The 51,588-nt window shown below is 35.8% G+C and overlaps 1 protein-coding gene across 2 annotated transcripts; it reads right to left on the bottom strand.

Moving 5' to 3' along the window:
• Positions 1-5,940: 5,940 nt before the first annotated feature.
• On the bottom strand, positions 5,941-44,693 carry LOC129255038 (protein yippee-like 2). 2 transcript variants are annotated; one of them, XM_064106871.1, is made up of 6 exons: positions 44,426-44,667; positions 40,913-41,106; positions 31,980-32,658; positions 25,034-25,077; positions 11,810-11,918; positions 5,941-10,422 (listed from the first exon to the last, which is right to left on the bottom strand). In XM_064106871.1, exons 3-6 carry the CDS (start codon positions 32,148-32,150, stop codon positions 10,327-10,329), a joined length of 420 nt encoding a protein of 139 aa, XP_063962941.1. In that variant the 5' UTR covers positions 32,151-32,658; positions 40,913-41,106; positions 44,426-44,667; the 3' UTR covers positions 5,941-10,326. The 2 variants fall into 2 exon arrangements, with proteins under 2 accessions (XP_063962941.1, XP_054749565.1); XM_054893590.2 differs by lacking the exon at positions 40,913-41,106 and having other exon boundaries at positions 44,426-44,693.
• Positions 44,694-51,588: the final 6,895 nt, after the last annotated feature.

Raw genomic sequence — 51,588 nt, 5'->3', positions numbered from 1 at the left:
ACATTTACCCCCCGGACATCTACCCCTCGGACATCTACCCCCCGGACATCTACCCCCCGGACATCTACCCCCCGGACATTTACCCCCCGGACATCTACCCCCCGGACATCTACCCCCCGGACATTTACCCCCCCCCCCCCAGACAGGCGGTCCGGGGGGTAGATGTCCGGGGGGTGGATGTCCAGGGGGTAGATGTCCTAGAATCGTATAAAACATATTCCCCCAACAATCATTATTTGTTATGGCTCTGAAAAGGAAGGAGGGGAGTGGGGGCACGGGCCGGATGTAACCCTACCTGGAGTCAGCCACTGATATCATGGAGTTACCTCTATACAGTCAATCCATGTTTGTGTGATGGTTGACCACAGAGGCGTCTTATCGACGTAGTCATCGCGGGAGGGCATGGGGTCATTGATCACCATCTTTTGTTTCCTATTGAGGGGGTTCTGACCAGGGGTGGATCAAGAATTCATGGAGGGAGGGGGCTAAAAATCTACTTGTCACCTCGTTGAGGTCAGATGAAAGATCTTTCCCTCAACATTACATCCAACTTCCCATCATAGATTTAAAAACAACCCAAAACGGGGCAATGTTTATCGTAAGCTTGACTGGGGGGCGGGAAGGGTATGGGGGCACATGCACCCTTTACCCCCCCTAGATTCTATAGCCTGTGTTTGACTCAAGCAGGGGACGGTCATTTGTTAAGCTTCACTATGTGACATCGACTGAGGTTTAGAGAGATAGAGAAAGAGAGAGAGAGAGAGGGTGGATGGAGGGAAAATGGGAAGGGGGGGGGGCAGGAGGGGAGGGGATGGTGGCAAGAAAGTAGGTTTATCCATAGATCCTTTCAACCCATCCCTATCGAAATTATTTGACACTAGAATAATATATTTCATGGGCAATTTTCTTCCCATTTCTTTGAAGAGAGGATTTGAATTCAAGAAGAAAGTTCTTTCCCCATCTATCAAACCAAACAAAATGAACCTCTTAAATTCACTCCAATAAACAGTCATGATTGTGTGTGAGTCACACTTGGGTTACTGACAAACAATTCGTCACCTTGATTTTGTTTTTATACGGTCAAGTGCTATCTGCAACCCGATTCAACCACTGTCTTCCTTTTCATTATTATTTATTTGTATGAATTCAAATCTTCTTTCGTTTTTTTTTATTCCGCAATGATAAAAATATCAACTGAAATATTTCCTTTTTCAAATTTGTTTGTATGCTCAAAGATGCATAACCTACTAACATAGGATGTAAATGGTTAGGTATAAAGCTCATTATAGGCATGTACACTATATTAATTCCTTTATACCTTGACAGACTGTGAACATCGTAAAGACATAAACGAAGAACAATAATTTAAAGCAATGCGAACTCATTGCACGGACTTGTATTTGATATCATATAACATGCAGAGGTATAATGATAAGACAAGGCTTGAGGCATCACCACACCTTAAATGTTAATGCCACGGAGGAAAAAAAATATAATGCAATACCTCCACGGCATTACAAAACGAAATTAAAATTCTTTTTATTTCTTGCCGTTATATTCAGAAGAAGAAATCAAACATGTTCCGGATATAAATCTGGCAAACATTCCATTCAACTTTCAGGAGATGTTAATCATTAATCTAATCACTCATCGTATTCTCATTCAGGTGAATAATAATTGTTCTACATCGCATTATGCATTCTACGCCATCACTGTTACCATGGCAACGAAAATTCTTCATCCAACCAGTCACGTGATTCATATTGATTTGGATATCCGCTTATCATAGTCCAGGATAGGCCCCATAGACAAGGGGTCGAACCTTGTTTTTTTAGATATACAATGTTTTTTGATGGTTTCTTGTCAATTCGAGGGTGCTGATTCCGAATCTGAATGATGCCACTCTTGTAACCTTGAGCATTTTCTGCAAATTGGCAAAATCCAATATGGCCGCCAAAATATGCAAATTACCCATGAAAATCATAAAATTGCCCACACATTAGCTATAAAATGCATGTAGTTGTTGGGCAGAAGTGAAATACCAATTGGAAAAGCAATATTTGACAAAATATTTATTTTATTGATATTCAAAATGGCCGCCATAACCCCTGTATACTTTATTATGTAGAATATGAATGGGGAAAAATATTTTTTCAAACAAGAGCACTATTATTGCACGTGATTGTGACCTGTGAGTGGACTACTGTCTGAAAACATGACTATTAACAAAACTATGTCATTTGTATACTATCTAATGTGATAAATGCTGTATTTTTTATATTCAAAATGGCTGTCATAGACCCCTTATACTGTGTACAATATATAAAAGGGGACAAATAATTTTCACAACCTTTGAATTTGTTTAACTTTAAAATGCCAATAACTGCGAAATATTGGTGTAACACTGTCTGACAACAAAGATTTCTAACGAAACATCATTTCCCTTGCAATTTCGGTAATTATGCTGCATGTTGACATTCAACATGGCTGCCATAGGCCCTATCTGTATTATGAACAAAGCGAATGAAGAAACTAATTTTCACAAGAGTAAAAACAATAAAATGAATGTAATTGTAATCTACGATAGAAATATTGTCTAAAAACATGTTTTCTGGCGAAATATATCATTTCCTTTTTCATGCATGAGATTAATGCTGTATTGTAAAATTCAAAATGGCCCCTATGGGCCCTTACAGTATTATCTACAATGTAAATGGGGACAAATACTTTTGAAAGAATTAGGATTTGCCTGACTATGAAATCCATATAATTCTGTTGTATAAGGAAAATATTGTTTGAAAACGTGATTTTTATAATGAAATATAACATTTCCTTTCCCATGTAGGTGATAGATACTGTATTTTGACTTTCAAAACGGCCGCACAAGCCCCTACAAATTCTGTAACATGCGTATAGGGAAACTAATCATCACCAGAATGAGAGCCAAAAACGCACGTAACTATGTGATGTATAGGTCAAATTTGGTATTGAACATGATTTCTGACTAAATACATCACATAATGGTTGAGAAGGTAATAAAGGCCTTACTTTGAAATTCAAAATTGCTGCCATAGCCCAAAGTAGTATGTACATTGTAACTGGGGACAGATAATTTTGACAAAATTTTTACTATGAAAATGACTTAATTTTGATGTAAGTGTTAAGTATTGTCTAGACCCAATGATTTCTAACGAAATATATCATAGCTTGTGTCATAAAGGTGATGAATGCAGCCTTTTAAAAATGAAAAATGGCCGCCATAGTCCCTTATCTTAATATGTAAAATTTGAATGGGGAAAGATAATTTCCACAAAGAAACATATTGCAGCCATTTTGAAATTTAAATATAGCATTTATCACCTAAATAACATAAGAAATGATCTATTTGGTTAGAAATCATATTTTCAGACGATATTTCACTCATACATGCAACACCATTTAGACAAGCAAAGCCAAATTCTGTTAAAATTATATGTTCCCATTCACAAAGTACATAATAGGCCTACCGTTAGGGCCTGTAGCGGCCATTTTGACTTTCAAAATACATTATTTATCACCTACCTGGCAGAATGAATGATATATCTTGCTAGAAATTATGTTTTCAGACAATATTTTACTCTTGAATTACAATTATATGCATGTTATGGTGCTGACTCCTGTGAAAATTGGTTTCCCAGATCGATTGTACATAATACAGTCAATGTATTTTGGCGGCCATTTTGAAAGTCAAAATACAATATTTAACACAAATATGAAACCCGAATAATATATTTCGTTGCAAATTATATTTGAAGACAGTATTCCACTAATTTACCACAAAAATACGTTTTAGTGCTCACCTTGTGATTGTTTTTGTCCTCTCTCACATCGTAGATCATAATTTTAGGGCCTTTGGCGGCCATATTAAATATCAAAATACAGGGTTTATCACATACATGGCATGTTAAATAATAAATTTCGTTAACAATACTGTTTTTAGTCAGTATTCCACTCGTTTATCTTAACAAAATGCATTTAAGTGCTCACTCTTGTGATTTTTTTGTGTCACCATTCACATTGTACATAATAGTATTAGGGCTTTTGGAGGCCATTTTGAATATCAAAATACAGGATTTATCACATAACTGACATAACAAATGATATATATCGTTAGCAATCATGTTTTCAGACATTGCTTCACTCATAGATCATAATTACTTGCATTTCAGTGCTCAATTTTGTAAAAATTAATTTTCCCCATTCATATTGTACAGGGGTCTATGATGGCGGCCATTTTGATATCAAGAAAATAATATTTTGACAAAAATCATTTTTTCAGATATTATTTCACTCCGGCAGCACAATTGCATGTACTTTATAGCCAATGTGTGGACAATTTTATGATTTTCATGGGTAATTTGAATATTTTGGCGGCCATATTGGATTTTGCCAATTTGCAGAAAATGCTCAAGGTTACACGAGTGGCATCATTCGGATTCGGAATCAGCACCCTCGAATTGACAAGAAACCATCAAAAAACATTGTATATATAAAAAAACAAGGTTCGACCCCTTCTATCCTGGACTATCAGTGGGATGTAAGCAATAAGTTATTGCTTTGGATTTTTTATTTACTTTATAGGACAACAATATTTCCCAGGGCCCATGGCCTTCTCCCTCCTAACGATGGAAACAGAACACGATGGGGGGGGGGGGGGGGTGATGCAGTTAAGCTCCTCCAACTTGTTTTCTCTCCAAAACTGAATTTAAGTGGGGCACATATTAAAATAAATAAGTTAAGAACATATTACAAAAATGTAAATGAGTGGATAAAATTAAATAAACAATGAATATCCGCCTACAGATGAATAAATGAATGGAACATGCAATAAAAAGCCGTTAACCTTGAACCTTTTCTTCGATCTCTTGTGAAAATGTCATGTTGTTTACATCATAATGCAATCATAAACTTCATCATCTTCCATCACATGACAGCCTACATGAACTGTTGAGTCATTGTAACCAATTTCCATCTCTTTCCTTGAAAGGTCATTTCAAGGTTACAGGAAAAAATGAGACCATGTTTCAGCCATTAATTTTGTCTTCTCCCCTCTTCTCTTTCGTCTCCTCCTTCCCATTCTAATTTATATTATTTCCATTCTTTTCCTCGTTTCATCCTTGTCCCGATCTCATCATTCCAGTCTTTCAACCTTATCTGCCCTTCATACTCCTATACTCCATCCTTGCTCCATCGACTACCCCCCCCCCACAATTATAATTTTCTACTTAAAGGACAAGTCTACCCCAACATAAAGTTGATTTGAATAACAGAAAAAAAATCCAACAAGCATAATACTGAAAATTTCATCAAAATCGGACGTAAAATAAGAAAGTTAAGACATTTTAAAGTTTCGCTTGATTTCACAAAACAGTTATATGCACATCCTGGCTGGTATGAGACTATGACGTCATCCACTCACTATTTCTTTTGTATTTTACAATATGAAATATTCTAATTTTCTCCGCATTGTCGATATCAAGTGATACAACGATTAATTCCTCCTGAACATGTGGAATTGGCATTGTTTAATACTATATGGATCAGTCAAGTTGGTCCTTATTGTCAAATCTATAAAAAATGAAAAATTGTATAATTCAAACAATAAAAAACAAAAGAAATAGTGAGTGATGGACATCATCGACTGACTCACCTAGTTGTGCATATCACTGTTTTGTGAAAAATAAGCGAAACTTTAAAATGTCATAACTTTCTTATTTTACATCCGATTTTGATGAAATTTTCAGCACTATGCTAGTTTGATTTTTCTCTATTTATTCAAGGATGGACTTGACCTTTAATTTTTACCCATTTTCTCTGTCTGCCTCTCTCTCCCTTCCTTGCTCCCGCGCGCTAGTAACATGGATGGTGAAATAACGCAAGAAAGATGACACTTAAATCATATTTAGCGTGTTTCACAGACAACTTGCACAAAGTTTAATTTCACTCGGGAAATGACAAGCATTGACTATATACAATGTTTACAGAGGTGTTATTAAATACTATACACACAATATATAATACTATATATAAGTTCAAAACATGAAGAAAAACACTACAATCATAACAAAACAGCAACCACATGTCTGGACTAATAAAAATAAATACTTCTAGTTTCATTTCATTTTAATACCATCAAAATTAGGCTCAATTAAAAATGTTTATGATGTATATGTTGGAATGAAACAATTACTTTCTTAATGGAAATAATTAATATAATTTTCACTAAAATTACACCATGGCAAGTTATTTGTCGTGTTTGTATCTTAGTCTCAGATAATTGCAATGTAGAAATCAATTACCTGCCAAGTCAAATGCTCCAAAAATAATGTTCATGAAAAACAAATATAGGGAAGCTATCCTTGAAAACTGTTCTGGATAGGAAATAAATATGTAAGAGAAAATGATCCCCTATTTCCTGCTCTTTTGTTCTTCTGACTTTTTTTGTTGTAAAATACAAACTTACCAAACCTATTTGCACACTAAAGCAAAACACTTAGTTATATTTGACTAGTCGCAATAATTGCGGTCAAAATGATCCAAGTTGCCAGTGGGAAAACAAATTCAATGCATTTAGTGTTTTTTCCCCTCATTAATTTGGATGATCTTTAACACAATATTCTAAATCATATTCTAGTAAAATACCACAAGTCATGGTAGTTTCTAGTCAATTGTTTGCATTATTTATGATCACCTTCATTGCAAGAAGATTATTTATGCAATAACACCTTATCTAAGAAACTGGAAAAATATGGGGAAAATGTTTTCAGTAGAAGCACTTTACAAGTAGCCATTAAGAATGGATAAAAAACCCATCTAGAATGACCACTATACAACATGAAAACTGTGTTTTTAATGGTGGAAAATATGTTGAAAAAGTCTGAATTCAACAACCTTAGTGAGAATCCCCCCTTCCTTTGTGTCAAGGAATGTTATCCAGAAATCACACCCAAAATTTGTAACGATGAAAAGGGTCCATTCACATATAACTTATAATCAGCAAAGTGATGAATTGCTAGATAGATTCCAACAGAATGTATTAAACAGAACCTTAACACTTGCCTGAAAGCAAAACATTGAATGTTTTAAATCTCTTTGATAGGACTTCCTCTTACTCTATCATTGTTGAAAGTAAATAACACTTAAATACACACAATGCACAGAGCAAGAAACTGATATCATTTTCACATGACTCGATGAATAGTAAATAACCACAATTAAAAGCTGATGAAATAATTAAAACAGTAGTGAAACAAAAACAGCAGTAAAACAATCATTGATCAATACATGAAGTACATGCCATTCAAAAAGTATGTAGGCTAAGTAATATAAACAAAAAATTCTTACAATATTTATGAGCTTGTAATGTTTGTATTGTCAAGTTTCCATATTCAGGAAAGGGAAAAAATATGAATTATCATTTCTCAACAAGCTGCAGGAAAGCAGAAAAGTTTAATATATATTCTGAACTGTTTTAATTATTCAAGTGGTTATATCTTTATGATTTTTTTTAAAGGATAACATCAAAATAACTACACCCATATAAGATCATTGCTTTATTGAAGCCTGAAGGTTATGAATGATATGAAAGGTTGATTCAAGAAGAAACAATTTCTTTCAATGATGTGTTGCATCAAAAGCTGTAAGGGAGGCTAAATAGTACAAAAAGACCACCTGCCGATATGCACATTGGGGCAGTTTCATAAAGCTGTCGGTAATAGCGACTTTAAAAACGACTGGTGATCCTTTCTTGTGGTAAAGAATATTCACCATTAATGTTCATTGGTGATTATTTAGTGCGCAAGAAAGGTTCACCAGTCGTTCTTAAAGTCGCTCCTAACTTACAAACAGCTTTATGAAACACCCACAAGGTTTCTTATTGGTCCTCATGATGATTAACGTGTGCCATATCTTTTTAAGATGTACAATATTTCCTCTTTGTCCAGGAATCAGACCAATGTATTTAATCCCTTAACAGTTTCAACGTGAGATCAACTCAAACTTAATTAACAGAATAGTGAAGTTCTTTTTTAATTGAATGTGGATTATTTTCTGTTATGATACAGTGCAGGTAAATGTGATCCTATTATAACAACAAAAGAGGTTTAACAAAATTACAATTAACGGAAACAGAACATATTAGCCGTATTAATCTCAAATACATGTACCAGTAATCCAGTATTTCACTGAATGGACAATGTACCCATACAATTACTGAATTACAGTTACACTCTTTCATCTCTCAAAAATATAAATTATACAGGAACTTGATTGGGTTGCTGTGAAGTTTAATAATACATGTATCAAAAATGTTTTGTTTGGTATACTATAACAGTAGTATTTTTGCACTTGATAATTTGAAGTTATAGTACAATGAAATGACGAGTACATGACCATTCATATACACAATAGATAAATCATTGTTTTGATGTCATTCATTCACTAATCATGACACACACACACATGATCATTCCCACACAAACAAACAATTGCTCTCACACACACACTATATCACCCACTCACTCATACCTTTCTCTCTTCATAACATCATACACACGGTAAAGGCATTAAATAATCATTTAAAACTCATGTTAATATATCCCAGTGGAGCATTCCAATGATACGTTATCAACACTAACAAGCCCATTATCTTTTGTTCCTTTTCTGTGAGACCATACACATTGCTATACAAGATAAATCTCACACAAACCATGATGTGACAACCCTTCTTAATCACAATGCGCATCTTATCACTTTCTTTCCTGTGTAGTTAAATACATCTACATGTATGGCCTATGCATTTAGGTCAGAGGAATTTATATACACAAGATTGTACAAAATATGCCATTTAGAAGCTCTCTCTAAGAAAAAAGATTTAAAATTTACATCATGGCTGCATTGAAAGGTTGTATTCTTTATCTTCTCCTAATGCATGCTCACCGCCATCCTACATTTAAAATGCAAACAAATAGCTTCACTCATTAGTGATGCACACACATTGCCTTGCCATCCTACATTTAAAACCTCTATATACTGCTTCACTCAGTCAAGATGCATGCTTTGACCTTACATAAAACTCTGTACAATTGTGATGTATCATCTCACTCAAAACCCTACATCACTATCCATCTCACTAACTTGATACATTCAAGACAAATACTGATCATCAATCAGGATTTGAACATCAAGTATAGCAGGACAGCGATAAGCCCTTAACGCATATTCATGAAGCAATGCTCATGCATATTCATTATGCTCTTTAAGAGACATCTGCTTTCAAAACAAAAGGCTGTCTTTAATGTACACAGCATCCAATACTGCATTCTGTCAAGATACCATAACAAGCCACTGGTTTCTCTCCTGCTCTGTGGACTATAATGCATCAATTTCCTTGCCAGCTCTGAAAACGAATATACATTGTTTCACTTCTGGATTGCTTTAACCATTCGAGTTTAAGTCCTTCTGCCGTTCATCTCTCAATTCCTCATTATGGACGAAGATTAAGTTGCAACTTCTGCTTCTTACGTCATAGCACAAGTCACTCATTGCACCAATTCCGATTTAAAATAACCTCATCTTAGACCTTGTTCCTTTCAAAATGTTCTTTCTGTCAAAATAATACCACTCTATTTTCTTTCTAATTCCATTTCTCCAATCCACATAATTACCACCTCTCCATACCATCCATGCTTCTCAAAAAAAAATAAAGTTAACCTTTAGAAGAACTCACAATGAATTATTTAAATGCTAACCAAATATATAATATTTCCCTCACACACAATAAGCTATTATGATCATGTTATCATGCTAGTTGCTATGATACTAATCTACAAAATGATTTTTGTAAACTTGGTCCAAATGAAGCTGTAACAATGAATGATGTCATTGATGATGTCATCAGATGTGCTTTTCTGCAAGTTGCAGATGACAAAGACTGATAAATGGTAGATGTATAAGTGGAAAGCGTTTTGTTTACAGTCCTTAGACCCCTTATCATATTATGATAGAGATATTGGTAAATGGACATCGCATTAAAATTCAGTATCATCATAAATAGTGGTATAGCATACCTTGGATAATCAAGATGCAGGCAAATGCCATATGAAATTATCTTTTGGATATTTTTTGAGAAGCTTTCATGGTGGAGTTGGGTTGGGTGGAGAAAAAGCAATTTCAAGTAGAGGTGTTGTTGATTAACAACAAGGCCAAGCGGTATGATACATATCTTGGTTTGATGGTGATTTATCATCAGTCCCTTACATTGTCTTTGTTGATGGGTGATGATGATCTTTAATCACAGTCCCACCCATTGTCTTTTATCATGTGTGCCAGCTCAATGATGTATTTTCCTTCCTTGTACTTCTGACTGTTCTCAAATGCATGCTCCTAAATGGGTAAGACAAGAAAAGAAAAGAAAATATTATTATCAAATCAACTGTGGGCATATAATGTCTGGTCTGAATTTAGAGCATCCAAACAAATGAAGATATCAGGAGGGGAGCAAGTAAGAATATAAGAAAGGTTATTTCTCTTAAAACAAATTCATTTTTATGGTAACAAGTATTTAAATCTAATGAGAATTAAAACCACCAAATGAGTTTCTCAATAGGGGAAGGGATGGGGGAGGTGTTCAAGCTCTCTTTTCATGTTCATGTTGTATGATGATGATACAAGAACCTCTCATTTTAATACCAAACCAATAACCCAGAGAACATGTGCACTTTGTGAAAATTTGACACATTTCAAATAGGTTTTGGTGGATGGTGCAATGCAAGAACAGCTGACTATTATTGATTATAAGCAGACACTGAGTATCAGTTGCTTAGAAAATTGTCACGGCAACATAAAAAGAAAGGATGGTGTTATCCGTTTATCACTTCTGACAGTTCAAACTTTACTGCCTTCCTTTCTTGTTTTTCCATTGAATGGATGTTGTAGAGACAAAAAAAATTACAGCAGAATTTTTCAAAAGCTTATCACAGAAGAACCATATGTCTGGCCAAATCTTCTGCTTCCTATACCCCTCAATATAGTCACCTGTGAAAAATCTCACAGTTTTATTTCTACAAATGATGATAGTTTGTACTTTGTACGATATGGACTCTAATAGCTAGGTACGATGATAAAATAGAAGTGCTCATTTTACCCATCGGAACCTTGAAGAACTGTTATCTTGTATGCTAGTACAATTCTAGTATCAGAGGTTGCTATTTGTAGACCATCTTATCTACAAAATTGTCTTTACTTTATTCATATAAATATGATCCATACACTTTTTTATGAAATGCCCTAGAAAGAGGTAAATAGAACCTTGTCCCTAACTAGAAAACTATGAGGTGAATAACTGCAGGTGTTCTGTAAAATGATCATGCTTGGAGTACCACTTGTGTGTATATTGGTCAATATGATGACCTAATGCCGTCTGTGTAAATATTATTGGCTTCTGGCTAGTTTGCAAGATTGATTTAAGGTTTACAGTTATGTTTGGGTTTTAGGATTTCAAGTGATAAGCACCAAACAGCAAGAAAAAAAAGAAGAGAGAATCCTATACAATCCAATGTATCAGGAAATGCTTATCTGGCATATTACATCACACTAAACTTTTATACTTCCCCCTAATAATTTCTGGATACTAGCCAATTCAAATGAATAGCCTGCTCATTTAGAGGATACCAATATATTTCATCGTTATATGGATAATTTAGCAATGAATAACTTAAAAAGTCTTTAAAAACTTTTAACCGAAATGTATCTAGGGTCTGGGTATACTTACATATTTCCATCCTAGTGTGGTCTTACAGCACTCACAGTAAATATCAGATACAGCATGGAGACCTGTTAGTAGAACCCTCTCTTCAGCAGGCCCACAACCAACGTTCACTCTGAAATGAGACAAAATAAAACAAAAATACTTCAAGGAACAATTCATAGTAGATAATCAGATACAGCATAGAGACCTGTTAGTGGAACCCGCTCTTCAGATCAACAACCAACATTCACTCTGAAATGAGACAAAATAGGAATCCTAGTATATCCATGATAAAACAATACTTTCATGGAAGGATATGTCATGACTGGACAATCTGTTATGTAGCAATTATCATAGGATCTGGAATAACACATAAGAATAGCTTGATGTATAACATAACAAAATACATGTACATATACAGTAAAGACAACAATTTTAGAAGGGGAAAAAAAGAGATTGTTAAAAAAAATCTGTGAGCCAGATAAAGCTTTTCAATAATGAAGAGAACTCTTGGTTGATGCAATTTGAAGAGATAACTACATGTATGCACATAGGGATTTAATAGGTTACTAATGGTATCAGCGTCAGTGATGGGTTCTAGGAATTTCTTTATTAATTATCATCGGCATGGCATTAGCAAGACAAATGACCTTTCAAATAGAAATAGATGAAAAAATAAAAGATGGGAAGATACAATGGTTACTTTCCAGTTCCACAGAAGTCATCCATATTGTAATCAATCTATTCCTCATCACCAATAAATCATCTCAATTTCAATTACATCAAGACCTTACAATAAACAAACCGCTAGTCTAATATCAGCACTATCACAACCTCATAACAACGAGGCATAAATCACCAAGGAAAGACTAAAAACTGTGTCAGAGTCGAGTGAGATATGGCTACATCTTCCACTTCACATGAAAGCAACCGGAGATAGAAGATCTGAACTTTTATCTCCATGGTTTAACAGCTAAGAGGGTGCTAAAGCTTCGTGTGAAAAAAAAAAAAGCAAACCAAACATAAATTTGTTACATAATAATGTCAATTTCTACAATAAGATTAAAAAAGAAATTCCTAAAAAATGAGTATCCATCATCAGAAGTTAACAAAATGGAGCACAGAAACTGGAGGGATCTTGGCTCAGATAATTAAGAGTGGGGGGGGGGGTGCAATACACTAATGTACTACGCATGTAATGCGCCCTCTATATTTGGAGAATCACCCACTGAACAAATAATTTTCAATATATACTGTATTTTCAACTTCTCTTTGCCCTAGATCTGCCACTGGATTGCATGCATACAAGTTCCCTATGCTCAGAACTAACTTCCTTGTAACTTCCTTGTAGTAGGGTGAGAGAAGGAATAAACATTCTATTGTAATGGTATGAAATCATATTTCTTTGTGTATTCATATAATTCTTCCCGCTACTTTTAAGAAAATTAATTCATTTTATCTGTAGATTATTTTCAAGGAATATACCTTAGATTACTTCAACACAACCACGACTAACAGCTAGAAAACAAAGTAACTTCCTCATTTATAAATAGGCCTACAGTACATGTACATGTATACCATTTAATTAGCGAAAAATGATTTAAACAAAATATTCATTGTCTTGCAAAAATAGAGAGTGAATGAAAAACGTGTGAATGTTTTTTTTTAATGAAATACTATCTGGATTTTCTTGTGTAACTTTCAAGAGAACTAGATACCTTCATATCATTTTCAATCTTGACTAACTTCATCCTAAGAATATAAGATCACAATGCTGGTATAGATATCATATATTTCCTGTCTTCAATCAATGTTCCAATTTCTATCTTTCTCTTTGTTTTCAGAAGAGAGGCTGGTAGGTTGGGAAATAGGGAATACGGAAGCAACTTTCAGGATCATGATTTCCTAGTTGGGTAGGACAGAATCCCTGAATATGCTGTGTTTGTGGAGGGTTTTGTTATGGAAAAATAACCACAAAACTTGCTCCCTTTAATTTTATTCTAAAGGAAAGTTCGAAGTGAATGACGACATATGCATACTGCATATACTTTAAAAAAATCCTCTCTGAGAACATTATTCTACAAATCAATAGATACCATAGTCAACAGTACGTACATACATGTACAAGAGCCAACCCTTCCTTTTGTTATGATGGCAAACACAAGTACCAGGATGTACTTGCGTATACATGCCAGCTAATTCATTTCATGAACAACCCATAAAATTGACTGCCACTGAGAGGATAAACCAAACATGAACAAGGATGCATTTATAATCTATTTAAATTTTAAGGTCTATAGAAGGCTAAAGGTTATCCTTTTCTAAGGATTGGAACAAAGACATCTAGAAATAACCTGATCAATAGGAGAAACTAAAAATCAATGCTAGTTCTAGAATCAACCCCAAGACATGTAGGACATTTGTCGCACTTAATCGAGAGCACAAATTCAACATGTAGGCTTATAAAGGGGATGTGTCAAGTGATGAAAGGGGGAAGAGGCAATGGACTCGGTCCCTAAAACATATCATCAAACCATGGGCATTTTATTCATACAGTCACCCCTCTAAGTAAATGTGAACAGTGAAAATTAACAAAAACGAGTAACAAACCAACATTGAAGTGAATATGCTACACATGTAAATGAAGCCCCCCATTCCAATTTAGAAAGTAAATAAATAAACAAACAAAAAACACATACGTCAGCAGCCAAAGATAAAAACCTTGCTACATGAATGATCATGACGTGGTAATCCTTTTATAGAGTTGCCTTTATTCTATGACATGGCCTTGTTTTTAGTACTCTCATTGTCTGGATTGCAAATAGCCCTCATCAGCATACAAACACCTAACCTCAACCTACTTTATTACCTTCATTATTTTGTTTATTTCAAACTGACCATGTTTATGCTCGTGTGTACTTTTCGTGCTGATCGATCAAGTCAAATATTTTTTCTCTCTTCGATTTTTAAAAATCTAAAACTATGCTTTTACAATGATTTTGACTTTCGTATGTTATGAAAATAAAAATGTCGGTTGTAGAAAAGATCTCATAATGAGTTTGAATAAAATGACAACATATTTTCAAACATTCTATGAATGAATTAAAACATGCAGACTCTAATTGCTGAGAAATGAGCAAAATAAGAATGACATTCCAGCCAGGTGCTTATTAGTGATCTACAGTATGATTGATTTTTCACCTTAGATCTCATGATGAGCACGAGTCCCTAATGCGGGAGTCTTACGCATATAAATGCATGAGACTCGGTTTTGATCGTCGCGCCTATACACCATTGCGATTGTACCTATACTTATAGAGCAATATCACAATTGATCTGAGGTTCTTGAGCAAAGAAATTCTGTCCACGATAGAACTCTGCAATGATAAACGGGGAATCTTTCTTGATTTTCCTATATTCTTAAGCAAACTTTATTGCTTTGATGTTAATTCTGTATTTTGGTTTCCTCTCATTTGGATTGAATATCTTCTCCTGACTGGTGCAGCCAAGCCAATGCACAAACAAAATACTATTATCTTTAAGTTGCAATAGAAGAATTTTGTCCAACCAAAACAAGATCTTTCTTTCTTACTTTCCTTTCAGCTTTTCACCCTTACAAATGTAGAATTTATCTCCTTTCACTGTCGACCTGCTATTTTCCAGTTCAGAACTTTGGGTAAAATACTGGAGATTGCTCTTACACGATTCATAAATGAAATACCCCAACTCTGTCATTATCTTTAAATAATAACTTAAACAGCAGATTGATGCAGGATTTCTTATCAGAAAAAATAAAAGAAAGATAAATAAATTTACAAAAGATAAATATAAATTCAATTCATGCAATTAATACAGAGACTGTGAATGGGAGCTTTAAAGTGGTTTTGCTGTATTTTTGAAAAGTAAACTGCCCTACAAAACTGATAGTTCCTGGAAGTGAATATTGAACATTCAATAACAGCCAATATTTTAAATATTTTCAACATAAAAACACACTTTATTTTCAATGTATGTAACTAAACAAAAGTTTTGAAATTCCACATCTGTGTCAGCTGTGATTTTAAAACCACTTCGATTATTACATCTCTGCAGCAACAGCTTCACAGGACACAAGATTGTCAAAGCACAATAAACACAACTATTTAACTTCAACTATTTCAATCATTAGCATACATGTAGAAATTTAAATGAGTATAGCAGGGGGAGTTTAAAGGAGGCTGGAACTGAAAGACTACTGCATGTAAACAGGAGATCAATTCTTGTAAAGAAAAACCATTGCGCAACAATGGCAAGAAAAATCTATACCATAACAAATGCACTGTACTGTAGTACTAGGAAAAAGACCAATTACAGTGTGATTCTACACTGAGGCCTTTTATTGGATTGCTGTGCATGAGACAGAGAAATGTAACTTACTTAAATATCCAATGCAAATATGGCACTCTAAACCCTAGGATAGTTGGATGCTGTTGAATATAAGACACCGTTCTCATTATACTTCTAAAACTGGTTTACTGGAAACCGGTTCAGGAAACCAGTTTGGAAGATCACTTTGCTAGCGTTCCCATTTGATCACCCGAAAGTAGTTTTCAAAAGGTGGTTTCAGACCGCCTCGAAGTTCGCCAGTTCCAGGTATTCTCTGATCGGGAAATTTACCCCGATCAGAAAATACCAGGTATTTTGGCGGTGTGAAAGCAAACTACGCGTAATATCCCCGAAAGAAAATACCCGATAAATAGTAGGTACTTGGCGAAATTACGAGAACTTTCGCGGGGATTTGTCCAAGGTCGTGGGTATTTTGGCGGTCTGAAAGCAAATTACGGGAACTTTTAGCCCAGCGTGTCGTTGGGTGCGGCGCCGTGCATGGGTTGCTGCTGGGCTAGTGATTTTGAATTTCGCGCCTTGCTGCTTATCAGACCATACTGCGCATGCTCGTAACTTCAGGAACTTATCCCGAAGGGTATGTTTCAGGGCGGTGTGAATGCAGGAATAATTAATGGGTATTTTCCAGCCTAAAAAAGTTCTCGTAATTTAACGGGGATTCTTGTGATCGAGGCGGTTTGAAACCACCTATTGCCACTTCATGTAAAGCGGTCTTGTTGCTAAGGGAACACTCTCAGTGGGGTAACATGTTTCGGGTGAAATTTGAAGTGTAGGCATTCCACATACAGTTTGTGGAGTAGGACGCTCGAAATGTGCGAAGATCGCTTCCCCAAGAACGGTCGTGTCCTCACGCTAAAACCAGTTTAACGAGGTAAAACGATCTCCAAAACTACATCGCGAGGTGGTTTTCTGAACCGGTTTGGAAGATTGCTTCCAAGATCGTTTCGATCGTTCTCATTACACGTTAAACTAGTTTCCACTAAACTAGTTTCCAGTATCAAAACTAGTTTTAGGACGGTAGTGAGAATGGTGTCTTACATGCCTTGTCATACATGTAAATATGTAGCTTTACATTTCCTTTGCACTTCCTCTTTACATCAGAAAACCAGCATAACTTCTGCTTATTTTTCAAGTCCCTAGGACCTAAAATGATTGTTTCAGCCAACTAGCATTTAAAAGCAAAACATTTCAAGACATGTATTTAAAAACATATTCCTGAATTTCTATGCAAACCCTCTTTTGAAATAATTTTATTGGAAAAGGAACAATAATATGAATCATTCCTTTTCTCGTACCCAATATTGAAGAATTTGTCATATTAGGAACAGAGTGTCAGTGAGCATTTATAACCAGAAACAATTATCAAAATATTTGATTAAAAACTACAGTGAAAAGAATCATCAAAGCATGCATGTGTTGTGTATCATTTTATAAAAGCCATATGTACACAGAAGGTCTGATGATTCATATTTCATATTAAATGAACACTTCTTCTGATTGCATTGCTATTTTTTATATGATGCCTATAGATACATTCTTCAATTCTTTTAATGAAGCAAAATTGCACAAAGGCCTATGAGGTTTTGTTGACAAATTTCCTTATCATAAAAAAAACTGCTAAATATGCACATGAAGGTACCAGCAACTCATGGGATAAAAAACAGGATGTTTTTTGTCTTTTAACAGACCTTGAAAATTGCAATTTGAGAAAAGTTTTGATGAGCCATCTACATGTATAAATAAAGAAATAAAAATATTAGAATAGGCCAGTCAACTTTGATTTACTGCCTCACAACAGTGAACAGTGCAATATAGACAGCATCCCTCTTCAATGAGAAGTGTGCATTAATCTAAAAAAATGTTTTCAGTATCCAAATTCATTGTCCAAGGTTGCAAAAACAAAGCAACATTCAATAAGATATATTGGGGGACAGTGCCTTGCACATTCATATACAATCTTCATTCCAATTACATCATACGTCTGCGCTTGTAGACTAGTACCCAACCCATCATACTGTACATTGATGACACATAATGAAATAATCTAGCCCCCCCCCCCATATATACAGTGCATACAAAAGACACCTCTCTATCAAGGTCCACAGTTAATGAATTCATCAGGTAGTCTGACATTGCAGCTGTCTTCAATATAAGAGTAAATGAAATTGGTGAATTTGTAAATCAAACGGAAAACAGAAAAATTCAAAGCAGATTGTTATTACATATATGACTCATAAATTGACCTTATTCTACATGTAGTTTAGAAACATCAAAATGAAATGAGATCATATTTGTTCTACCATCCTTAATAAAATAGGACTGAATGTAGACTAATAATAATATGGGACTGCCCTGGGTATTCCCATATCATTGAGGTCATAACACACAACAATAGATGACTGATACAGACTGCCTCCATATAGTTTCTATGGTGCTCTATGGACTGGAAAATCATTACTGTGAGATATTTTACCAAGTATGCAATTATCACTGGTAGGCCTATAAAGGGGAGGGGGTAACTAAGAGAGGAGGGAGGGGAGATGACAGAATTATAATAATCAATACCATCCATAGTATGCATTATCACTTGACATCAATAGGTAAATTTTGACATTTTATAATCCCACAATGAAGATGGGTACTTAATTAGCCTACATAATAATATGTACATGCAGCATACCCCTGAATCTCAAGTGACTCAATTAAAGGGATGGTCCGGGCTTAAAGTATTTATAGCTTAATAAGTAGAGTAGAATTCACTGAAAATGCCAAAAATTTCATCAAAATCAGATAACAAATATTAAACAAAGTTATTGAATTTTAAAGTTTAGCAATATTTTGTGAAAACAGTCGTCATGAATATTCATTAGGTGGGCTGATGATGTCACATCCCCACTTGTTCTTTTGTATTCTATTATATGAAATTAGGTTTATTCAATTTTTTTCCTCCAAGAACTAAAAAAATTGGATTGACAACTGATTTAGTGCATTAGATATTTATTGCTGCAACTTATTTCATTATAAGGGAAACATATTATTCACACAAGTATGAAATAATGAAAAAAATATGATTTTATGTAATAACATAAGAAAACGGAAAGTGGGGATGTGACATCATCAGTCCACCTAATGAATATTCATGACTGTTTTCACAAAATATTGCTTAACTTAAAACTTCAATAACTTTATAATTTATCCAATTTTGATAAAATTTTTGGCATTTTGCTTGGTGAATTCTACCCTATGTATTAAGATATTAAGGTATTAAATATTTTCAGCCCGGACCATCCCTTTAAACATGGACGGAGGGAATTAAAGACGTTATCAAGGTAAACAGACAAAAACGTGTACTTATCAAAAGGGTTGACTATTTCAAGTCAAAGACACGAGTGTGAGAGATTAGAAACAAGCGGAACGCCTCTGGCAGTCTCGCCTGCATTACCCAATGCCATATAGCAGCAGTGCTTCCTTTGAAAATAGCTAATGAATATTATTCACTGAAGAAAACACTAATATGATAATAAAATATTATGCCCATCGACCCAAAATGACCTTCGACCATGATCATGTGACCTAAGGCATGTGCAAAACAATCATTCATACTTGATTATCCTTATGTCGATGTTTCATGAGCTAGATCCATAAACTTCCTTAGTTATGATGCCAATTCAACACATACTCCCAACACGGCCAGAGTTCATTGACCTTCAAATGACCTTTGATCTTGGCCATGTTCCTAAAATGCATACAGGGTATTCAGAGATACACTGCTGCTCTTATGTCCAAGTTTCATGAACTAGATCCATAGACTTTTAACTCTTATCCAACGGTGCCACGAAATCCCGGTCATATATGACCGGAGCTCCGTGTCAACAAACTTTCCCCGTTCGTAGAATCTCCGTAAAACATCGTATATCCTCGAAATATACCTCAAAAGATAGGGCGAATTCTCTGCTTTACGATGATATCCAAATATGGACATTTCCGGAAACGATCGGTATTTTCCGGACAACTGAAATAAGAGACGTCTTTTTCATTCAGGCAGGTCCCTGCTAGCTTCAGCTCGTGGGCATCGCGGTGCATGTTTACGTTCGCGACTCGCTGATTTTGATCATTGTCCCTCCGAAGAAAAATCGTTCAAAATGGATGATAGCGATGTTGAAATGGTTTCAGTCTTGGATTCAGGGGAAGAGTCAGACCTGAACAGGGGTTTGAGTGATGATTCTTCAGATTATACTGACATTTCGGATGATAATTCATCCGATAATGATGCTCCTTCAACATCCCGTGTGCAGTCACCACGAAGGGCCGTACGTGGCCGTCAGCGAGGCGGAAGGAGAGCTACTGCTGCAAGACAAACTCAGTAAGTTTACCTCCTTATTTCATCATTTTATTTCAATAAAAACACTAGTGGAAGCTAATATTCCGTGTAAAAGTTAATATTTTTGTGAAATATTATGTTTTATTGGGAAATACCGGCCTAATTATGGTTTACTATTGATAAAACTGTCACCTGTCCCGATCATTTTCGAAACCGGAAGTGCACGGACATTTAAATTTTCAACTTCCGGTTGGATGTTTATTTGGGAATGGTAGCTAAAACATATGAATATTAGCATTACAAAGTGTTATACGGGAGTTTTTAGACTGAAATGATGAGAACAAATAAAGACACTGCCAAAATAAGGACTAACAATGGTCTTTCCAGCAAAAAAAAAAAAAAAAAAGGTTTTTTGGTTTGCATCCTGATGACTGATGAACTGCAATCCCCCCCCCCCCCCAAGATAAAAAAATTGTCACCCACTCTCACTCTCATTGTTGTTTTTCTTCATTTTTTTTTACAGGGGGCACCAAAAACCTCACCCCTCCCTTATCAGAAATTCTAGTTTAAAAAAAAAGGATATATTATTGCGGTCCCATTATTGCATCATTTGATAATATGTAGATTTCTCTTTATTTATTTTTTTTTCATTTCATTTTATTTTCATCTTATTTTCCGTGTATAATTCTAGGCCTGATGTATTCCATTTTTTTATAAGCCTATGCAGTTGAGGTCTAATGTAAGCTTTCTTTTTTCGTTATTTCATCACAGGAGAGTCCAGTACAAGTCCTATGATGACCGAGATGGCAATGGCCCTGCCAAGCGAGAATTGAAGTTCAGGTCTAATCGACCTTCAGGAGCACAGTTGGAGAATGTGAGGACAAGACAGGGTGCTGCCACAATGACGACTGCACAAGATTATTTCAAGCTCTTCTTCACCATCGAAGTAATCCAACAAATTTGTGATTATACAAATAAATACGCAAATGCTCACATAGCCAATAACTCAACCTATGCCTCTAGTGATGGGACCTGGAATCCAGTGACAGTTGATGAGATGTGGAGCTTGATCGGACTACTTATCTACATGGGTCTTGCACGCTTTCCAGACATAGAGAGCTACTGGTCGACAGCGACGCTATACCATGGTTCATGGTCGCGATCGTTCATGTCCAGGGATCGGTACAAGGCGATTATGAGTTTTCTTCATGTCGTTGATCCTGACACAGAGGATCCCAATGATGTGTTACGCAAAGTTCGTTTTCTTCTTGACCACATGAAGCAGACGTGCCAGGCATTGTATCAGCCCCATGAACATATCGCTATTGATGAGCGAATGGTGCGGTCAAAAGGACGCTTCTCAATAAGGCAGTACATTCGCGATAAGCCAACGAAATGGGGCTTCAAGCTTTGGGTGGTGGCGGACTCTAAAACCGGATACACGTTTGACTTTGACGTGTACATTGGACGACGAGAACAAGCTTCCGAGAATGGGCTGAGCTACGATGTGGTTTTCAGTCTCTGTGAAAACTTGTTGCACCAAGGCTACAAACTTTATATCGATAATTTTTACACATCGATGAAACTGTTGACCGATTTAAAGAGAAACCAGGTTTGGGCATGTGGGACAGCTAATAGTAATCGGAGAGGATTCCCAGTGGAATTCAAAACCACTATAAAGGACTGGTCCAGAAATGCATCGCGCGGGAACATGAGATGGGTCAGGAGTGATGGGAACCTCGTCCAGCAGTGGAAGGACAACAAAGCGATCAGCATGATCTCCTCCTTTCACGATGCAAATGACTTCGAGTATTGCCGACGCAGAGTGAAGGAAAGAGGTCAATTCCACCGGAAGTTAGTGCGTCAACCTATGGCTGTTCGCGACTACAACAGTTACATGGGCGGTGTCGACCGGTCTGACCAGTTGCTGTCTAACTATGACATTCTTCGGAAAACTGTGAAGTATTGGAAGACCTTGTTTTTTCACTTTGTAGACATCGCGATCATAAATTCCTTCATCTTATTCCAAGATTGGAGGGGAAAGCATGCAAATGTGGAGGCCCTGCATCGGCCATCAAGATATGATCCTCGCAATTTTCGCGAAGAGCTTTGCAGACAGCTGGGTGGAATCAATGACGACGATCCAGTACCTCTGCATCGCCCTGTAGCACCACAGGCAGCGGCTGTTCCTGTACCAGCAAATGACCCGGAATTCTTCCACCTTCCAGAGGACAGTGTAGACAGACTAGATTGCAAAGTGTGTGCAAAAGCAATGAAGAAAAATGCCTACAAATCATATGTACGATGTTTGAGGTGTGATGTCCATCTCTGTATGAACAAGAAGAGAAATTGCTATTATACTTTTCACACAGATCCCTCCTTCAAAGACAGTGTGAAATAGAGACTGAAAGACAGTGTGAAATAGAGACTGAAAGACAGTGTGAAATAGAGACTGAAAGACAGTGTGAAATAGAGACTGAAAGACAGTTTGACATCCATCTGAGTCACTTGTAATAAAGACTGCACCAAACACATGTGATATTTTGCAAGGCTCATTGCCATAATTTATATCTTTTTATTGTACGGTACAAACAATTATTCGTGGGTACATGTTATTTTACGCAAGCTCATCAATATTCATGACATTACATACGCAAATTTTGTAACATTTGTTTAAAAAAAGTACAGAAGAAACATTTATCTATCATGTATGAGGCAGGAATCACTTGTTTTCTTTTTCTATGTATTTTTTTGTTTATTCAACTTTGGTGTATATGTAGTTATGTACATGTATTTTCTTGAACGGAATTCACACTTATGTATTTGAATATCATGTAAAGTGTCATATTTCACAAACCTTTGAATCATAAATAAGGAAATAACAAACAAATATGATATTTCATAATTTGAAAATATAACTCATACTTCATTCTCATGAGGTTTGGATATTTTTTTTGCATACTCCCCTTTGAAGGAAAAGACTTTGTTTCACCTGAACAATGCGTTCATCAATATTCATAAGAAGTAATTTGCATAAAATATCTGATATTGTGATTTTTTTAATTACTATATAGCATTCTTCCTTTATCTAAAGATACCTATTGTCATAAAAAGCATCTTACTAAGAGCAGAAATCATTCATTTATTTTTAAAGATTTTTTTTTTGTGAGCTACTTTGGTATATAGGCATTTTTTACAAAATTTTACCCGTATTTGAATATTATGTAATATGTCCTACTTCACAACTCATCAATAATGTTTATATACAAAATGACCCCTATTTTTACTCTACATACTTCAAAGAATATTCCATGCAAGTTTGACTATATTTTGAGTTAAATTTCCCTTTCAATTATATGATCAAATATGATTTTTGCCCAAAATACCTGTCTTTGCATGAATATGCAGAAGTGCTAATTTGCATATGATATTATAATATATGCAAATTATTCAAAATAATTTGTGTCAAAAGAAAGATTATATCATTAGCTTTATTTTGGTATATCATAAGGCCAGATTGGGCAACATTAAAATATTTTACTGAATTTATTATGTTAACCAGTGTGTCATTGCTCATTTGGCTCTCAAATAGGCCAGTTGGATAAGAGTTAAAGTTATGATGACAATTCCAAAAATACCCTGAGCATTACCAAAGTTTGTTGACCCTAAATTACCACTGACCTTGGTCATGTGACCTGAAACTCGCACATGATATTCAGGGATACATGGTTGCTCTTACATGTATGTCCAAGTTTCATGAACTAGATCCATAAAATTTTAAAGTTATGATAATTCCTCAAATAACCCCAACATGGCCAAAGTTCATTGACCCTAAGTGACCTTTGACCTTGATCATGTGACCTGAAACTCGAGCAGGATGTTCAGGGATACATGGTTGCTCTTATGTCCAAGTTTCATGAACTAGATCCATAAACTTTTAAAGTTATGATGACAATTCCTCAAATAACCCTAACATGGCCAAAGTTCATTGACTGTAAGTGACCTTTGACCTTAATCATGTGACCTGAAACTCAGGCAGGATCTTCAGTGATACACTATTACTCTTATGTCTACGTTTTATGAACTAGGTCAATATACACTACTTTCGAAGTTATGACATTTCAAAAACTTAACCTTGGTTAAGATTTCGATATTGATTCCCCCAACATGGTCGAAGTTCATTGACCCTAAATAACCTTTGACCTTGGTCATGTGACCCGAAACTCAGGCAGGATGTTCAGTAATACTTGATTACCCTTTATGTCCAAGTTTCATGAACTAGGTCCACATACTTTCAAAGTTATGATGACATTTCAAAAACTTAACCTTGGTTAAGATTTCAATGTTGACGACGCCGTCGCCGTCGGAAAAGCAGCGCCCACAGTCTCGCTCTGCTATGCAGGCGAGACAAAAAGTATATCAAATCAGAAATATAATAAAATGGAATAAAAATAAAAGTTTGCATAAAGGAGAGTATACACAATACAAAATAGAATAGAAAGACAAAAACAATGAATAGTTTATGTTTGATTGGTTATACTTACACAGAATTGAAGAGATAAGCTCTGCCTTGGCTACCCTGAAATGACTGTAAATAAAAGAATAAATAAAAAATTAAAAATGAGATGAGTACATGTAGACCTATACAGAAATATGTAAATATTCAAACTTTTAAAACATTGTTATTTTCATAACCTACAGAGCATACCAGATGTAAATTAACTGTAGACATGTTGAATTTTAGACATGCCATTGGTTCTTTATCTAAATGATTGAAAGTACAAACTGAGGCTAGGTCAATAGCTTAAATGACCCATCAATTATCTTCAAAAGAATCATGACCCCAAATATAGTACCTTAGAAACAATTACAACCTGACATAAAATAGAAATGACCATAAATGACCTCAAGTTTAGTTTCAGAATTCAAGACACTCTTGATCATAACAAATATACCCTGAAGCAATTAAAACTTTGCATGAGGTCAAAATCAGTCTTGCAGCAAAGTTTTCTTTAATATTACTGTGTGATATACAATACATAAAAGTCAAACCAGTGTGTTTCTTGGTTGGACCAGAGAATTATTACTGATTCCATGGTTGGAGTCCTGATGAAGGTCTCCAAATAAATAAACTGTTTTGCACCAAATTATACACCCAATCAAAAACATTATTTAGCAATTCCATTGTTGACACTGAATAGAATAGGGATAGGTACAGACACTTTTCTACGAAAACATAAAAAGAAAACCCTAAAGAATATTTAATGGGTTTTGTTGTGCAGTCAGCACCACTGATGCAAGATTTCATCAACAAATGAAAACAAACAATGTAAACAGAGCTGGAATACATGCATCAGAGAGCAGGGCTAAAGATGTGATGAATCTCAATGGGATGGGGATGAGTATTGCAAACTATCAATACAAATCTTATCACAGCTAAATTGTACATTATATATTGATACTTGGGTCTGACAAACACGTAGTTCCTAGAATACATGTACTGTATTTATTTATGATATCAATTTATGGTGCAGGTCATGTCGTTGTGGATGTGTAGTAGTATGTACAACATAGTTGTCAATTTCATGCTTGTCTTTGAACCCCCCAAAGCCTCCACTGGTTTTACATGTGCATGCAATGAGGACCTTCTGTGTTCTGCATGACCTCTGTCTTTACAACCATTACCCCCCCCCCCCCCTCCAACCACAACTTTCATAACAAATCTGACCTTCACCTTATTTTCCTTTGTTTGATGGATCTGAACTGGTTGTTAACCTTTCTCTACTTTTTGTGAAAATATAACTTTTGCATACAGTCAGTTTTATAGTCTATAGGTACAGACCCAAGTATATGATGCTTTGGAAAATTTCTATCGTGTCTAGCATAGAAAAGCTTTGCCAATCATCCTGCAAGTCTTTAAAAGCTACAACACAAAGCCTAAACAACAGGCATGGAAGATTGTGATGTCTGCCTTATCACTAAAAAAAATGTTATTGTGTATAAGACTACAAGGGTTTATGCATGTAGACTAGGTATTGTTATGACCGGAAAGCCAGCCTTTTGGCTGGGCTATGTAATGTCTGACAGATATAACAGGGATGGTCTCAAATAAAGATAATAGGATTTGATTCCCTGAACCTAAATGATAATACCCAGTTTCCTCTTGCACTTTTCACTTTAGTGTATTTGTTTTGGTATGGATGGGTGGGATACATGTTTATCATCTACTTCTACCAGCAAAAGTAGAAACTATTCCAGGGATATCTGAAAAGGATATGTTTACGCAAAGAGTTATGAGAATTTGGGGTGAGGGTAGTTTGCTATGCGAATCCCATCACTCAAGGACAGTGGTCAGCAATTTCATCTGAAATTCACTCATTCAATAACAATTTTTTTCCTTCAGCTGATAGACATGACTCTGGATCTTAAAGAAGGGTAATCAATAGAAGCCTATTAATGGGCATCAGCCATCTTGGATACAGCCAAGGATGTTGCAAAGAAAACTAATCAATATTGCATCTCAATACAAGCCTAAAATGTTGTCCTACTTGTAGGAGCTCAATATGGTTTATACATGTACATGTATCAAGCACCAGCATGACACATTGATACTGATAATCTAGCAATTACTTGACATATCGTCGGCGTTCATCCGAACCGTTGTATCAGTCAATTTTGGTCCAAGAAAAAAAAAATTCGATTTTGAGATTTTTGCAGAAAATGAATGTACAAGTCCTATTGTATTCTATTCTATTCATAACTGAATTTCTAGGCAGCAAATTATTTTAGTTTCTAAGATATGAGAGGATTTTCACGGCAATTCCATAATTTTTTTAAATAAAATGCGCAAATCCCATTGGAAGCGTGTATTGTAGCAGAGCGATACGTTTTGACTGACCGCGATTTCAATGCGCGCGGTCAACCAAACTGTCGTATCGGCCATCTACATGTATGATTACACATCCATTTTCTGGGAAGCAATCCTTGCCCAAAAGTAATACATGTAAATGGATGGCAACTGTACACATCTAGACCCTTTGAGAATTAAAGTTACTTTGATAAACTTTGCTACAGTGTATGTTTTGGCAATGTCAATGTAATCATTGATTTTGATTGACGATTGAACATTGTTATCATGGAAGTTACCATTACTTACATGTAGATGGCAAAGTTATCATTTACAAGACACACTTAAAAAAAATAAACACTTCAAAATTGATGAAAAACATATTGCAATATTACTGCATGTAAACAGGGATTAAATTTTGACATAATTTACCACACAAAAAACTAGATAACTACAATTTATTATTTTGTAGATGTACAACTCCTTTAGTCGGACAATTTCTTACCAGGTCCATTACATATCATATCAAGACCTTGTTTTTGCTATTCTCTGAGGACATATAATCTAGACTTCCTATATCTCACTTCAATGTTATCATAAAGTAAGAAAGGAAAACCACTAATTATGAAGTGAGAGTGCCAATTTCATATAGCAGTCAAGGTTTGGAATAGTCTTGAAAATCAGACCCCTTTAAAGTAATTTGTTATTGTTGCAATAGGGCCGTCTGCACCATCCCGAGTTTTCAAATTAGCGCGCTATTTCTGATCCGGCAAATTATCCCGATCTGAAAAATCTCGAGATAGTTTGCGGTGGAGACGCAATTATCGCGCTAGTTCGTAGGATTAATCTCGAGATTGCAATCCCAAGTCAACTCGGGTTTATTTGCAAAATAGCGCGCTATTTTACGATTATCCCGCTAATTCGTCGGTGCAGACGCACTCGAGGTTGGACTCGGGGTAATTTATTCATGACGTCAGTCCATAATGCAATTCGCGTTCCACTTCCGCCTTGGTCAAAACATAAACATGTGCGAAAGTCAACTTTATACATGCGAATAGATATTATCGCGAATAGCGTTCATCAATTGCCTAATCAGCAACGATGGTGTCCCACCAGTGAATGTATTTTGGGAGAGACCAGACCGAAGGGGGAGGCGCTCATCGACGATGGTCATATTCAATAACAACACTGACAGCAGTGTTGTCTTATTCCTTCGCAAAATGTGAGCAAATAGCATTTCTTTCCTCCTTCTCTCCCTCTCTCTCTCTCTGTCGTTGCCTCCTACTCCGCCATCATATTTAACGAAGAATACATCACTTCTTCACTCGCTGAGCTGAGAGGATTGTTGCATAACACCGGTCGAATTCGGCGAAAGTGCTAGTGAAAGGAGTACATTGCTTGCATATCGCGGGAAGTTATTCAAAAGCGCGGGCCGTTGAAACTCCAAGATCCGAAAGTGCGCATGCTCGTAATATCGGTCTTGTTGCCTCGCTCGAGCAGGAATCGCTCTTCTTGCGATGGTGGAGACGGGGTTTCTTGAATCTCGAGATTAATCGCGAAGTGGGCTGATCGGGCTAAAATCTCGAGATTGAGCAAACTCGGGATGGTGCAGCACCGCCTAATGAGTATTTGGGAGAAAAGGTGGCCCCTGTCCTTGGTACACCATAGGCCTACTGGTCGGAGTAGAACCATACTTGAGAATTCTGAAAAAGGAAGAATTAACTATCATCTGGATCAATATCTTCCAAAATTACCATTATCCTTATAACACTATGAAATATCTATCGTAATTATAGAATGGGTTCACTTACCAGTCATGTGTTGATTCTTTAAAGGTCAAGTCCACCCCAGAAAAAAGTTGATTTGAATCAATAGAGAAAAATCAAACTAGCAAAATGCTGAAAATTTCATTAAAATCGGATGTAAAATAAGAAAGTAATGACATTCTAAAGTTTTGCTTATTTTTCCCAAAACAGTGATATGCACAACTCAAATGCGACAGTCGATGATGTCCCTCACTCACTATTTCTTTCGTTTTTTATTGTTTGAATTATACAATATTTCATTTTTTATAGATTTGACAATAAGGGCCAACTTGACTGAATCATATAGCATTAAACAATGCTCATTCCACATGTTCAGGGAGGAATTAGTTATTGTTTTACTTGACAATGAGGAGAAAAATAGAATATTCCCTATTTCATATTTACAATAAAAAAGAAATAGTGAGTGGAGGATGTCACCAGTCTCCTCATTTGGATACCCATGCAAGATGTGCATATAACTGTTTTGTGAAATTAAGCAAAACTTTGAAATGTCATAACTTTCTTATTTTACATCCGATTTTGATGAAATTTTCAGTTTTCTGATTGTTGGATTTTTCTCTTTTTATTCAAATCAACTTTTTGTTTGGGTGGACTTGTCCTTAAATATAGCGCAACCCTCCAGCCCTGCCTTTGGATACAACATAAACATATAAGGCTATGGCTTGGCTTGTGATGTCATAAAAGAAAGCAGATGCAAGAGAGTAGAATCTATTTGGGTCCATTTCAGAATGATAATACCAATATCATACTTATACCATACTGTAATGAAATATGATAAAGTGCAGAATATCACTGATAAGAAAGAAACACACATAGCTGATTATAAAAGAGACTGTGTCTACAGACTACATGCATGAGAGTTTGTTTTTATCTCATTTCACTAGAATCATGTTCAATATGTAATGACATATCAAAGAGCTTTCACAAGTTCATGGTACGGTCAAGAGGGGTTTACAGCTAAACATTTTGGCCCTCTATGGAATTATGGTACAAAAAGACCTTCTGGATACCATGCAGTATAAAATGAAAAGATGGTGTAGATATCCTTTTATATCTTTTTAAAAATTATTTTTCTATTAATAATTCTTAATCTATTAATTTAAAGTTTAAATCGCTTCAATTATATTTTTCTTGCTGTTAACAATTGCAATATCTAAAAGCTAAAATGAAAAAGAGAAGAAAAAAAATCATAACAGCTAACATTAAAGTAACATTTCCAGTTTTAATCTGAAAATAGTCGAGGGTCTAACATGTATTTGCATAAAAATATCCCTGATTGATGTAAACTCTCCCTCTCAAAATCCAAGTTTTCATGACATTTACCTGTCAAGCCAAGTTCAGATAGGTGGAGGTTTTATACAAACAGGGCCTGATCACACATAGCTGTGACGGTCCACTGAACTTCGTCAGGAAGACAAAGATTGAATGTTCAGGAAATATGCAAGAGAGTAGATCTATTCGGTTCCATTTCAGAAAGATAATACCAGTATCATACTATACTGTAATGAAATATGAGAAAGTGCAGAGTATCACTGATAAGAAGTACACATAGATATCATGTTGATTCCTACTCATGTTTCTAACATGGCCAGGGCTCAAATGGATATGAAAAAAAAAACATTCATTTTATACCTTCACCACCCCCCCCCCCCCCCACAAAAAAAAAAAAACAGATTTCTGGTGATTCAAGCTAAAATACTGCCTGCTATACTGTCATTCTATCAACTTTTAGACTACCTCTGGGAAATAGGTTTGTTATGAAACCAATGCAAATGCAAACCTTTCCAAACAGTGCTTTTTCAAAACATATGGTAAGTACAGAGAGTACCAATATTGCTCAGATGCACATGTGCAGATTGTAAAAGAAAATGTATTGATTCGATCACGTTGCCATACATGTGTTCTGTGTCATTACTTGCAAGTGCAAGAAAAATAATAACATGAAATATGATTTGAGTTCATTTCCTGTCTATCAAATACCAATGTCTGCATCGAACAGTGTGCCAATTATCAAACCAACTCCTTGTTTTCCAACAACTTGCACATGCAATCATAACAATTGCCAATGCTGTAACAGACAATACAAGCTGATCAAAATGAGTCATAAAGACTATTCTATTCAGCAATGAGAAAGTCCAGACATTGTTATTGTTATGTCTTACAAAAGTATATCAAGGAGTTTGTTCTTTTTATGGCAGGATATCATGCTACTGTTGTTTAGCATGGGTGCTGAAATATAATAATACGGTAATGCAAATTGATATGAAGGGATTTTAAAGTCTGATAATTTTGGTCCAATATCTCTATAAAATCTTGTCTTTGTTCTGACTGTTCATCAATCCATTGCAACTGACTCAATTAGTTGTGCATTAGTTGAGGGCACATGGAAAAGGATGTTAGGACTGTTTTACACATCAGTGGCTCAGACAGACATCCCAATGAACTGTGTTCAAACCCCAGTGCCCATTGAAAACAAACAATATTTGACACATTCTTCTAAGTAGTGTGACTGGATGCTATAACCTATCAATGGTCTGATGTATGAAATAAACAGTAACCATAGCAATATTATTTCATAATGTAATGACTATAGAACATAAATGATAAAATAAAGGGGTGAAACAAAAGCAAGAAAGATGGAGATCATTCAAGAATGGTCATAAAGAAATACAACACGTATGGTAATTTTTGTCATTATGGCACAGGGCTCAGCAGCCAATCACAATCAAGATTTTCATAATAGTTACCATAATGGTAAAGTTACGCAGATGTATCAAATCATCATAAAACATGTTCCGGACTACATGTATATCTTACCTTTGATATTAAATCATCATGGTTAGCTAAGTGAGCCCTGCAGTGGATACAGCTATACCTGCGATGGCAGTTTGGCAGGTACGCCTGGAATGTCTTCACCATCTTGCCTGTCCTAGAAGTACCGTGTCCGAGGAGCTTGGAGCAGTCTAACGCCCCCACAGAGCCGCACATGCAATCTCGCTCGGCTCCCCACCACAAGGAGGACAGTAAGCTGCCGATGATGGGTACTGAGGAGCAGCGATGGGCGGGAACCGGTGGTGATGCCGTGATGGCTTCCGACCAAACAACGTTGTTCCTCTCTCTAGTAGTCGACAACCGACAGAACCTGTCTCACTGGATGTGAGACAATACTTTACTTGCACTAGAAGATAAACTTGGATGAATCGCAGATGATAGTTGAGTTGGTGATTACGGTTGATAAATAGAGATAGATGATGATGGAGGTTTTCATTTAGGATTCAATGTCCATCGAGGGTGAGGTTGTCCTCTTCTCTTGACTCCCTTTGCAGGGAAGGTGTGATCTCTGAGGAACATGGGATGACGAGTTGCCACGGAAACTCAAGAATCACACCTTCTATGCTTCTACAATATGCAGGAGAAATGATCCGATGACATGCAATCATGAAGGGATGGATGCGTCAGACAAACCCACGATTCTTGAAGCCAGACAAGTAACTTTCTGTGGAAGATATAAAAAGACAGAAAACGTTGAAATGAATATGTGCATGTAGAAAAAAATGAGTTCTGTGCTTTGTAAATATCCATGTGCAGTATTGCCAAATACATCCTAATCAAAGCTTTATGATGAATATGGGTTTTTAACAAGGTAAATCACGGGCCCCTTTAAAATCAGGTCATTCATTCACGCCCTGTTAGATTGCCCCTCAGAAGGTAAGGACTGCGTTTGTGTGACCTCATTAGCGAGAATCATAAAGATGAATCATGATTCAAAACACATAAATCAAGGTAAATGCAAAATCAGGATTTAATCGACCCTTTCTCCAGTACCGTTTCTCCCTCTCTTCAAATCTAGCCATTGCGCATCGTAGTGCGCAGTTTGACCTAGGTTTGATTACAAAAGATACACAATGTCGATTTTCAATGTATGTGAAGTTAAAGCAAAAAAATACCACTGGCAGCATGCAATATGGCATGAACATGGAGGTAGGCAGACATAATGACGTCTTAGAATAATGATTCAAAACACGGTTACGTTTATTCAACCTCTTTAAAACGTCATTCTGCAGAAACGTCTTTCCAAATGCCCCTTTTTCTGTGTTTCATGTTTGTGATTTGAAATGTGTTCCCTTTTACTTTTGATTAAACCATGAGCCTGCAGAAACGTCCTTCTAAACGTATTTCAAATCATGATTCTACATGTAGGGTAAAGAAATGGTGTATACATGTAAACTCATCCTAGGGCTAAAATGACAATAATCTCTATTATTATACATGTACAAGGCTTTAGAAAAGTGAAGTACTACAAAAAATATCTCATCATACTTGCACTGCTTTCTAGTACTAAATATAATATCTAATTATTTTTTATTTTAAATATAATACATGCTTATGAAACAAACAGAATGACAAAATCCTTTCTTAGTGAGCTTTAAAAGGTGGTGAAAGTTTGAGTATTAAAAGGTGAAACATTCCTGTTCAATTTCAGCGGGCTACTTTTAATGTGGTAAGAGGTGGTGGAGTTAAGTGGGGAAACGATTATCTGCCAAGATGCTACAAGTTTCACCACTTTTTCTGAGGTCAGTCAAATCAACCTGGAACTGCTCAACATGTACATGTAGGCCTGACAATCAATTTCTCTTTTTTCAGATATGGGAAAGCTTTGGTTGTTGTTTTCTTTTTACTGATGGCCAGAGGCAGTTTACTGTCCAAAAACCAGCACCGAATTCTGCTGATAACAACCAGAGCAAGACTGGGGTTCCGTAACACAATAGATTGATCATACGCTTGATTTTCACGATTGATTGTACAGTGTAGTCAATGAAATCAATCATAATAATACATATGATATAGCGTCTTTTCCAGTTTAATTAAATGCTCAAGGCGCTTAGAAGAGAGCAAACATGTAAGTAAAGAGAACTATTAAGAGAAGTACAAGAAAAGGTATATTACAAATAAAAAAAATCATAGAAAAATGTTCTACGATCATTGCTAAGTTTTGTGTTACGGGCCCCGGAAGTGTTCCCACAGGTATATGTCATAATCAGCCATGTTGGAGGATATAATAGGAAACCTGTGCATCAGACCGTATAAAACAATGATTCAACACAGGTTGAAGGAGAGGTTTTTATTGTTTGTCCTCCAACATGGCTGCTTGAGGGAACCCTCTATACAATAATAGAGTACCGAAGTGTGACGTCGTCAATTTTTTTTTTTTTTTTAAATACTGGTACTATTTTTGACCCATAAATTTCTCTTGAGCATAATGAAAATACCTCCACAACCCAAATTTTGTGGAATCAGTCAATCAGTCCAAGGGGCCCCAAGATATGACCTCATGAATACATAATTAGCCCCATTGAAATCAATACCCCATGGACCGAATCCCACCAAATTTGGGTTGTGAAGGTTTTTTATCATGCCCCACACCCGGGGGAGCCAGTCATGTATTGCTGTACAAATGGGTTTTTTTCCCCCAGAGGTCATATTCTGGCGACAACTTGTTTAGGGGCCAAATTGTGTAACTAAAGCCGGCAAAAAACTTGTTTAGGGGGTTATTTTGCAAACAGAGAAAAAAACTTGTTTAGGGGGTGTTTGGAAATAATTTGGTCACGCATGTGTACAGCAATACTGCCCCCCCCCCCCCCCCCCCCGGCCCTAGAGGTACATGTATGGTATAAAAAATGCTGAATTTTTTTTTTTTTAATGTGACATCATTGTGTTACTCTATACGTGATAGAGCTTAGCAGCCTGCCTGCCTCATCTGTGCATAGTCTTTGACACCAGATCTATGTATCGCTTATATGTTTAGAGTAACAAGCTGCAGCGTCCTCTGGCCTGTCTGTTATGTTATCCTCTTCCATGTAAATACTTGACATTCATGGAGGCAACTTGATCCTACATTCACTTCAGAGTAAATCAAAACACAACATGGTCACATCAAAGAAGGTTAACAACACTGCCTTGAACATTTTAGCAATCTGGTACAGGAATGTGTAGAATACAACATGATCACATAAAAGAAGGCCAACACATGCCATTGTATAGAGTCTACCATGGATGCAGCAAGTGTCTACAATGTAATAGTATTCTCATTTTCCCATGCTCTTTCTCTGCTATACAGCCTGAGTAGTTGGGTGTCCCGACCTTTTTCCAGGGTTTTGTAATATTTTTGACTGAATACATTCTGAGAAATATTCCTCTAGCTCTAGTGTACATATTTGTTTTACTTTTATAAAAGAATAATTTTTTGAAACAGTATGCTAGGGTAGACTTTTCAACTACATGTATGTGTATATATGGTTATTACAGGAATACATGCTTGGCTTGTTACCCTCATTGGGATCTTCAGACATTTAGCTATTAGTCAGGAGACATTTCTCATAGACTATGAATTCAGACCTTGTTCTCATTGATACGGTGGAGGTAGGTTTTAAATGAAGGGTTGTTTATGGGAGGGGGGGGGGCACTGCCATTACAAGGTAAACACAGTTTTCCACAAGACATTCAAAGGAAGTGGTCTGCAGGTACAGACCTTTTGTTTTCGCAATTAACATAGTGCATAATGCAGAGTCTGAAGAAGTGAGACTATGAACTGTGGCTGAGAGTTTTGAGTGTAGTCTTCACTCTAGACATGGTATAATTGGTGTCAAATTTGAGTCTGTGCATGCAGACTAGCAGGGAACTCCTACTTCCCTAGACAAACTTTGCATTAGGGCTTTATTCCTGTTATTCCCAATTTGATGAAGGTACAGCTAGTGCTTACATCATTAGTCTATTCAAACAGACCCTATCAGTTGATTATTGCAAAAGACACAGGGTACGCACATGAATACATGTTCCCAAATATATGTTTGTATGCATGAGGGGAGGGGATGGGGTGTATATAACCTTCTAAAAATATCGTTCAAATCTGATTTCTTCATCAACTACAATTCCATCATTAAACATATTGGAGAGTCAAAAGGGGCCTAAGCTTTCGATCCTAGCAGAATCTTTGTCGGAGGCAAAATGACAAACATATAAAGTGGAACAACCATAATAAAGACCACAGACAAGCTACAGCAACACTAGAAACAAGGAGACAAAAAGGGCATTAGATATTAAACATATTGATTATGAACATGAACCAGTAACTCTATGTCATGTTTGTTATTCAAGTTAATCAGAACTACAATTCATTGTAAAGTACAAGTAGCTACACTGTACATTTAAAATACATGTACATGGTAAAATTTGATTTAAATGATTTAAAATCTATGAGGTTCAGTACTTGTTACTATCAGAGAATATACTAGCATTATTGCAAGCACAGAAGCCAAACTTGCAATATAAGTACATACCCATACATTTACAATACATCATCATATTTAAGCTGTGTATTACCCATACTGGGAATAAAAGAAATATAATTTAAATTTCAGTAATGATCCCAAAATACAATTACATAGATTCCAGCAAAGTGACTAAAAAGTGTGTTGTACCAAAATTACTCTGCAAGAAAATGTGAAATTGCTCAGCATAAGAAAGAAAAGCCCTCATTGTATGTATACTGGTAAAACTAAAAGCCAGGGTAAAAAGCCAAATATTGGGCTTCAATTATATTAGAATGGGAAGGAAATTATTCACTATGATCAAGACCAACCATACCCAGCCCCCTACCCCCCCCCCAAATAAAAATGAAATAGAAATAATACAGGGACTGCGAAGAAGGCTAATGTCAATATGAGAGGCGCATTATCATAAATCTATGGAAATTCCCTTTGTTGCTAACCCTGCATATCACCACACACACATATCCAAGCAACAGTTCAGTTTGGTGTGATATGACCATGTAGGTTACTCATACCTACATGTACATTGTGTACAAGGATACACTGACTGCGTTACATGTAGGTTGGCATGATGAAAATTCAACGAAACAAAAATGGTATAGGGTTATTTTGTCAGTCATTATCATTTAAGTGAAAAAAAAAAATCTTTTCACTCAGTCTAAAATTGATTAAACAATATCAAATAGGCCTACACAAAAGAACAAAAATAATGCCAAAATGCCCCCTAAAAATTATTCAATGCAGGCCCTTTTTTATTCAAAGCCATTTCTTATCAACTATAATAAGTGTTGCATAATGACAGAATATATCTTCTTTAATACATGTATACCCAGGCATACATGAATGCCTATGCAAATTGCAATAAATTCATATCTATAAAACAACATTATGAAGTAAAACCAATACATCACAAACACATATAAATACACATAAATCATCATAATAAATGAAGATCTCTAACCCCCCCCCCCTCCCCTGATATTCATCTAGTATCACATTAACAATTCCTATAATTCTTTTTTTTTTAATCCTACTACAGCTACATTTGGATAATTATTTGTCTGTCTCACTTGTGACAGCCAGAATGTACAGGTCCTAACAGTGTATCAAATATCTGAGAAAAAATAAAAAATATAATGTCCATTATGATCTAAAATTGTTATGACAATAGTGTATAGAAGCAGAATTTAATTAAATTGCTTTGTTTGCGGTGATAATGGATTTTAGGACTGGCACTATATAGAGATTAATTATTAAGCCTTCCAACAACCACATATTGATATATTGGGGGATTATGTGGTCAGCTATTATTAACATGTACTTAAGTTAAAGTGTTCATACATGTATTATGAGCCAATGTGGGGCATAAATAGCCTAAAAGCAATTATTAATGATTGATACAAAATCAACAGAATTTCCAGACCCTAGTAATAATTCGGGTGAGAAACGAAGCTTGTGGTTAATAAAGCTAGAGTAGGCCATGCTTTTAATAATTGATTTAAAGACATGGCTTATTTGATAACTGACTCATCAGAAAACATCATTTTCGACCATAGATTAGATAGAATAGAGGGAAAATAGACACAGAGACAGAGAGAGGGAGCCTTTAATACCTTAACTGAAAACATTCACTCATTTTATTATTCATTGATAAAACATTTTATTGTATAGAGAGTGCTTGAATATACATTGGTAAAATGTATCTAAAAAGCAAATAATTATTTTCAACATCAAAATACACTAATTTATTTTTAATAATAAAAAAATAAACACATTTTCACATCACATTGTCATGTTTTACATCAAGGTTGGGTTGACTAAATAATACTCCTTTCATTTCTTGAACAGAACTAAACATGATTTTTTCTCACTTGATTTTATTTATGGCATTATTAATATTTTTAAATCTTGAATCTGTTTAGATCTATGGAAGGCAAAGCCCCCCCCCCCCCCAGATAACTTGATTTGAGTGTGTGTGTAAATTTACTAAGTCCAGCGTATTGTGAATTATCATCTATATAGCGATGCATTAAAAACACGTATTTTGGTCTGCATCAAATTGCCCGTGCAGTATCAGAGCGTATCCCTAAAAAGGACCAAAATCCGACGAATATAGGTTCCTGTACAAATTTGCTATTGAATATGAGAGCATATTCAACAGTTTAGGGCACGTGCGCGACTGCGTGAAATATACAATGGGTGCAACAATGAAAGCAATGCGATGCGCAGCATAGATCACAACTCCATGACGTCATAATGAACTACACGTAAGTCGCATGTCGATGACAAAATTGATCCTAATGAAGTGATGATGCGATAATGTGATATCACTTGTTCAACCAAATTTCTCCCTCTTTTTTTTTGGTGGGGGGGTGGGATAGATGATAATAATTATATTGGATGGCTTATTTCATGGAATACCAGAAATATTCCACTCGTTAGGGCCAATATTCCACTCATCTTCGATTCGTGGAATATTTTCCCAAACTCTTGGAATATTTCAGTATTCCATTCTAAGCCATCCAATATAATATAAATATCTTAATCACTTCAACTCTGAACTCTGCATACAGTAAGATTATTTGGGCAACACACAACTCATAATCATGTGTTCATGCATCCCACTCCAAACAAAACATTATAAATTGACCCGTTGTGTAGCAGCTACATGTACATGTAGCTCCCCATGAGCATGTGTATTGTCTTTGTCTTGCTCAGGACTGAATCAGCTGCACATGTCCACTTTTTATACAAGTAAAATATGTTCATCGGCCTGCAAGTAATTTATTGTAATTGGACAAGTTGAGATGTACTGATTAACTTAAAACATCAATCAATCACATTGCATGACAATAGTCATCCATAACCATGGATCATAAATAATTGATGAGCTTACAGTCTGTCATATGGCATGACACGTGCATACCAACAAATACAGAATTCATACATTTTACACGCATCTACATACCGTACACTCATCTGATCACACCCACATTAAGGCATCAATTCAATGAAAATTCATCAAAAATTGCTTCTAGACTCATCAAAACATCTCAATAAATTATACATGTAGCTTGGAACATACATGTAAGATACGACATGATGGATTTCATTATTCCCATAACATGATGTGTGTGTGCATATCTAATATTTTCATCACCTTGATATGGCAAGAAACTTCAATGTAACATTAACAGAAAATTTCACTGAAACTTCATCAATCAGTTCAAATAATCAGAATGACTCTATAATATTGACTAACTTCCCAATGATGATTGATGTAAAACACCATACATGTGATGATCATTATAAATACTAAACAATGTATGTATTACTTTTAAATACTAGGATAAAACAAAATATTGTCTGTTTGACCATTTAGACCTACAAGTAGTATCAGTCAACCTAAAGTCCAAAGAGATTCTGTTTCAACTCGTTGAAAAAAAAATGCATGAAGGCCTCCATGTATGTGTAATCATCAGAATACAGTAATGTAATGTAGACTGGTCTCATTGATCTGTGATATCTCCTTCCCAATAAAGTCATTCAATTATGCATGCAAAGAGACAACGCTACAGCTACAATCGCAAACTGGGGGGACAATGCCGTTACCATGGTGACAGACCTGTCTTAAAAGTTAGAACTCATCATCATCATGACTGCAAAAATGCAAATGCAATTAACTTGAATCTTTTCTAAATCGAATGTTCCATCTACAGTACAAAGAAATTATGAAATTTGACCTTTTGCAGATAATGAAGTGTATTTTCTTAAAATCCATCTTCATTTACAGTAAAAGAAATGTTTCAAATTTATTTTTTCTTTGACTTCCTTCATATGAAAGCCAACTTTACATGTATCTTCAAAAAATGTCAGAGAAAAAAATCCATGTAGCAAAATTTCTTAAACTTTGCGTTTGATGATGGGAATATATATATAAAAAAAATTGCTTGGTATTTAATCCCAGATGGCATTCTCCCATGGTATTATCAGCTATATGTATTTGATTTGACTTTCATTCAAATTAATACCCTAAATTTAGAAAAACACTTCCAGACATATGTTGCCTTCCCCTCATGTATTTCATCATATTCCATAAAGCTACATGTAGATCATTATTCAGAATAACCCAATGACTAGAGAAACAGATGGGCAGGATAAAGACAACACACAGACGACTATGAACCATATGGGGGTAGGCCATTCTACATGAATGGGCACATAATAGGCCTGCATCATCATACCTAATTGGTTTACATTCAATAAAGTATGCCTATTGACTATATCAGACTTCATCAATATACTTCTAAAAATCATATCATGTACAAACAAATATAGACCTACAGTACTGTTATAGTATACATGTAACATATAAACTGCTGTAAATGTAATGCATGTTTAAAATGCAAATACATCACCTACATGTATTGCACACTGACATAACATGTCACATAAACATGGTACATGTACGTCAATGATGTTGAATCTAACGGCAAGGATGGTTTCGATCGCTGCAGGGGTGCCATAGAAAGGGTAGAGAACTGATAATCCTCAGGGGTATTACAGCAAGCTCGTTTAGCCAATAATCCATGGCCTGTTCAACACTTCATGTCCACCTACATGAATGTTTGACAAAACAAATCTGTCGTTAGCAAATAATAATTTTAATGGTGAATGTATTTTAAAGTGCCTACTGTGGAAATGGTATGACATAAACAAAACATGATTTTTAATGGTGGAGCTACATCTCCAATACATTGAGTACATGTTTGCAGAGCTCATAACATATATATACAAATGGGTTCATCTTGGTGAAGTATGTAGTGTAGCCATGCCAGAGGGTACAAGGACCAAACATGTACATTGCAGAGTGAAATGAGCATCAAGGAGCCATGATGTACATTGATGCAAACCCTACTTGTACAATGATCATCCAACCAAGACCCTGAAATATGAACAATATGTAGGGGCCTGGTGGGAGAAAGGGAAAGTAGGGGTCGAGTAATCCATGCTTAAATTGAATTCAATCCAATTTTCATTCCTCCCTCTCTCTCTCTCTCTTTGCGCATCATAATGGAACATGGTATGAATAAATCATCATCCTTCAATTCTTCAACCCTCATTGGACATACAGTATTTACACAGTTACAAACTGTTCAAAATGTTTATACACCTGTACACCACACCTAATGCCTTTTAAATTTAATAATGTAATGTTTTAATTATTTTTTCAGCATTTCATTTAATATATATTTTTTAATAATGGGATTCTTTTGAATGACACTATAAACTTGAAAAGCCATCTCTACATGTACATGTATGTGTACAACAGTATCATATGAATAGTAATTAAATTGTATGAAGTTTATGTAAGCCTTTCACATTATAATGGTTATGCTATGGTAACAAATTCATGTACCGGTACTTTTACGAAGACCGTACAAACAATTTCATACCATTTGCCTACAGTGTAGATTTACTTTAATAGGATGTAGGCTAGTCTGCAAGCACAAACTCATGTTTGACACTTAAACCGATTATACATGTACCATGCCTAGAGTCAAGACTAGATGCCAAACTCTCTGTCTGTGAGAGGTATGTAGCCACAGTACATAGTGAATCTAGTCTCATTACTTCAGACTTTGCATTACTGTACTATGCAAATTACAAAAACCAAAGGTCTGTTCCTGCAGACTACCTGTTCGTCTATATGATGTACATGCAGTTGGTCACAATATCCTCAATCATAAAAAGGAGTCAAGTTGGGAATACTGTTTTGCATGTCAATCAAGTCTGTGCTGTGAGTGAGTAAACAATTAAATCATGAATCACTCAGAATGAGAGACTGGATAATAGAGGTTGGCAAGCAACTGATGGTCCCCTCAGTGGTGTTAATTGGACCTTGACAAAAACAATCTACATTCATTTCTTGTTGTTTCAAATCATTTAATTGGATCATCTTCTGTTCTGCAGCATATTGAAACACATGTAGGCCTATGTATTGAAAACCACAGAACCAATATGGGAAACATCCCACCCAAATAAAATGTATAAAACACTCACTTGTGTAGGACTTGTGTATCCTTTAATTTTCTATAGATTAATTTCCAAGAAAAAAAATCACACAGCTAAATGTATACATGTACATATATTCCTTTAAAAACAAACAAACAAAAAGTGAGGAGAAAAGAAAAGGGTCCGATGGAACTTGCTGTATTTTTCAACAAAACAACCACTCCACACAAATGAATAGGAATGATGATTAGCTTTTCACCTCATTAAAGGATCAGAAAATGAGTAAGATGTTGCTTCCTTTCTTAGCTCAGGGATTATAAACAATGCAAGGAAATACCTTAGTGACACGTGCATCAAGTGCACATGGCTATAGAACTGATAAAAACCGCATGCATCATCAAAGACTTTGAGCTTTAAAAGAACTAGTTCTACATGTACATGTAGATAGTTATTTGATAAACAATACACAATGTTTCAAAGACTTAATATACGCCAAGGCACAAATAAGATATGCAATTTGCAAGCATCACATTCACAATCACAATTTAATTAAACTTATCTTTACACAAAGTTAAGTTTTACTTTTTTTAATCAAATTGTAACATACAGCACTTCAACAAATCAAATAACTACAGAATTAATGGAATGCAAAAAGTAAAATCTATCAAATACAGTACTTTGTCTTTATCAGTTTGCACTTGGCATGCAGCTACATATTCAATTCTTATCCCCAAAAATAAAAAAGAAAGAAATTATTGCAAATGTACAGTAACCCACATGCCATTTTTTTTTAACTAAGAAAAAAATTTAAGTGGAAAAAACTCTAATTCTAAAAATGATGAAACACTGGTTCACATTACATAATTCTACAATCCATTCAACAATAGATAAAGCCAAAAAGACCCCCCCAAAAAAAAAACAAAAAAAAAAAACAGGTGGATAAAGAAATACAATATGGAAAAGGGAAATAAATTACTAGTTTACAGGAAGCAAACTACATGTAGATAAAATCCCCCCAAATTGGTTACAAATTGATGAAATCTTTCCTTATGTTGTAAATTTGCTGGAAAGGGCAACATTTTTAGGTAAACATCAACATATTTGTGTCCATATGCCAGAAAAATAAAGGGGCAGCTGATCATCTGATTTTTAGGTCAATAGCAATGCATTATGAAAATAACAATAAGTACACTACTGGTAAGTTTTTTAATAAATATTTTGTCTATCAGCATTCAAATTCAAATAAAAAGTCAAACTCAGAGATACGTAAGCTTAACATCTGTAACAATGCACTGTACATGTTTGAAAGATCTGACACAAATTTCAAACATTTAATTAGGCATCATCTTTTAATTCAAATTGAACCCAATAAAAAAAATGCAAGACTCTCAAGTACTATACAACTCTTAGTCAAGTTAGTGATCATCACTTGCAATAACACATTAGCGGAAAGACAATACAAGACAAATTAAACTATAAAAGACCTTTTTCCTATCCTTTTATTAATATTGCAGTTAGTACTTAGTTTGTCTTGTCTTCTTTCCGATGATAAAAAAAGAATATGCAGTCTTGACTAATTAGGCAAAGTGTTGATCATTAATATTATTATTGATGAATAATAATTTGTTTCCTTTAATGGGGTCTACTGTAACTAGTATGAACATGATGAATAATGTACTGAAGACAATAAATTGATAAAGCAGCATGGTCAAGGCAGCATAATATTAATACGTGTGTATTGCATAAATCTGAATAGCGATGTCCATATATACACAAAGCTGATGTCACTTGCTGGGGATCATGTGCCTAGCATGGCCATGGGTACATACATGCATGGACCTACTTGCATATGGCCTTTCTTATTTATGGGCATGATAAATAAAAACAGTGGTACGGCCTACGGTACCGTACTGTACTTACGAATGACGTCTCTGCGTAGAAAACGGTAATGGAGAGATAAACAATGGAGACTGCAGACGGACAATAGAAACTAGGGCTGACCAACTGCTGGTTGTGGCTGAAAGGTTTCTGTAGGATGAAAGATGGAACTAAATCTAGTCGTAATGTCGCGGGAAAATTCCAGTGGATTGCTTCAGCTTCGCTTCCAATGTTTTGATTTGTACGTGCGATACGACCAGTTTCCCGCACGCGCGCTCGCGATTGATCGTTGTTCGTTCAGCTCAGTAATAACACTTGTTGTGTCTTATCCAAATGACCCGGCCACCTTCATTTGTCTTTTAGGGGTGTTCAAGACGTCGGTTGACACGTGCGTAAAAGAACAAAGAACACAGAAGAGAGGATGGAGGGGGGGGGGGGGGGGGGAGGGGGCTGAAAATCATAACTGATGATGGAATGTCTTTGTTGCCTGCAGAAAATTTATTATACTCGACTTTCCTTTATGTATATATTTAGTCTGACCAACTGTGAACTAGTTAGACTTCCTCCTTTGTTCTTCATGAGTCGAAATCAGCTGTATAGAATACCGTCGCGATAATATAAGAAATCTAATCTGACAATAATAACGATGAGTATGACGATGATAATACTTGCATTGAATTAATTGAGGTTATATGATGAAGTCGATGATGACATTGATAATGCATCGGGAATGCAGCCGCAGGGACTCACGAGGACGGGGAAAAAAGGGGCTTATAATAGGGGGCAATCAATTAAGGCTATATACCCCCCCCCCCCATTCTTGATGCCGAAAAAAATATATATATAAATAAATAAAAATTAAGAAGTAAATGGGCAAATATTTTTCTAACATTTCTTTTCTATCATTGGCAACATTTTTTGTACTGAGCGTGCATTGCCAATAGCTAGATTTCATTTGGCTCATTTTGTATCAGTATCAGTCCACGTGTTGTCGGGGCATTGGGTTCATAAGGTCCGGTCAAAAGGAGTCACTGGCACTGGCGCAAAACAGGAAAAGTGCACAGTTGGAGAAAGAAAGTTTGTCGCCTAGTCTTTATAAAAAAGTTTAATTCCAAAATGAAATACAAAATACCTCCCACCAGTAGTGTCTAAACCATTTCCGGTTGAAAGTATTATTAAGCTTTGTTTACACCATGGCATAATAATCATATACATAATTCGTATATCCAGCCTGGCTTCATCCCTCCCCTCGTCAGCCCCTTCGCGATCGAGTTGCCCAATTAACCCGGGTATGCATACTTCCATATTATGTAAAGGAGATAATGAGAACGAGTACAACTGTGACTTCCTGCCCTATTGAAAAATATACAATTTATGTGTGATCAGATCCCGTCAGATAGTATATTTTTATGATAGAGCTCATTCACGAATTCAACCATTTTATGCCATTATTATGCCCTGTTTGATTTTTGGTGTCTCAATGAAAGATTCCACTTTTGAAGAAGCGATATTTGTCAAAACAAAACATATGATTTGAATTATCATTTTTTAATTATACAAGCTTCTCTCAGAGGCTTATTCCCGTGACTTGTCTCCAACATCTTTCACACGTGCGCCAATTTCACCATATTCGATGGTCACCCCATAATAGATATCTCTATTGGGCACCCCTACTAGATCAATGAACTCGCCCTACTTTGGACTTCGCATAGCAATACGTCGCCGAAAATAGAATTGTTTTGGTCTGTATGCAAATAAGGTTTAGAGGGAAATGGCGCATGCATGTGGACTTTTGCCCTCATTGTGATTTTTATGTTATTGCTAATAGTCTAGGCGGGTATCTTTGCTCTGAATACATTACCCGTTATCGGTCCAAGGTTTTGGGACACACTTCCCATTGGCGTAACTGTCAGTGGGTCTGTTTTTAAACGTAAGCTGAAATTATACATTTGCTGAAAAATTAGGCTGAAATTCTTAAAACTATGTAGTGCAGAGGCGGATCCAGCTTTCGCCAATATGGGGGGGGGGGGGGGGGGGGGGGCGCGCAAATTTTTTTTCACCCATATTTTCCCCAATCATCCGCACAAAATTGATCTTTGTTTGTTTCTTTGAAGGGGTAGGGGATAGTCCAAACACACACACACACACACACATATATGTATATATATATATATATAGATATATATATACATATATAATAATAATCCCATTTATGCTCTATTTAAATAGTGCGAGCGCGAAACGCGAGCTAATTTTTGTTTTAAATTTCATGTATTTGTCCTGAAAATTGAACATTCTGGACAATGTCTCTGATTCTGAACAAAATGCGTATGTAACTAATTACTGCGAGCGCGAAGCGCGAGCAAAAAAGTTTTAAAAGACATTCCAGCCTTATCGAAAAGGGACATGTTAAAGACTGTTTTCAGTTGGTCATGAAGACAATACATATTTCACCCAAATAAGACGAGCTGAATTTTTTAACGTTCTGACCTAAAAAATGGAATTCTCAGCACTTGTTTTTGTAATCATGAATAGGGTAGATAGGCCCTACAACTGAACGATTGAACGATTGATGCAAGCGTTAAGAGTAAGCGGGAAAATGAGATCAAGACATAAAAGCGTGACACTCAATTAATGAAAACTTGATAATTGGGTATCTTCCTACATACATAATGCGAGCGTGAAGCTTGAGCAGAATTTTTTTTATATTCTGATCTGAAACTGGATAATTTAAGCACGTTTTGAATAAAGAACAAGCTACGTATCTCAATAAACATGCGTGCGCATGTTTTAGATTTAGAACTAGAATCTGGGCATTCAAAATATAATTTTGTCATGAATATCAATAATGCGAGCACGAAGCGTGAGCTGAAAATATTTGATATTCTGATCTAAAAAGAGTCATTTTAAGCAATATTTCAAGCACTGTGTAGGAAAATTACGAAGTGGATATGGATTGCACTTAATAAATGATGTGAGCGCGAAGCGCGAGCTGATATTTTTGTATTGTTATTTTGACCTAGGACCGGGACTTTCTAAGAACTTTCGTCATCATAATTATGAAAATGATGGCTATCTTCCTATTCCTCTTCCTAAGTGCGAGATAAAACTTGTTGATATTCCATTCTGAAAAAGGGACACTTTAAATATATAGAAATTCATAAAACTTTTATTATCTTATTCATTAATCTAATAAACCGAAATTTGTTGATATCAAGGCATGAAAACTGGAAATTTTAAGCACTTTTGTAATTATGAATAGGATGCATATATAAGTATATTTAAACAATTGATTCAAGCGCAAATCACGAGCCGAAATTTTTCATCTTTAAAGAATTATTATAGAGGTATACATACTGTAACTCAATTAGAATACAAGCGCCCAGCGCGAGCTAAAGATGATGATATTCAGACGATAAAACAGACATTTTACAAAGCACTTTTTTCTCAAATTGATGTGTAAATCGAACAAAATAATGAAAGATCAATGTCCGAATTGAAATATGTTATATATTGACTTCAAAGTCTATTATCAGCTTATTGAGCAAGATATGTATCATCGATTAGGCAATGCGAGCGCGAAGCGCGAGCGAAAATTTTAGATAGTGACATGAAAGTTTTTTTTTATTTTTTAGGTCCCCCCTCATCTTATTTTATTCAATCGTCATGCTCCTCTTATTTTCCTTTTCCTTTCCTCCTCTTTTTACCCTCTTTTTCTTCTTTCTTTGCCCCTTTTTTTGCTCCGCCAATGGGGGGGGGGGGGCCTGGATCAGCCTATGATGTAGTGTAAAATAAGTTTTTACGAATGATATAACTAATCATCCTTTGTATTTTGTTGCATACTTCTTTTTTTCTCTCTCTCTTCTTATTGGGGTTTGGTGCTTACCTTATAAACCCCTTTTTGTTATGTTGTATGTACACCTCCTATCCCTCATGCACGCCTCTCTTCTTGCTCTCTGTCTTTGCCGTCTCATCACCAGTCCATAACCCTTCTCCTCATTTCTTAATCTCTATCTTTTATTTCCTTTTCATTGCTGTCTTTTTCATTATTATACATATTTATGTTCTTTCCTTCTTTTAATTTCTTTTTGTATTTTCTTCTTTCCTTTTCTTTCCATTTGTAGATCTGGGTTTTTGTAGTCTTATTCAATGTATTTAAAACGTAATTATGTACGTATATTGTATGCTAATTGGGGACCTTATCTTGACATGCCTAGCTTTTTTAAGATTCCTCTTTCTTTCAATGTAAATTTTGTGTAACTCTTGTGTCTGGAATCCTACTCTATAATGTAAACATGATTTATGTAACGACTTCAATATGTTATGTTTAAAATCTATTCTGTGTTTCTTGTTATTTTTTAAACTACTGTCACGTGTGCATGTTTGTTGTGAAAGGAAGAAATAAATGAACTATGAACATCAGCCGCCAGGGTGGGAAGGATTTGTGTACAGGTCATAAGATAATTTTAGCTGGTTATAGGTTATAATGATAATAATAATATAAGTACCCAGGGAAGCCACTTCAGTTCTGAAAACTGTTCTCCCAGCTGGCCCTGCTATTATTATAGGTGCACGGTTAGGACCATACAGAAGAGGAAACTGTTATCTATATGTATAATGTCATACATGGAGTCTTGTATTTATTCGCTAATCTTTTTGAAATTTTTTTTTTTCTTCATTATAATCCTTGTTGATTGTAGTGCAGGGGCGGTGCGCCTAGGGGAGCTGGGGGCACAGTGCCCTCCCACTTTTTGAAGCACTGAAAAAGTGCCCTTTTTACGCAAGAAAAATGTCCCCTCACGAACGTGTACTGTGTCCCTTTCACCTGAGAAGGACCCATTTTATGTGTGAGCAAGTGCCCCCTTGCCTTCTTGTAAGTGCCCTATCTCGTATCAGTCTCCCCCTTTTTACCCAAGAAAAGTGCCCCACATGAACGTGTTCTGTGCCCATGTCACCTGAGTAGGACACATTGTATGTGTTAACAAGTGCCCCTTTGAAACAAGAAAACAATGTTCTCATTTAGGATAATCCTACGTGCCTTAATTAAGCTTCATGAGTCATGTGAGTGGGGTATAGATTAGCAGATCGAGGCGTACAGATGGGGGTTGTCTTGTCCCGTTCCCAAATCCACGACCAAGAAAAAAGAAGAGAAAAGGAAAGAGAGAATGGTGAAATGTGATATCATTTTTTTTTATATTTAAGTTGTCAAAATCTATTACAAAAAATTAGATTTTCGTTAAAAAATGTCAGAATAGTTTTGCTCGCTCGCTCGCTCCTTCTTATAAATCTTACGACATATCTAGCCCCCTCAATTTTTTTATCCATAACACCACTGTAGATAAGTCATTTTTATTTGTTTTAAGATAGTGCCCTTTTCAAAAGAAAATGTGTCCTTCTTTCCCTGTGCCCGCCCCCCCCCCCCCCCCCACTTTCAACTTCGCTCCGCCGCCCCTGCCCCTACGCTTATCTAACTCTATGGAGGCATCAGGGTTTCTACCGTAGATGGCGCTGATACCCCTGTTTCAAGGCCCTTGCCCTGTTTCCTAGATAGCCTGTTGTCGAGGCTTTAGCGGCTGCTTCCGAGCGAAGCGAGTGATCATATTCCTCGCTTCGCTCGGGTTCCGAAGCAGCCGCCAGAGCCTCGACTACAGATGCTACTGTTTTCCTAGCTCTTCTACCTTTCAAAGCGATGGAACCAAACGGAAAGTTCTTATCAAGGATTGAAAATTACTTTGTGAACAACGATGTGTCAATGCAGATATGAACATTATGTCATTTATGGGGAATTCAATATGAAATGTATTAACTCCACATTACATTGTTACGTGGAAGTTATTCCAATTTGAAGGCATCTGTGAAAACTTATTCTTGTTAAAGTTGTTTTTCAGTTTTGTATGTCCTTGTTTACTAGCTGCTTTATCTCAGTATTTCTGACAGTCCACTGTGGGACACCACGACCCGACATTACACGTTCCTAGATACTTTAAATTTTCTAAATTCAAACCAATATGGATTCAGGAAAGGATATTTAACAGACTAGGATTTAGTACATAATAATGCAATGGCAAATAGAGAACATATAATAGGAGTATTCTTGGACCTAAGCAAAGCCTTAGATACTCTCGACCATCAAATTTTACTTTAAAAACTTGAAAATTATGGAGTTAGAGGAATTGCATTATCATGGTTTGAGAGTTATTTATCAGATAGAAAACAATATAGTAATTCACAATAATATTTCTTCTAACCTTCAATCAATAAAACGTGGAGTTCCACAAGGATCGATCTTGGGTCCCTTGCCTTATTAATATAAATTAATAATTTGACTTATTCAATGCCTTTGTTATCATTTGTATTATTTGCAGATGACACAGATATTTTTTGTTCACAGTCATAATAGATTAGAAACTTTAGTTGATACAATTAATCGTGAATTGCCAAAATTATCTATGTGGTTTAAGTGTAATAAGTTTTCACTTAATATAGATAAAACAAACTTTATGTATTTCAAACATACAAATTCACATATTACTGAATTTCCTTACAAAATAATCATAGACAATACTCCTCTGAAAAAAAAAAAGAATACAACATTTTTGGTGATTCAATAGATGAAAATTTGAATTGGAACGTATACGTTGCATAATAATAATAATAATATTCCGCATTTATATAGCGCTTAACACATCGAAACGACGTCTCTAAGCGCTTTACAGATATATTATTACCCCGGTCATTGGATCCTTGCATGCCCGCATACAATGTATGTACCTTCTCCACTCCCTGGGGAGCATTCCAACAAGAGTTCCAAGACTCAATTGCTAGGCATACTACATAGGCTTTCGCATCCTATACCGGGTACCCATTTAACACCTGGGTGGAGAGTGGCAAATTGTGGATTGACGCCTTGCCAAAGGACGCTAGGCCATGGCGGGATTCGAACACACGACCCTCTGATTACAAGGCGAGAGTCAGAACCGCTATCGGGCGCTTCCACGGCGCATATCTACTAGTATCTCGAGAATCGTCGGTGTACTTTACAAAGTGAAGAAAATCATTACACAAACTACCCTTGTCACACTATGCAATTATTATTTTACCCTATATATCGTATTGCAATATAGTTTGGGCAACCTGTGCCAAAACTAAAATTAATACAATATATCTATTACAGAAAAAAGCTATTAGTCGAATTTATACTGATT

The sequence above is a fragment of the Lytechinus pictus genome, chromosome 2 (genome assembly GCF_037042905.1).
Source record: "Lytechinus pictus isolate F3 Inbred chromosome 2, Lp3.0, whole genome shotgun sequence".
In the NCBI taxonomy this organism is placed as follows: Eukaryota; Metazoa; Echinodermata; class Echinoidea; order Temnopleuroida; family Toxopneustidae; genus Lytechinus; species Lytechinus pictus.
The sequence above is the reverse complement of the archived record's forward strand: the minus strand, read 5'-3'. Positions and strand labels throughout refer to the sequence as shown.

Excerpts from the sequence above, each read along its gene's own strand:
- LOC129255038 (XM_054893590.2), bottom strand. The coding sequence starts at position 32,150 with ATGTGCGGCTCTGTGGGGGCGTTAGACTGCTCCAAGCTCCTCGGACAC. Across the intron at positions 25,078-31,979 it reads ATGATGATTTAATATCAAAG|TCATTTCAGGGTAGCCAAGG; the intron begins GTAAGATATACA and ends TTTTATTTACAG. Across the intron at positions 10,423-11,809 it reads CCACACTAGGATGGAAATAT|GAGCATGCATTTGAGAACAG; the intron begins GTAAGTATACCC and ends TTACCCATTTAG.